The 72,089-nt window shown below is 40.6% G+C and overlaps 1 protein-coding gene and 1 pseudogene across 1 annotated transcript in view; one reads left to right on the plus strand and one right to left on the minus strand.

Moving 5' to 3' along the window:
- The window catches only part of LOC143387182 (PDZK1-interacting protein 1-like), a 6,157-nt gene extending 2,717 nt beyond the window's left edge, over nucleotides 1–3,440 (plus strand). Inside the window, exons 3-5 of the mRNA XM_076841784.2 lie at nucleotides 642–750; nucleotides 2,434–2,529; nucleotides 3,105–3,440. Of these exons, the coding sequence (XP_076697899.2) occupies nucleotides 642–750; nucleotides 2,434–2,529; nucleotides 3,105–3,180 (281 nt within the window). The 3' untranslated portion in view covers nucleotides 3,181–3,440. The remainder of the gene's footprint in view (nucleotides 1–641; nucleotides 751–2,433; nucleotides 2,530–3,104) is intronic.
- A 24,352-nt stretch (nucleotides 3,441–27,792) lies between these two features.
- On the minus strand, nucleotides 27,793–55,779 carry LOC143387176 (cytochrome P450 4X1-like; annotated as a pseudogene).
- Nucleotides 55,780–72,089: the final 16,310 nt, after the last annotated feature.

Consider the following 72,089-nt stretch of genomic DNA (forward strand, 5'->3'; position numbering starts at 1 on the left):
CTGGTCTCTGGCCCTGCTCCCCTTGAACACCCAGCTGGAGGAATCCAAGGGGCTCAGGGTTGGAAGCTTCCTCCTGGTACCCCTCATCTCAACCCTGTCACTGCTCTGTGCACCCAGACCTGAGCAGCTCGGCTGGCCGGATCTCACACCCTCGCAGCTCCTCCCAGCCTCTTGCCACGGAGCAGGATCTTCCAGATGCCCGCCCTTCTCTGGCAGTTTGGGGCCAGTTTCCAGCCTGATGGCAGTTGCAGAGGAGGAGGGGCCACTCCTAGCTGGCAGGGCCTGGGCCAGCTGTCCAGGGGAACTGCCCTTTGGTCCCTGGGGCCCAGCACTCCCTGGGGGGCCTGCACGTGACCCCTGGGGGAGGGGATGGTGCGCAGGGATCCAGATCTCAGAAACAGCACCCTGAGCCCCACGGCCTTGTGGGCTGTCAGGCCGTGGTCAGGCATCTGTCTCTCCCTGGGCCTCTGCCCTTCTTTCAAACCACATCTCATGCTCAGTGGGGTCAGACGGGCCCTCTTATCCAGAATGTCCTTCGTGTTCCTGAAGTGGCCGGTGGCCCCCCACACCAGCACCAGCCCTTGCAGTGGGAGGCTCCTTCTGCCCCTGCTCTGCACTCAAAATCCCCCTTCCCTCTTCAGGTTTGGGGAACCTGCAGCCCTGGATGCAGGGCCTCATCGCAGTAGCCGTGTTCCTGGTTCTCGTTGCAATTGCTTTTGCCGTTAACCACTTCTGGTGCCAGGAAGAGCCGTAAGTGCTGCCTGAGGGCCCTGGGGCTGGGGTCCTGAACAGGTAGGGTGGCCTCAGGACCACTGCTCTTGCTCTGGTAGTGGGGAGAAGGGCCTCAAAACTCTGGGTCAGGCCCTCTCACGGTGAGGAAGGGAAACTGAGGCTCGAGGTCACAGGGTGAGTTGGCGACTGTTGGAACTAGCCTCAGGCTTGCTGGCTCCCAGATGTGGGCTCTATTGGCCAGCTCTGGTGGCCCCTCCTTGTGAGTTTTGGGAAAATATCTTCTCTCCTTGGAGTCTTGAGGTTTCCTTTGTGGAGTTGGAATAGCAGCCTGGTCTTCCTACTGGAAAGGAAGTTCCCATCCTTCTCCAGGGTCAGCTGGGGAGCTCTTGGGTTGCAGACTGGACAGCAATCACAAGTGCAGGTGCTGATGAAGGAGACTGTACAGTGCGCTGCCCTGGTCTGGGGGTGGTCAGGGAAGGCCTCCCTGATGGCATATTCACCTGGAGCCTGGGGGAGGCAGTTACAGGACAGGGAGGAGTACTCCTGGGTGGCCCTGAGTTAGAGGCCTGGCACCAGGGCCACTGGGTATGAATGCACAAAGATCAAGAGTGCACTCTCATTTATCAGATCAGGGCCCCGGGGCAAGGGCACATCTTTCTTAGGGCATCGTTTCCCACGCTCAAAAAGGTGGCCCGGTGGCCAGGATGCCAGCCGCAGCCCTGCACAGCCTCAGAGGAAACACAAGCAGCTTAGTGGAGGGGGGACAGGGGAGGCCCAAGACGAGGCAGGCGAGGTGAGCAGGACCCAGGCCAAGAGAGTCCTTGTGCCTGAATTTTGGGCTTCATCTTGGTGCAGAGGAATTTTTAAAGCATGTTTTAAAGCCTGGGACACAGCCTTAGCAGTCACTCTGGCTGCCACTTGGCAGCTACACGGTGCGTGGGGGCAGTCTGCAGGCCTGGGAAGCAATGAGAAGCCGCAGATGAGGTTGGGATAATCTGGACGAGACATGGCAGGTGTGATACTGAAAAGGGATTGAATCTAAGAGCAGTCCAGGAGGTGGGCCCTTGGAGGCTGGTGGACAGAGACAGTAGTGGACCCAGGAGGATGAAGGACAAGGAAAATATCTGGGAACCTCACTGAGGCATAGAACATAAGCCGATGAACAGATCTGGAGGCAATTGATGAGTTTAGTGGGCCATGTTGAATCTGATCTCTGTGGGATGTCCAAGGAAAGACGAGCAGGTGTAAGGGTCCCTGTGACCCTCATGAGAGCAGTTTTGGGGGTGAGGTGGAGCCCACACTGCTGTGGGATTATGCTTGAATAAGAGGTGAGGGGCTTTCTGTGGAGATGCTTCATTCCTCCACCGGCCAGCTCTCCTTCAGGGTCCGCTGATGGACCACGGATCTGCTCCTGATGCTGGGCAGACACTGAGTCTTGCTGTTCTGCTCTGAGGCCTGAGCTGAGGGTGGCTGGGAGGTAGTGGAGAGAGGCCTTGGACTCAGGGCAAATCTTGTAGATCTCTGGCCCCTACTGTGGAGCAGGAAGAAGAGTGTGAGTTTCCCTAGACAGGCCAATGGCAGGGCCTGCTAGACAGAGATGCTTGTCCTGCGCTTGTGAGAACCAGCATCCAGAATAGGATCTGCTTGGATAGGGTGAGTGGGGGGCTATCAGTGGCTGTTACTAATGAGCCTTGTCCCCAGGGAGCCTGGAAACATGGTCATGACTGTTGGGAGCAAGGCAGATGGGATCCTGGTGGGAATGGATGGAAAGTACTCCTCCACGGTGGCCAGCTTCAGGTGAGGTGCTGGTACAGGGCTGCTTGCCCTAGGCTCCAGGGCCCAAAGGGAAACTCAGGAGGAGGTGCTGCTGGAGGTGGGGAAAGAGGGTGGGGACTCCCATGGGGAAGGGCTAATGAGGTGTCGGGGACTTTGTGGGGATCACCAGGCTCCATGGGCAGGTGAAGCCTCAGTTTGGTAAGAAGGTTAAGTTAGGGGAAGGCTACTTGAAAGGGGGGTTCGGTGGATGGATGGGGACTCACAGGCCAGTGGGTACTGTGGAGGAAAGGGGTTCAATAAAGGAAGGGATACCATGAAGGGATGACCCTGAGGCGAGAGGGCTCAGCGGGGAGGGAGTTCAGCACGGGGAGATGGGCTCAACGGGTGACCAGTGGAGGAGGATCCCAGGGAGGAGGACAATGGGATTCAGGGAGGTGTAGCTGAGAGGCTTCCTATCTACATGCCCCAGCCCAGGTGTGGTCAGGAGAAGCCCCTCCTGGGAGTCAAAAGTTTATTCTACAAGATACCACTCACAGGATGGGCAGGGAGAAGTGATGGGAGGTCTGCTGACCACCAGGCCCTGCCTCTTCTTTCAGGTCCAGTGAGCACAAAAATGCCTATGAGAACGCCCTGGAGGAGGAGGAGAGCAAGGTCCGCAGCACCACTATGTGACCTGGCTCACGGTGGCCCCCAACCCTGAGATTGAGGTGGACACCACCCCCTGGCCACCGCCTTCTCTGTGCAGGAATCTACAATCAAGGACTGACTGCCCCAGCAATTCTAGCCAGTCAAGGTTGGGGCTCAGACCATGTCCAGGTTGGGGTGCTGGGATGGCCGTCACGTCTTCCTGGATGCCTCCCACCCCATTCAGAAGAGTGGACGGAAGACGCAGTCAGTTTAGCTTCCCATGCTGCCTCCCTTTCTCCCCTATAACCATGGAAATGACCCTTATTTCTGTGAAATAAAGACTTTTTGTACTTCTGGGGCTGAGGCTCAGAAACAGCCCCTCTGGCTTCCAGGAAGACCCTGTCTTGCTTTCTGAATCATGATAATCACCTTCTGAAACCACTGTCATGATGGCCTTGGAGGATTGTCCAGGAAGTCTCTGGGGCCACAGGGCGGCTGGGGCCAAGGGGGCCAGGCCAGGAGAGGTGAGGGCCATGTTGTGAGCTTATGTCTGTGTCCCGGTGACCAGGCAGAGTGCCCTCCAGGAATGTCAGATGAATGCCCTTGCGTGGGAGAGTTTGGGCCCATTCTGACCAGAGGATGGGCCTTGCTCCCTGGGGTTAAACCCTTCCTCTAAACCCTCCCCTGGGCCGGAGCAGTCAGGAGAGCTTCCCAGGTGGGGCAGGCCCTGGTGCAAGCAGGATACCCCAGCCTTGTCAGTTTCAAGGTGTGTCCTAGGTTTTTCCTGTACAAAAGGCAGAAAGAGGGGATCAGAGAGCTAAGGGCCAGGGAATCCACCCACTCTACCTTGTTCCAGGGAGAGCCCCTCCTTCAAGTCTCACCCGCAACCCATCCTTCCTCGTGCAGCAACCCACCCTGCTTCCATGATGCCTGGCATTGTGATGGGTTCATTCTTCTCTCATCCATCCAGCTCTGCCTGCTTCCTCCTTGCCCCTGTGTGCTGTGCGTCAGGCAAGGAAGTGCCAGGAGGGTCCAGGAAGAACTCAAGGAAGCTCAGATTTGAGTTCTTGGCCCCCTGACAACTTGCTCTGTGACCTAAGGAGACTGGCTGACTGCTCTGAGCTCAGTTTCTTCTCTGTGGAAGATTTGGCCAGTCTCATCACAGACCTGGAGTAGAACTCAGTCCTCACCAAGGCCTGATTCCCAGTCCTGAAGTGGGTTGGGGGTCAGGTGACTGGGTATGAGCCAGAGGAGGGAGGAGGCATGACTCAGGGCCTGGCTGACCCTGGGCCCTTGCCTCTGTGACTGCCCAGGGAACGGCTTCTGGCTCTTTCTCTCTGGGGTAACAACCCAAGACAGACTCACCGAGGAGCATTCTCAGATCCAAGGTAGTGGGGCTAACAGTGTACTTTCTACCAATGTCTCCCCTGCCACCCATCTCATCCTGTCATAGCCATTCCTTTGCTGTTCCAAGGCTCACTCAAATGCCCCAGGGAAGACTCATCTTAAACCAGAATTAACCTTGTCATCTCACTGGGGTTTAGGATGTGGCCTGCAGCAGAGGGAGTGGGGTGCAGCCACTTTGTTCCAGGCCCACTTCTGCTTTGCTGTGCAACCTGAGCCAAGTTATGTCCTCTCTGGGCTTTAGCTGTATGAATTGTGGCTGTTGTTCCCATGATTCCTACTCTAGGCTTTTGCTCTTGTGGCCTCTGCTGGTTTAAACTCTGCCTGTTTTTGTTTTTCCTGGTTGAGGCTCCTCCCGCTCTGGGCAGGGTTCCTTAGCAACCAGCCCAGCTTCTCACTCACTGAAGGAGAGACAGGTTCCTAGAGGGTTAGTCTCTGCTAAAGCACAAACACCCTCCTTTTCCTTTTCAGCCTTCTGGTGGGGACCTTCTGATGGCCTGGATGTGATTCTCCTTGCATGGGGTCATATTTCTTCCCTCCTCTGATCCCAGTTGTCCCTGGGAGGTGAAGGTGGGTCAGGTCTGGTTCTCCTCCTCGGAAGGCAGAGCCACCTGTGAGGCATTACCAGGAGGGGCCAGCTTCTGCCTGAACTCACCTTGGTCCCCATCAGGCTAAGGGACAGAACGGGCACCCTGCTCTAAGAGCCTCCTTCGCCCCTTTCCTATTCTGTCTCTCTCAATTTGAGCAGGACCAGGATGGTGGGAACCCTGGGGACCCCCAAGGGGACTGGACTGGAACTGACCTTACAGCCCCCACCCCCACTCCATGCTCTGACCAGAACGGCCAAGACCCCCAGTCCTTATCGCTTGTTCCCACCTGCCAGCCTGGCCAGATCATGGAGGGAAAGGAGGCTGGGCCGGGGCCAGGGCGGCTGCTTAATGACCCTCCCGGGGCCTAATCTCAGACTGGCAGCCGCTGAGTGGCTCAGGCTCCTTCATGGAGGAGGCTGATAACGCTCCAGCTGGACCCCCCACCATCTACTGGGCGGTACAACCAGTCCCCGGGGCGGCCTCTGAGGGCCTAGGGCGGGGCTGGAGGCGCGCTGCCCACCCCTGACCCTGGGGGAGGGGATTAGGAGCTGCTGGAGTGACAGGCGAGGGAGGGACCCGCGCGGAGCCCTGGGCCGCCTCCCCTGGCTGTGCTCCTCCGGTCTTCGGCTCTCTCTGTCCTTTCTCTTTCCAGTAGGCCCTCTCCCGCCGTCCTGTCCCCTCTTTGTCTCTGTCTGTCAGTCTCACCACCTCTTGTTTTCATTTCCACCTTCCTCTCTTAGTCCGGTCTCCAGTCTCCCTCCCTGTCCTCTCCCCACTTGCATTTCTTCTGTTTCCAGCTGTTTTCCCCAGCTCTCTCCCTCACCAGCTTTCCCCAAACTCCAAGATTCCCAGAGGACACCCCTTTGCCTGCAGGTCCCATGACTCACTGTTGGCGTCTCTAGCAGATCCCTTCCCCCAATTCGCTGCCAGAACAAGCAGGTCTCCCGAACCTGGCTCTGGAACCAAGATGATGGCATTATCACTTTCTGCTTCCAGGAACAGGGCTTGCATCTTTCTTTCCTCTGTCTTATCCCAACAGTGTGACTTTCATAGGGTGACATTATAGGTCATACCCAAACTCAGGCAGGTAGAGTTAGGTTGCACAGGTGGAGGGAGACTGCAGCACTGGGGACTGAAACTTCAAGAGGAACTTCCAACCTGGACTTTTTTTATTTCTTTTAATGTTTTTAGTTGTAGATGGACACAATATCTTAGTCTAATTAATTAATTATTTTTTATGTGATGCTGAAGATTGAACCCAGTTCCTCACCCGTGCCACACAAGGGCTTTACCACTGAGCTACAGCCCTGACCAAAGGCTTTTTGGAGTTCTGCCTCCACAGCTTCCCCTATTGTGGGGCAGAGCTGAGGTGGTCAAGAAGCTTCAGGATTACTTCCCTTGTGCTCAGGGTAACTTGCGGAAATGCTATGTGCTTTCAGGAGCCGTCAGATCAGGGCCACGGTGGGCAGCACCTCTTTCCCTTACCCAGGGGGACTGGGGGATACAGAGGGTACAGAGATGGGCTGGAGCCTGAATCACATGGTTCCCTGTCCTGGACCAACCTCACAAGTAAGTCAGTCCGAGTGTGGGGACACCTGCTCCCTACCCAGGTCTGGCTGGGGGTCTGGATTCCCCAGCTCGACTTTCCTCCCAGATTTCAGCCCCTAGCAGTGTGCACAGTGGCCAAAAACAAGAATCTGGGAGTCATACAGACTCTGAGTCAAATTCCAGGTCTGCATCTCACTACCTGTGGGACCTCCAAGACTTGCCAGTAAAATTGGGTTGGGAATAGCTTCCTGCAGGGCTGCTGGGAGGAAAGAGAGATAACATATGTGTTATAATTACATCGGAGACTTGCCAGAAAGCAAGTAACCTATGGTCAGCTTTGGAGTCCAGCCCCTGTACTCCCCTTTATCTGGCACCTGTGCCACGCCCCTCTGCACTGTCTACTTCTTGGTGCCCACCTCTAGCTCCAGGTCTGGGAGCCCCTCAAAGGCAGGAATGGAGTCACAGCCCTCCGAGTCACTAGCATCCAGGATAGGGCTGAACAGGGGAAGGGAAGCCCAAAGAGTGGGGGAGTGACACAAAGGAAGGAGGCTAAACTCTAGTAGTCTGTTTAGCTGTATGTCTGTCCATACCCCTCCATGCCATACAGGTGCACACACATAAGCACCTGTACACCCACATGCATATACCTACGCTTGCTCTCTCCCTGGTTGAAGGTTCTGGGGTTAGTGATAGACTTTCCTAATCATCTCTGCCCCATCTGGCCTGGAGTGGCTCTTGTTGTGTGCCTGTGGCCTCCGCTGCCACCTGGTGGCTGCACACTCCTTAGGAAGGGCAGATTCAGCAGAGCCTTTGAACTTGAGCTGGGGTAAGGGAGCAGAAGTGCTGGGGCCAGAGACCATCTCCTGGCACTGTCCCAGCACTCCCTCAGGTGATTCAAACATTCACTGGGTCTTCCTATGGGCCTCCTGGGCAGCTGGGCTCCTGGCCCCAGTGACTGAATCCGTGAATGCCTCAGGCTCCATCTGTACTGGTCAACCAAGCTTTTAGAGGCTGAGTCATCTTGGTTCTGCCTCCCCCCACCACACACACAAATTGTCTAAAGCATAGTAGCCTGTGTCCCTTTTTCAGAGTGAGTGAGGGATGACATCATTTCTTGGACTTTGTATGGAATGACCCTGATCTCCTAGAAAAGCAGAATAATGATAGTTCAATGAGAGAGAAAGAAAGTGTTTGTGAGGCAGGGGATCCGAGGGTACAGAGATGAGCTGGAACCTGAGTCACATGGTTCCCAAGCATCTGTCCTGAGCAAGTTGGAAGACTATGGGACCAGGGACACCATAATGAATGATGCAGATGATTCCTCCACTGACCAGGTCCTGCAGCCTTATTTGGACCCGAGTCACCTGGAAGGAGGGGGTGCCTTTTTTTTGGCACCGTAGAGGACAGGGAATGGCACTGAGAATGGCAGATGCCAGGGGACAAGCAGAAGTCTGTGTTTATGGTAATTTGCATTTATGGTAATTTGGGGTTTAGGAGCTTGTGGGACAAGGATACAGGAAGTCTTGGAGGGACATTTGGAAATACATTTGAGGTCTGAGGCTCAGTTGAGCCATAGATTTTGCCCTACAGTTAGACAGTCCCTGAGCAACTAAGAGCCCAGGTCTGAGTCAGGCAGCCTGGGGGTAGTACTTAATACTGTGTGACCCTAGACAAATTACCTTCACTGTGCTCTAAATTGGGTGTCTATATAATAAATAAATAAATAAATAAATAAATAAATAAATAGTGTCTATGTAATGAGGGACATTGTGAATATCAAAAGGAACAATGTGCATAAAACACACAGAATACCACCTAGCACACAGCTAATGCACGGTTTTAAGTTGATATTATTATTACAGAATGAGCTGAATTAGATGCAAGACAGAACTAGCAGGATCCTTAGAATCATTTAGTCCAATGTACTAATATTATACTAAGGAATCCAAGCCCAAGGAAGGGACAGTACCTGCCTAAGCTTCCATAAAGAGGTGGGTGAGAAGCAGTCTGGAGGCCCCGTGAGGCTGGTGGGTACAGAACTTTCCAGGCCCATCTGTTCTCCTGTGTCTCTCGAGGTATCAGCATACTAGAGCTGGTGAGGCCCATTTGTTCCACATCACTGAGGCCCATGTAGTTCTCTGTGGTCTTTGTAAATGAATAACTGGACCTTTGGCCAGGTCCAGCTGTGGGCTTGGGGTATGGGGTGGGGGTGGTGCAGACATAAGCTGGCATATGGGGTAAAGGTCAGGAGGAGGGAGAATGTTTCAGGCACCCAGGGATAGTGAGCTGGAGCAAGAGGCTGGAAAGGGACTGTCCTCAAATCCAAGCCCAATGATGGTGGCAGTGATGGTTTTCTCAAGGAAGCTGAGGGTTCCTATGTGGTGTGTAGGGTGTTTTCTGATTGGAGCCTCATAGTGATCCTTCTGGGTGGTTGTAACTAGGGTTGTTTTTTAGAGGCAAGAATACAGACTCAGAGAGAGGGAGGTACTTGCTCAGGGTTACATAGCCAGTTAGTGACATTGAACTTGGTCTTTTGACTAATCCTACCCCAGTATAGGGATCTCTGGTGTGTGTGTGTGTGTGTGTGTGTGTGTGTGTGTGTGTGTGTGTCTGTGTATGAAATGAGTAGCCACAGTGTGCGCTGAACTTTCAGTCCTTTTGGAAAGTTGACTTTCCAAAAGGGTCCCTTCGAGAATCTAAGAGTAGCTGTCAACATTTGCTGTTTTCATCTCTGTCTGTCACCCCCCCCCCCATGTCTGAGCCTTCTTTCCACCTGTGACATTCCACCAAGACTGATCTCATGGGGCTGGGGTTTTAGCTCAGTGGTAGAGCACTTGCCTGTCACGTATGAGGTCTTGGGTTCCATCCTCATCACCACATAAAAATAAATAAATAAAATAAAGATATTGTGTCCATCTACAATTAAAAAATACTAAAAAAAGACTGCTCACCAGTTCCACCCCTTGTTGGAAGATGCAATGATCTCTCAGATTCTTCTAAGTTTACTGTATTAGATAGTACCCCATTTTCTCCAGGAAGATGTTCCTGAATCTTGGCTCCTCAAGCTCTTCCTGGCCCATTGATGGTGTTCTCCAGGGACACATTGTGAATTTGGAGACAGAGTTATCTGAGCACAGGCCACATCCACTGGTTTATCATAATGTCCTAAGTGTCCAGCAAAGGCTTGATATAGTAAATATTTGTTGAATGATTGACATGGGGACCTTCACTCCATTCTGTTACATTACTTCCTGTGAAGTACAAACAGAAAAGCAGCACCTTCAGCCCCTTCCCTCCTATAAAACTTCATAGGCACTTCAGGTTCCAAGTGGAATTCTTTTTATGGGGGGTGGGGTACTGGGGATTGAACTCAGGGGCACTCAACCACTGAGCCACACCCCCAGCCATATTTGGGTCTCACTGAGTTTCTAAGTGCCTCCCTTTGGCTGAGGCTGGATTTGAACTTTCAATCCTCCTGCCTCAGCCTCCCAAGCTGCTGAGATTACAGGCATCTGCCACCATGCCCCAATCCAAGTGGAATTCTTAATCTTTCCCCACCTCCAGCCCCCAGTTCCTGTAAATGGCACCCATCCACCAAGACCAGAGACAGGGAGACATCTGGAGTGCCCCCCACCTCAGCTTCACCTAGTTTTTACTTTCCAACAAATCATCCTCCCGTGCCTGAGGGCTCCTTGCTTCATTCAGGTCACTGTCTTGCCTGGATATTTGCAGCAGTCTCCTCCCTCTTTTCCTGGTATGTATTCTTCCTTTATCCTGCCACATTCGGAAGTTTAGAGAGACCTCTGTAAAACGCAGATCCAACCAGGATTCAGCTCTTTGCATCTGCAGGGTGAATCTTACGTTTTTTGAGGCAGGTGTAGCCTTGGCTATGTGCATAGACTTGAAGTCCAACTTCCCTAGGCTAATTTTATATTAGCAGGATGATTGGTAAGTTATTAACAATGTACATAAGCACCTGAATATGCAATTAGGAATAAAGCTATGTCCATCTGATAAGATCGTGGTGAGGAGTAAATGAGTTCATCTACAGAAAGCCTATGGTCATTACTCGTGGAATGTTTACCTGTCTTGCCTGCAATATCTGAATCAGCCACTAGATGGCCACACTGCAACTCTGCCTCCTTCCTCCGCAGCCTTTGTTTTTCCATTCTTTGCCACACGCCTCATAGCAGAAGTTCTTCTACCTCCCCTCCCAGATCAGTGCCTCTGTTGTTCATATTCAGGGTTCATGTTTTTCATTCAGCCAGCTTTAACTTCATTTTGGGAACGTCTAGCAGAGGGACTGCAGCTACTCATATACCCTTGACAGAAGAACGGTGGTACTCTACCGCGGCGGGTTGATCTCTTACACTGGATGCACAACTTCGGGAGAGAAGCTCGCGGATGGGGAGGGAGGTAGAGGACATCTGTCTAGACAGCCAGACCAGCTGAGTCATCCCTGGTGATCAGTTAGGTGACAGACCTTACAACCAGATCGCCCTCACATCTGTCTCACCTCCTTCAGGAAAGGCTCTCCAACATCTCTTTGCACCCCACTATCACCATCTGGGCTATATTCTGGGTCTGTGAGGGGGGCTGGCCGTCTCCAGAAACACTGGCACGACACCTGCCTAGAGCACTTGCTAATGCATGTGTGTTAGTCAGTTTCTGCTCAGCCCTGTTTCCTGGCCCCACCAGGTGAAGAGTCCTTCTTTACTAGGAGTGGGACACAGCTGGGTCAGCTGAGCTAGGGGGCTCCTTAGCCTGGAAAGCATAGACTCAGTCTCCTCTTTCCTTAAGGCAGTAAACCTCCTGGATTACTGGGTGCTGAGGCCTCTTTTAGTTTACCCCAAGTAGGGCTGAAGGCTGTTTTCTGGCCATTCCCTGTGGAGCTCTGTGCCTATGTCTGGATGAACCTGATCATTGTACATATTACAGTGAAGCCCTGGAGCAATGGCAATGGCTAAGGACTAATTCCCAGGAATGGAGCCACTCCATCAAAGAACATGGGAGTTTCTAAGGCTCTTGCCAAATGAACGCTTTCTATTGCTTCCCTTAAGGGTTGAATCCATTTACACTTAATAAACCTGCAGTGTAAGCAGCATGTTTGTGTGTGATTTAAATCTGTGTTGAGGCCAAATATTTTTCAAAAGGTTGTTCACAAAGCATGTGCTTTTTCTATGTGAAATGTTTCTTTTCTATGTATTGATTGCAGTATTTTGAATAGCCACCAGATGGCAGAGAGTACACAGTCCCTGGGAAGATGAACCAGCAACTCCACTTTACCTGTGCAAAAGGGGGAGTCTGCCCAGGCTTGAAGGAAGTGACCATTGATTAGAATTGCTGGGGGTGACCTTAATAGAGAGAGTCCTGGTTGGAAATCAGGCATTCGGGATTCTAGAATTGGCCCTACCCTACCTCAAGTCTAGCTTTCATTTATTTGTTGAGGTAAAAAATAATGAGGATGCCTCATGACTGTAAGCACATTTTAGCCATTATTAGAAAATGTGTTCAAAGGATTTAAGATACGAGTCTGGGTAGTGATCCCCTCCCTTTTGTCTTGGAAAGAGATGTGAGATGACATCATATAAAATGCTCATCTGTATCTATCTGCCCCTTCCCTGCATGTCCCTTACCTTCTGACATTTATGGGCACCTTTTTGAAAAGCTTCTTTGGGTTACGAAGTGGGGAGAAATGGAATAAAATAAATGTTCTGTATAATTGCAGCTGCTGTAAAACAAAGCAATCTGCAAGTCCTGAAAGAATGCTGCATCTGATTTGCCTACCTCCATCAACCACATCACCAGGCTGTGCCAGTGTTTATGTGGCTGCCAGAAGATATTTTAATCCTCTTTAGCTGAAGATAATGCCAAGCAGAGCCTCTACAACACATCATACACAATGTTCAGCATTCAATAAGAACTCAGTAGGCATGCCAAGAAGCAGTCCAAATGACCCCAAGAAAGCAAAAGAAAAAGAAGGAGGGAGAGAGAGAATAAAAAAAAGATAGCAGAAATAGTCCCACAGGAGATTCAGCTATGGAGTAGCTAGACAGAAATGTTCAAACTATGATTAACGTGCTTGGGAAAATAATAGGAAAGAAGATCTCATAAAAATTTAATCCATACAAATGAGTGAAATGGAAATTCTGGAATTATTTAGCAATGTTTTATAGTTTGGTTTATAGGCTTTGAACATATTTTGTCACTTATTCTCACAAATTTTATAATTTTGGTTGCTATTCTAAATGAAATTATGTTTTAAATTTTATTTTGCAACTGTTTGTAACTAGTATAGATGCTCCTTAATTTAGGTTATGTCCTGATAAACCCATCCTAGGATTAAAAAAAAATCCTAAACTCAACCATCTCAAGTCAGGACCAATTGTATATACAGATAGATAGATTTTTGTATATTTATGTTATTGTTTGCACCCAAAATGTTCCCCAAAGGTTAGTGTGTTGAAAGCTTGGTCCTCAATGTAGCAATGTTCAACGGTGGGGCTTTGAGAAATGATTGGATCATCTCCCTTTTTCTGTTCCAAGATGCCATATTACATTTTGTTTTCATGTATCTTAGGCTCCTCTTGGTGGAGGCAGTTTCTCAGATTTTCCTTGTTTTGATGACCTTGGCAGTTTTGAGGAGTACTGCTTTGGTATTTTGTAGGATGTTCGTTGGAATTGGATGCTCTTTTCTCCCTAAGACTGGGGTTATAGATAATTGGAAAGTTGACTACAGAAGTGTTTCATTATATCATATCAATCCTACTTTCTGTTTCTATGAACTGGACTACTTTAGATACCTCAAATAAGTGCAATCATATCGGATTTGTCTTTTTGTGACTGGCTAATTTTACTTATCATAACATATTCAAGATTCATCCATGCTGTGGCATGTAACAGGATTTTATTCCTTTTTAAGATGGAATATTAGATTGTCTGTATACACCACATTTTGTTTATCCATTCAGTCAATGGGCATTGGGTTGCCTCCACTTCTTGACTATCATGAATAATGCTGCTAAGAACATGGATGTGCAAAGAGTTCTTCAAGATTATGCTTTAAATCTTTTGGATGTATGCCCAGAAGTAGGATTTCTTGGTGGTAATTCTATTTTTAATATTTTGAGGAGACACAATACAGTTTTATATAGTGGCCATATTATTTTACATTCCTGTCAACAGCACACAAGTTTCCAATTTCTCCACATCCTCACCAACACTAGGTATTCCCTGTTTTGTTGCTGTTGTTTGTTTTGAGAGTAGCCATCCTAATGGGTGTGAGGAACACTTAGGATTTTTAAATGAATATTTTCTATGTGAAATAGAGATTTAGGTCTGGGGATGTGGTTCAGTGGTGGAGCACTTGCCTAGGATGCAGAAGGCCCTGGATTCAATCCTCAGCGCCACACACACACACATAAAGGTTTAAGTATTCCTTATTCATCATATATCTTTTCTTACATTTTTTTTGCAACAGTTAGAACTTCCAATACAACATTGCCAGGAAGTGATGAGAGAGGATATCATATTCTTAATCTTAGGGAAAAAGTATCTAGAATCTGTACCATTCAGTTGAATATTAGCTGTGGGTTTTTAAGATCGTAATAACATATGTTAAGTTTATAAATTTATGGGATTTTCTTTGGTATTTCCATACATGTATACATTATGTGTTATTCATTCCCATCCTCCTTTTACCCTCAACCCATCTCTCTTCCCAGCTCCATTTCAACTCCCTACTAATCCCTCTGGTCATTTTATTTTTAAGTTTCCAAATAGGAGAAAGAATATGCAATACTTGTTTTTCTGAGCCTGGCTTATTTTGCTTTATATGATTTCCTCCAATTCCATCCATTTTCCTGAAAATTACCAAACTTCATTCTTCTTTATGGTGGAATAACAATACTCCACTGTGTAGGTATACTATATTTTCTTTACCCATTTTTCTGGTGATGGGCACGTAGATTGATTCCATATCTTAGGAATTGTTTTAGTCAGCTTTTGCATCACTGTGACCAAAAGACCCGACAGAACAGTGTAGAGGAGGAAAACTTCATTTTGGTTCACAGTTTCAGAAGTTCATTTCATGGTCAGCTGACTTCATAGCTCTGGGCCCAAGATGGGGCAGGATATCATGGCAGAAGGGTATCATGGAGGAAGGCTATTCAGGACTTGGAACAAGGAAGCAGAGAGAACTTGTTCCTTTATTCTGTTGAGATATTAGATTATTCTATATCTAATTTTTTTAGGGCTTTCATCTTGAAAAAATGCGGAATCAAATGCGTTTTGTGCATTTATTGAGATGATAATGTGATTTTTTCCTTTAATCTATTTGTCAATTTGCATATGTTGAACCATGTTTCCATTTTTGGTATGAAACCAACTGGATCATGGCATAGGATCATTTTGATGTGCTGTTGGATTCAATTTGTTAGTATTTTGTTGAAGATTTTTGCATCTATGTTCATCAGGGATATTGGTGTATAGTTTTCGTTATTGTTGCTGTTGTGGTCTTGTTAGATTTTGGTGGTAGGGTAATGTCGGTCTCATAATTCTCTTCCTTTCAATTATATGGACTAGTTTGAGAAGCCTTGGTGATAGTACTTCTTTAAAAGTTTGGTACAATTCCTTAATCAAGCCGTCTGTTCCTGGGGTTTTCTTTGTTGGGAGAGTTTTCATTACTGATTCAGTCTCATTGGCTGTTTTTGGTCCATTGAGTTTTTTCTTTATAGTCTCTTGGTTCAGTTTTGGTAGGACATATGCACCCAGAAGTTTGTCATTTTCCTATTTGTTACCATATAGTATAAAATAATCCCTACTGAGCCTTTGAATTTTTGTAATATCAGTTGTAATGTCTCACTTTCATCTCAAATTTTATTGATTTGGTTCTTTGCTCTCTTTCTTTGATTAGTCAAAGATTAGCCAAAGGTTTGTCAGTTTTGTTTATCTTTTCAAGGAAAAATATCTGTGCTTCATTGATCCTTTGAATTGCTCTTTAAATGCTACTTATTTTTATTCTGATCGTTATATTCCTTTCCTTTTACTAATTTGGGGTATGGTCTGTTTTTGCTTTTCTAAGATCTTGAGAGGCATCACTAGTTGCTTATTTGAAATCTTCCCCCCCTTTTTTAAGGTTGGGAGAATATATTTGCAATATCGGAGACTGATTAGAGAACAATGCTGGAACATATGAGCAACTCTTGGGAATCAACAATGAGAAACATGATGGAAAACTTGATACATGATATAAACAGGACATTTCCAAACAAGGATACCCAAATGAAAATTATGTAGACACTTCAACTACTAGAAAGTAGAAAAATGTATAGTATATTAAAATACTAGGATATTGGTTTAAAAAAAATTAAAAGTTTGTGAAATCTTCCTCTTTTTTAATGCAGACACACATGGCCACAAGTTTCCCTCTTAGCCCTGCTTTTGCCACATCCCACAGGTTTTGATATGTTGTGTTTCCATTTTCATTTGCTTCAATGAATTTTTAAATTTTCATTATGAGTTCTTCAATATCTCATTTCCATTTAAAGTGTGTTTTTCAGTCTTAACTGTTTGTATAATTTCTGAAGTTTCTCTTCCTACTGATTTGTAGTTTCATTCCTTTATGATCAGAAAGGATACAGAATATGATTTCATTCTGAAAAAACTTAAAACTTACTTATTTTGTGGCCTAATATAGGATCTGTTTTTGAGACAATTCCACATGATGATGAGAAGAATACATGTCTGGCAGATGTTTAGAAATATACAGATAAGTTTGGAGAACTTTCTATTTTGTTGAGGTCTTCAATCTCCAAGGAGCCTTAGGGTAATAAGAAAATAGAATACATAACTTATGCATTCTTCCGTCTCTGATTGCCACGTGGAAAATCTACAAAAACACCTAATGACTGACTCAACTTCAGTAGACTTCCTGAAAAAAGGAAAAGATTAATAATTGTCTTCAACTGCTCTGACTGTACATTCTTACCTTCTCTATATCTGTCTTCCCATCTCCAACTGATGTGTTCCAAAAATCTAAGTAATTCTGAGCAAGGGTCAAAATATTGCTTAACAAGATCAGTGAAAAAAGATTATGCACCATCCAGAGAAAAAGTGATAACTCTTTATGGAATCTCTATATTTTAGGGGTCACAGTCTGCCAATAGAAAGAATATCCTTTATTTTCTGCCAAAACAAGGATTCTTTAATAGTACCTAAGGCTCTAAAGAATAGTTAAAATAAAATTTTTAGCCTTTAAAAGATAAAATAAAGTCTTTTAGTATGGTCTCTTTGTTATAGGTGATGGGTGGATACTTTCCCTAAAACAGTCAGCCTTCCCAAACTTACAAGACCATGATTCCTGCACTTCTTCCAATGGGATTCAAATGTAGAGGCACCTTCTCTTCCCTGAAAGTTTCCCTGTGAGCACACGCTTTTTAATCTGGTAATTTCTCCTCCTTTCTTATTTTCACAAGTTTGTTGAAATCTCTTTTTATTGATTTGTTGGTTAAGTGTTTTCCCTCCATTCTTTTCATTTTAAGGGATTATTTCTTTTTGCATTTTAGTATATGCATATATACTAAAATATAAATCCAGTAGGATTTTAGGGTGGATCAATGGCCAACACAATCAGTCAGGTGGCCTTCTTGTACTGGAGTTTAGAATTTACCCAGGATTATGATTTTTCTCTTTTATAGGTAGATAGGTTGGTACATAGCTAAGTACAGAAATATAAAAAATAGTTAGGGGACTTTGGTAGCATACAGTGAAAAAGGCAATAATAAATCATGAAAGCAAGGTTGTTGAGGAGAAAAGAGCTGAAATTCTAGGATGTGGATACTGTCTGGGTCAGAAAGAGGTGTTTAGGATGGTGATATAGGTGTTTAGGATGACTTCTAGTTTTCTGACTTAAAATCACACAGGGATGATGGTTCTATCCATTGATATAGGAATCCAGGAGAACGAACAGGTTTAGGGGAAGGAAGTGGATGATGAATTCCCTTTTGGAACTTTTGTTCACCAAAATATGCTCAGAACAAAGGAAAGTACCTGGAGTAGACACTCAGTGGACAATTGCTAGACAAAGGAATAAAGAGAAGGGTACATATAGTAGGTTTCCTGCCAAGAGTCATTGGGTGTGTAGCTCAGTGGCAGAGCATTTGCTTAGCATGTACAAGGTGCTGGATTGATCTCCAGTACAGAAAAAAAAATGTGAATTGGGATATGGTGCAGTATCAGCCAGAGAGTGATGAAAACATGTGGCCAACATTGTGAGTTATGGGATAAAAAGCAGACATCATAAGCATGTTCTGTGTTTTCTTTGAGAAATGATCTTAACTTCTAATGAGGAAGAAACAGGATTTCTGGTTAATATAAAGAAAGAGGTGAGTCACGCTTTGATGTCCTATAGCCACATTCAATGGCCCATTAGCAGGGCAGAGAAAATACCTAGAATAATTAAACACTTGTTAAATTATTAATGAGTGAGAACAGTGAAGCAGGAAATATTCAGGGGAGTTGAAGGAATTGCTAAGAGCAAAGTTAAAGTGATGGGTCCAGGTATTCAATCTAAAGGGAGAAGAAAGTGGAGTTTTGGAGTGTTTATGAGGAGCAGGCATGGTGTGGGCAGAATGGCTTCCGTGATGCTCCTGGCTCTGAGTGTGAGGGAGGGGAGGAGGCAGGCTGCCTGCTGCTTCATATCTGCTCTTCTCTCTGCACGCTATGATACCTTTTTCACCTTTGTAAGGATGCAAATCTCCTGGATGTCCAAGGTCTAATGCTGAAACCATGGTGCTCCATTAAGTCCCCCAACCTCCCTGAAGTCGAGTAAGGATTCTACATCTTTTCACCTTGAAAATCCTGTGTCTGTGTGGATGGTCCTGAGAGCTCTCTCCTCTTTCCTTCTGGAACTTCACAGCCCTGGGTTCCACAGATTCTAAGGAAAAATGATGGTTGGAGACACAGTGTGCAAAGAAGTTTCAAGACTTCTGGTAAAGAAGGTCCATCTGAAAAGTAATGAGTTTGTTGAGCAACCAGAACAAGTTTGTTCCTGGTAGGTAGAGGCAGGCACTGTGTGATGCACGGGGTTCTGTAAGGTGCCTGGCCCCGGTGCTCCCTGGGTGAACACAGAAGGGAAGAGAAGTAACCCCCTACCCTGACAGGTGAAGCTGGGGGCCTCTCTAAGGCAGGCTAACTAAATCTTTATGTGTTTATTTCCCGCCTTTTGTCTCACTTCCTTGTTGCTGTGTCTTCTTCCTGCTTTCTCTCCTTTAAAAGTTCTGCTCAATTATGACATTTGCAGATAAATGATTGTAGCTGGAGAATAACAATCTAAGCAAAATAAGCCAAATCCAAAAAAACCAAAGGCCAAATGTTTTCTCTGATAAGTGGATGCGAATCCATAATTGGATGTGTGTGTGTGCAAATAATGAAGGAATTTTGGATTGTGCAGAGGGGAGTGAGGGGAGGGGAGGGGGTGTGGGGATAGGAAGGAGGGTGGAATGAGACAGACATTATTCCTCTATACACATGTAGATTACAACTGGTGCAACTCTGCACCATGTCCAGCCAGAGGAAGGAGAAGTTGTGCTCCATTTGTGTACAATGTGTCAAAATGCATTGTACTGTCAGGCATAACTAATTAGAACAATTTAGAAAAAGAGAGAGACAAAATTTCCCAAAACAATAACAACAACAACAAAAAAAGTTCTCAATTTCAGGAAATCCAAATGTGGAAAATTTTAAATAATTAGGTTTCTTCTATCTCAAAGCTGGCTTTTAATAAAGTCTATTTTCCTACCAATTTGACTCTGAATATTTTTGGGGCTGCAAAAGCATTGTAGCCTCCCCTCCCAGGGTGGGGCTGCATTAGAGCGTCTTTTTTGCAGACATAGGGCCTGAGTCCTGAGACATACTTATTTCAGGGGCTTTCTGATCACAATATCATGCACCTGTGAAATCTGATTAGATTTGTGGGTTCTAGAACGGTTTTTTTCCCATGAAGAACAAATAAGTATTTCTAGTAATAGTGTAATACATATCCAGTTTTTTTTGACTAAAAGAACTGAAAAAAGTTAGGAAACATTTAAAAATATTCTTAAAGCATCAGTGACTCAACCAGTTGTGAGGAGACTGTGGAGAGGATAAGAGTTCACAGAAGTAAGCAGATGCTTTTTGAGCCAGAGTGAACATCTGGAGCAACAAGTTGAGCTTTTGGGAAAACAGAAGCAAGGGGACATGAGCCTGTGTAGAAGGCTCACTGCTTGTAAGGACAGTGGCGGACCACACTCAGCCCTGGGCTGGGACTGCAAGGAAATGCGTCCTGGAAATAAGTACGTAGGAGGCAGAACAAATGCAAAGAATCAGAAGAAAAAAGAGTGAAATTAAGAGTAGCAACCTTGGAGATAGGAAAAAGCATAAACAACAAGGGCAGCAGTGCTACACTGGGATTCATTGAAAAGATTAATAAAATCGATAAGCCTTCGGTGAGAATGTTAAGAAAAGCAAACAAGCATAAATATCCAGAATTAGAAAAAAAGAATAACTTAGAATTTTGTTTCTGGTAATGATATACTAAATATGACAACCAAAGAATCTGGAATACATATGCATGTGTGCATACACATGCTTACGCGTGTGTGTGCGCACACACACACACACACACACACAGCAATCTACTTGAGCACATCAGAGAGCTAATAATACAGTGAAGAGATGTTGGTCTTGGGGGGTGGGGAGGGGGATGGAGATTCAGGAATTTGATCCAGGGATTCAGAGATGTTTTTCTGCTGGGGGGCTTGCCAATTCCAGAGGGTTAACTCAGAAGTGCTTTGGGTAGTTTAGGGCTCCAGGGACTAGAATCAGATTCTAAGGCTTTCCAGGGGAAGGTGCCTGTGGAATTCATTTACTTTGTATTGGAAGCTCAAAGTTAACTTCCTACTAAAAAGAGTAAACTAGGGGGAGAAAAAAGACAGTTACCAGAGCAACGGCTCAGCTTTTAATTATCCAAATTCCCTACATTTGGATTAGGGGATTCTGAATTGGGTGATTATTGGTACCTGGCATAAACAAATGTAAATCTTCTCTGGAAGAAGCTTACATCAGCCCAAGCCTACAAGCAACTGGGCCAAAAATCTGGTGCACAGTACAAAGGAGGCAGGTACAAAATAAGCCCAGATGACATGGTGGGACCCCCCCCCCCCGCGCCTCCAGCAGAAACAGTACAGCATAAAATCAGATTCATAAGAGTTCCAGATATTGGGATTATGAGACTTAGTTTTAAAATAATTTTTTCTTACTAAGTACATGGAGATAAAACCCATGACTGAAAATTTTAGCAGGCAATCCCAAGTTATAGAAGATGAAATAAAAGTTCTACAACTTAAATTATTGATACCAAAAAAGAAGATTCCTGTGGGTACATGGACTTCAGATTTGACAAATTGAAGAAAATTAACAGATAGTATGTATATTACATTAAGATATTCTGATTAAGGCACAGAGAGACAAAAGATAGAAAACACAGGAAAAAGTGTAAGAGACATTGTGATAATGGGAAGAGGTCTAGTACCTGTGCAATTGGAGACCCAGAATTAGAGAAAAAATTCTGAATCAAAGTAATGTCTAAAGAGATAATATTTGAGAAATTTCCCCAAACCAATGAGATATAAAGCCATAACTTCATTGTGTCCTGAAACCAATAAAATAGGATATATCTACAAATTCTTTGACAGTCTTCTTTTTCAAATATGGGGCTCAATTCCCCAACCCTGTTCAACTTTCCCAGTTTCCCTAGATTTAGTGACTATCTTCTAACAACAAGAATAAAGCAGAAGTGACAGTGTGTGAGACTTCATAGGTCATAAGAGGTATTTTGGCTTCCTCCTTTCTCCTCAGTCTCTCCTGGATCACTTGTTCCAATGGAAGCCAATCAACATGTTGTAAGGATGCTCAAGCAGTTTATGGAGAGACCCAGATGGTAAGGAACTGAGATCTCCAACAACAGCCATGTGAGTGAGACATTTGAAAGTGGGTACATTAGCCCTTGATGAAATCCTGACCAGACTTCATGAAGGACTTAGAAGCACCCAGTTAAGTTTCTTATGAATTCCCGACCCTCAGAAACTGTGAGGAATAGACAATTGCATTAACGGGCAAATCTTGGGATAGTTGGGTATAGGATGCACATAATTAATGTAATCTGATAAGGAAATTTTATAAAAAAACCCAAAGCAACATTATACATGTTTAGTCAGTTTTTGTTCCACTATCACCAAAAGACCCGACAAGAACAATTTTAGAAGAGGAAAGTTTATTTGGTGCTCATGGTTTTAGAGATCTCAGTGCTTTGACAGCCAACTCCATTGCTCTGGGTCCAAGATGAGGCAGACTATCATGGCAGAAGGGCATGGCTGAAGAAAGCAGCTCAGGACATGATAATCAGGAAGCAGAAAGAGCTCTGCTCATCACAGACAAAATATAAACCCCAAAGTGACTTATCTCCTCCAGCCACACCTTACCTGCCCTACAGTTATCACCCAGTTAATCCATATCAGTGGATTAATGCATTGATTAGATTGAGGCTCTCATAACCCAATCATTTCACCTCTAAAGTTTCTTGCATTGTCTCACACATGAGATTTTTTTCATTTCTATACCATAATGATATTTAATGGTGAAATACTGAAAGATTCCTGTGAGATCAGGAGTTAGACAAAGATAGCCGCTACTATATCTACTTCCATTTAATATGCTGTATTTCCTAGGCAATGCAGAAATGCCAAAAAAAAAATCCACATACAAAAGCTGCTTGCAAGTACATGTGCACAGCATAAGGACTGGAAAGAAAGGAATAAAACATTATTTTGGGATGATGTGGAATAATCAGATAGAAGATCTAGAGAAATGGATAGATAAGTAGCTTAACCAGGTGGTTGGCTATATCATCTACAAACAGAATTAATTGTGTTTTGTATTTCAACACATTCTCAGAAATTAAACGAGCATATAATTTATTTTTTTTCACTAAAAATGTCAAATATCCATGAATAATGAATATGGTTTCTTCATAAAAGCTATCAAATATAATTGAGACAAACTTAGGAACATCAAAACAGGTGGAGGGATATTCCATCACTATGCATTGCAAGACTCAATTTGGTGAAAATATCAGTTTCTTCTCACATGTCTATAAATTCATGAAACTCCCACTCAAAATAGGAGCTATGATACTGTAGAATTTGGAAAAATTGATTCTATTCTTTATATGAAAGTATTAAGGTCTGAGAATATCAAGAATACTCTTAAAAAGTGACGAGAGATGATATCTCATCAGTTATCAAGTTTTTATAAAAGCATGGTACTCAAAATAATGTAATATTAGCATGAGACTATACAATAAGAACTTAGAACAGAAAGCCCAGAATCAGACCCAATATATATGGACTCTTGATTCAGAAAAATAAGGCCCTGGGAAGCACTGGGGAATAAATAGCTTATTCAATAAATGGGGCTGGGTTAGTTGATTATCCAGATGAAACAAACATTGAAATGTAATTCATACCTCAAAGTATTTAGACAAATCAGTTCCAGGTGACTTCTAAATCTGTAAGTGAAGGCCAAAAAATAATACAACCACCTCCCCAGGGTTTATAAAAGATCAGGAAGTGGAAGGACTTCTCAAATGGGTTTTAAAAAACATAGCTATAAAAATTTTGATTAATTTGGATATATGAGGTTTAAGAAGATATGTTAATGAAAGGATGCTCTTTGGACATGACAAGGTATTCCACACAGTGAAAGGAGGTAATTGCAAGATATTACTAACAAATGGATCAATGTCAGACTGTATAACAAATGCCTAGACATCCATGTGAAGAGAAAAAACTCAATGGAAAATGGGCAGGACCAAACAAGGGCATTGCAAAGAGATTGCCAATCGACCTAACACATGTGAAAATGTTCAACTTCATCAGCCACCAGAGAAATAAAAATATCTAACCGTGAAGAGATACACTCTCACCAAATTAAGTTAAAAAAGTCAGGCAGCACCAAGTGGCAATGGTGGGGTTTTGTGGATCAGTGGGAAGTTCCATACATTGTTGGAAAGATTGTAAATATATTATATACTATATTTGAATATATAATTATGTTATTCCCTATCAATTCCACTGTTAAGGGTGTGAGTGTTTGTATACTAAGATACATATAATGAGGTTGCTTTATAGAAGCATTATTTATACTTTCAAAAGCTGAACCAAACCTGGGAATACCCTAAATTTTCATCAAGACTGGAAGGGATATATGAATTGTGGTGAATACATAATGGAATTCTATACTGCAATGAAAATGACTGAAGAACAGCTACTCTAAAAAAAAGGTGTGAAATGGATATAAAACAAGCCAAATTAAAATTATGATTTTATTCATGTGTACTTCAAAAGCAAGAAAAACTAAACTCCAGTAATTTGAAGTTGCATACTTAAGCATTAAAACTATACTCTAAAACAAAGGAAGGTATCACAGAAGTCAGGAAATCTTGACCTCTTGGAGAACACGAAGGGTTTTTGGAATTGGAGGAATATATTAATTTAGGTGAAGGTCAACTAGTAACAGAGCTCCGAAAGACCTGATTATTTCTCACATCATCAATCATCTGGACAGTCCAGGCTGGTGGAGAAGCTATGGTCCATGAAGTTTTCAGGAACCCACCTTTCTTCCATGTCTATCTACCATCCCTTAAAATATCAATGTCACCTCTAAGTCAAGACTGAGGTTTTGCCTTTCCAGCTCTTGGGAAGGTGCTATTGTTTGGGGTGTTCTCCAGAAGGTGTGTGTTGGAAACTTAAATCACTCAAATCATCTGTTAATGATATTTAGAAGTGAGACCTTTTGAGGGTAGTTAGAATTAGATGAGGTAATAAGAGTGGAACCTCTAAGATGCAATTAGTGGCTTTTTCAGAAGAGGAAGAGAAACCCAAGCTATCAAATTTGCTTGATCTACCACGTGATGTCCTGTGCTGCCTTGGAACTCTGCAGAATTGCTTTCAAAAAGAAGACCCTCATCACATGCAGTCCCTTGACCTTGGGATTTCCAGCCTCAGGACTTTAAGAAATAAATTTATTTTTTAAATAAATTACTTAAGTCTGTGATAGTCAATTATAGCAATGGAAAACAGACTAAAACAGAAAAGGAGAAAAAAAAATCCAGGATGAGCAGCCGGGTTGCACACATCAAATTTATTTATACCCATTGGCCTAAACTTGGTTACACAGTCATGCATAGCAAGAGCATTTGGGAAATATAGTTTAATGGGATAGAGTTGGGAGTTTTCACTGCAGTTTCTCTAACTTGGCTCTATCATGTATATTGGGAAAAGGGTGAAGATACCTTGTCTTTTTGTTCATAGGCCCCTGGAACACAAAGAGTCACATCCAGGCCTGATGAAGAGAAATGTGCATAAGTTAGAGATACTGGTCCTTTAGCTAGCTAGACATTTTGTTAGCATCCTTGAGGAAGGGGTAAATGTCTTATATTTGGGAAGAAAATAAACCCAGACATTTGGTGGCCCAAGGAATGAGCTGGTGAAGAGAGAGGTAATATTGTAGTCTTAAGGAGGTGGGCGGCCCAGAGGTAGGAAGGTGGTTTGTTCTACAGGGTCCTGCAATCATGAGGCTCCTTCTCTCTAGTTCTGCATCTTTAACACAAAGCCTCAGCTAATGGTCTGAGCTAGTGGTTCTACTCCTGTCACCACATCTGCCTTCAGTAAAGTAGGAAGGCAGTGGAGGGGAAAGAGAGATCATGGACCTTTTATTTTTAAGGTATTAGCTGGAAGTTGTGCATATCACTTCTGCTTACAGCTCTGCCCCAAATCTAATTCCAGCAGGAATCTAGTTAAAAAGGAGATTAGACAATGCAGTCTGTAGCTGGCAGCTTTGCATTCAGCTAGACCTTCTATTTCTGTAGGAGTGAACAAAGCGCGGGGAAGGACTGTTGCTGAGTCATCTCTGCCACAACCAACTGGCCATTGAAGAAGGGACTGAGATGGGGCTTTTAAAATAGAAATAGAAATAGTATCTGGAACAGGGTTCACCACATTCACAACATTTAGGGTTCAGTAACCAATAATCATCCAGATTTCCAACAGACATACAGGTTAATTTATAAAGGAAATCTCCATTCAGGTCCATCACAAGTATGATTACTGATGTAAGTTCCAGAATGCTTTAAGCACTCATGACCATAGCCACTGTGATCACATAAGCTCCTCTGTTGTCCTTGGCACTTGGCACTAACGCACTGTGCATAGATCACCAGTTAAACCAGTGAAGTTGGTAGTTGAGGGTCTTTCACAATCATACAAATGGATACAGAGGAGACAAAAAGAAAGTAGGAACTATGTCAGAATTATGTGAACCTGTTAGATACTTTTTTTAGGAGGCATTTGGAATCACTATATTTGAGGGCAAAATCCTATCTATACCCTCATACATCTTTGGCAGTATACGGATTTCATTAAATCCAAGATGGTGGATTTTCCATCTGGCTAAGGGAATTCTTGATGCCACAAGTTACTCTCTCTCACACTAAACTTTTGCTCTTATTACAGCTCTCAGGTCTGATATCCTTCACTACAGGATTTCCCTATATTCAAAATGTCAAAAGGCAAAGCACTGATGGATGTCTGGTGATCATGAGTGTTATCAAAAGTGTTTCCATGGTTGGATGTGATAGTCTTGTAACCAAGGCTTCACAAATCTTGGATTATCTCCCTTTACTGATTCTGTACTTTCAACCAATTAACAAATTCTATCTACTCTACCAAACACCATCAAAATCCTTCTCACATCCATTTACCTTCAACTTCACTGCCACCATCCTTGTCAGGCAGCATCATCTCTTACCTGTACCACCATAATACCTTTTTGACGGGGCCCTTTTCTTTGTTTCCACTCTTGCTCCTCCATATAACAAATGCAAACTTTTCTAACTTCAAGTCCTACCTGTGGTGCAAAACATTTAAAGGGCTTTCGTTACCCTTAAAAATTAGTCTAGATTTCTGAGTAGGCTTCAATGAGTGATGGATCTGGAAATTATTAAGAAATTCCCCATTCAGGCTTCACAAGAATGGCTAGCACCAGAAAAATATGTGGAATATTTTTGTAATATTCAAAATGAAGGCTTTCTTATTCAAGAATCAAAACTCAGAAAACATAAGGAAAAACTTGTATATGTCTTGGGTCATGAAAATGAAAAAGTTTTGCATGGTAAAAGACATTATAAATGCAGTTTAAAAGAAATAAAAAGAATACAAAAAGTTATAATCAAGGATTATTATCCACAATATATAAAGAAAATATATGAGTAAATAAGAGAAATACAACATCATAGAAAAACAAACAGATGATGTGCAGACAAATCAAAGTGAACAAATCAAAGATAAATGGTTAATAGGCACATAAATGGCCAATAGATACATTTTTAAAATTATAATAACTTATATATATAATGAGGAAAATAGTCAAATAAGTAATAGAATATTCATATTATAGAAAACCATAAATCCTTGGAATGATAAAGACTTTTATTAAGTGAGAAAAGCAAGAACAATATTGATATGAACCCATTGGTAAGAATACATTCCTATGTGTATATATGTGAAATATATAGGAAAAAATATGAAAGAATACATACCAAATTATTCTTTTTTTTTAAAGGTAGTAGGATTGGTCAGGGCATTCAGTATGGGCGAGGCAAAATGAAATTTTTAATTTATTCTACATGCTTTTCTAATGTTGAATTTCTTTTACAGCAAATATTTATATATTCACCTATCGAGTAATTCTAAAAACTTTTTTAAAAAACAACAGAATATGTTTGGAAGTCACTTAGCAAAGTGCTTGGTATATAGTATTAATGATAGTTGGAATCACACAAACAAACAGTGTTAGGAGTTTACCTGGAAATGTCCTTAGGGAATGTGCAGCTCTACAGATATCTCTTAATCCATCTATCTCCAACCCTCTTACCGCATTTTGATTCCTCTCTATTTGCTTGAACCATTACCTGTAAATGTAACTTAAAAACAAAGTATATTTAGTCATTATACTTGTGGATCTAGCACTCGGGGAATTTCTTCAGGTGCAAATGGATTCCATGCTTGGGTTTGAGGATAATGTGGTTTGAGAAGACAGGAGGCCTGGTGAGGTCTGGAGTCACTTTGAAGTGGAGCAGAATCAAGGCAATGGCCACCTTTAACTCCAGCATGGCAAACTGCTCCCCGATGCAGTTCCTGAAGATACAGAGGAAGAGAAAGTGATGCTTGGAGCAATAATATTCCACCTGACTCTAATAAATTCCTAGAATCACAAGTCTAAAGTTTATAGTAAAGTAACATTTTCACACTAAGTGCCACTGAAACTTTTGGACTCTAGCCTTACGTTGTTCCCTATAAGAAGATGAATGGGAGGCTCCAACAGGATGTCTTCCCTACATAAGATGGCAGTTGGAATTACCTACAGAACTGTTTCTTCTGCATTGATGATGGACTCCTTGGAGCAATAGTTTACATTGTATGGTCTCTTTTTGAGGCATGTGAAGATAATTGTGTTATCCTTTGTGAAACTAACTGATCTTTTCAGAGGTTTTTTGTAAAAACCAATATCTGCCTCATGAGACAATGAGGTTCCATGGAAGAATTTATAGAGCTGAGGGTCTAAAGGAAGTGACTCCTAACTGAACATTTTTGTATATTTTCAGCAACTTCATATTGTCCTCACCTTGGTCCAGATGAGAATGGTAAGAAGGCATAAGGGTGTCTCTGATCAGAATTCTCCTTTGTAAATCTCAGTGGGTCAAAGATCTGCAATAAGAAGACAATCCCACAACCATCCCCAAAACAATATTAACATATTTCTTAAAGTTACCACATACTGCTCAACAGAAACAACGTAAACCTCACATGCAATTTAAAATGCCTTGGTAGGCACCTTTTAAAAAGATGAAATTACTCTTTAGAGTAGAATTTATTTAACCCCCAAATTCTATTGTTCCAAAATATAATTAGTATAAATAATTATCAAGGAAATACTTCACATTGTTTTGGTACTATGTCTTTAAAGTACATATCTCAATCCTGATTAGCCACGTTCAAGTGTGCAGTAGCTCAGTGAAGGCTAGGAGCTGCTTCCCTCACAATGCACCTCTAGACCTGCAGACTTTGGCTACCAATTGACTTGTCTGCTAGTCAGAGTAAAGGGGAAGCAAAAATATGACAAGTGGCATTATTCTTACTTTGGAAGTGAGAATGCACTCATGTAGAAGTCAAAGCCACATAATTCCATAGTTATTAATTACCAGGACAGGTAGACCAGGTTAGAGCTGAAACCCTGATGGCATATGTAAAGATAGGACTGGTACTTGAGTACTTGAGTTTCAAAAATATTGAATCAAGGAACTCAATGCTGCAACACATCTCCTCTTCGCCTGTCTAGATCCCCTCTCTCTCTCTCTCTCTCTCTCTCTCTCTCTCTATTTCCCAGACTATTCTGGGCCCCAGGAAGCTGACACACATGGTTTTCCATTGGATTTGGACAATAATAGACACTGATAAGGGCTCTGGAGAGTGGGAGGATAGAGTTCCCTGTATTTACTCCCTGGCTCCTCTCTGCCTGCTGCCTCAGCTTGGCTGCATCTCTACCACAGCTCCTATCTGATGGCCTTTCCCCTTGAAGTTCATTCTCTCCAGGTTCTATAACCCTCCCTCCTGGGTATCATCAGGCCTAGAAGAGATAAACACTTCTGGCAGATGTCCTAATTTGCTTTTCCTAAACCCCGCCCACATTCTCATAATAGTTCCTTACAACACATGACATCCAACTTGAGTGTGTCATTGATTTTCTGCTAGGATCTATATTGTTCTGTCCTGCAAAAGAGAGCCTGAGTTTCCTGAATAACTCTATTGTCAGGCCTCAGTCTTGGAGATATCTAAGTAAATGCTTGGTAGAGCTTTACAGGGAAATGGCTGAAATAGAAATTACAGCAATTTAGAGGAGATTGTGTGACATTATGTCAATCTGTTCATTCAAAGCAAAGGTAAAGCAGGAGTGGGGAAAGAGGGTAAGTTCCCATTAGTGGTCAAGTTCTATTCATTTTGGAGTTTTATGTCTATTTTTGATTGCTTTCAGCTATTTGCTTAAACTGTAGAGCCACGTTCATGCTCAGCTGCCCCCAAATAAATTGGGTAGCGTTTGTACTCTGAAGTATGTCTGTTGGAAGAGAATCATACCTTTGGGCTTTTCCAGACAGCAGGGTTGTGATGAAGACCCCAAATACTGAGAACCACGGTGATTCCTGAGTCAGGAGGGAAATAAAGAAGAATACAGGAGAAAGAAAAAACTGGACTACTGCTATACTGTTCCTCTGAAAGATTTTTATTCTGGAAGGAGAGCTAGCTCCTGGCAGAGCTGTGTGGCAGAGTTGATGCCACCAGAGAGGGACACAGGGAAAGAGGAGACTTGGATTTATACTCTAGTTTTCAGGGCAATGATTTACTTAATTCATGATTTATTCTAGGGAGCTCTTGGTGTCATATCGAAGTGCTAAACTATGCTTATGTTTTTTTCCACATTTGGAAATTACTTAAATGTCTGTAAATGGAATATGTTGCACCCACTAGCAACAACTTGGGTATGTTAAGAACAGAACTATAATTGTATCATGCAGATCCAGTGGCCAATTTTTGTTGATGCAGTTCAGACATGGAAAATGGGGAATTTTGGCAAATGTTCATATAGTTTGGGGATAAAAAAGACAAAGGAGAATTTGAGACTTATTTTGTTACTAGAAATAAGTCTGGTAAATTAATTCTGGATCTATCAAACAAGTTACAGGACAAGTTGTAGGTGTTTGCCACAAGCAATCCCGTTGACTAGCTTCCTAAGGCAGTTAGTGGGGCACTAAAGCAGACAGTGAAAGAGTGTCCTGTGTGATCCCACTGCATCTTTCATGCCTGGCCCAGAAACCTAAACTTGAAGTATGGGGCCTCTGCATGAGTTCTAGTTTTGCTTCTATCAATTAACCCCATCTGTACATTGGCGTTCTCCCAGTGGGTTATTGGTGACATCAAAAGTATTTTAAAGTGTTTTTAAAACTGTAAAACACTGTAGAAGTGTCTGTTAAGATCACATTCCAAGGGGTGAAAATGAGAAAATGTTTGAAGGCCCTATATATATGAAGTGTTTCAAACTTAGGGTGATATTATGATGATGAAGCAAAAAAATAAATCCCTCTGAGTCTCTCAGAATAAGATAATGATGCTCAACTCCCACGAAGTCTCATCTGGGTCTCAAACTCAGCCTAACAAATATTATCTTAGAAACAACACCTTACAATGGGAGAAAGCCTGGGCTGGATTCTGGAAATGTAGGTTATGAGCTTAGCTTTGCAGTACTGGCTGCGTGCCTTGGGAGAGTCACTGAAACTGAAATCTGACCAAGGAATTATCCTCCGAGCTATTGATAGATGCCTAACCATAAGCCAGAGGCCCTGAGGGTAGAAACCCACCAATCATTGTCATTGTGGTCCCCAAGATCCCATGGTCTCTAGGAACTGCTTAGGAAAAGAATACAAAGACCTGCCGGCAAGGAGCGTCCATCTGGGAAGGTAAGGGGCTTGCTGAGTTCTCTGGAAATGGACGGGACTGGAGGAATCAATCGGAACATCTCCTTGATGCACATTGTGGTGTATGACATCTCACCCAGCTGGTCCCTGTGAGGACGAGGGAGGGAGGGAAGGGTCTCAGACTTCATATCTGGTTGTAAATAATGATATTTTCCTATCTTTTGTTTGTTCCTAATACACACTACTCTCAGGTTAAAGTTATTTGTCATAGGTTTATGTATAAGATCATTAAAATGGGACTTTCTACCTCAGGATCAAGTGAGGTAGAGGAAAAAAAGAGGGGCCACGTACCCTCATTATATAATAAGGTGTTTATCTAACAGCAAAAGGCTTGCCAAGGAGATTTCTGAAAACCAATTTTGCAACCCTTAGCTCATCATATTGGCCATTTGGTAATGTGAAATTCTAGTTTTAGTTTTGAACATTTTCTTTTTTTTTATTAGTTGTTCAAAACATTACAAAGCTCTTGACTAGTTTTGAACATTTTCCTTAAGCTTAGGATTAAAAAAAAAAGAGTAATTCTTCTTACCCTGGCAAGAATGTATAAGGAATAACTAAGGATTGAGGAGAAAAGGCTAGAGAAGTTTAAGGGAGAAAAAAACATCCTTTAGAGAGAATTGTTGGAATACTGGAGGGCCATGGAGAATGGAAGAGGGTGCTGGCCCATCTCCAACACACAAAGGGAAGCTTCACTAGGGCAACTCAGATGGTCTGATGAGTGCTCGCTGGTGTCTGGGGAGCACAGGACTGATAGGAGAGGCTCAGAATGGACAGAGAGGCAGGGGAGAGCAGCTGCACTGTAGAAATGTTCCAATGTGTCCTATGGACCAACAAACCGACCAGAGGGAGGGAGGGAGAGCTCCAGATTCAGCTGGAGAAAGGCTCTGCCCAGGACCAGAATTCCCTGGGAATCATAGAGTCTACAAGAGACCCACAGATGTGAGAGAAAGGGAAACATTAAATATCCACCAACCCCACTGAACAGATCACAGTAGTTACAGACCTTTCCCCTTCTTTCCTCCCCAGCCCCAATCCTTCCTGGAAGAGTCAGAAAGAGCAGCTTCCGGGTAGGGGAGGAGCTGATCAGTAAGTGTTAAGGTCTGTAAACAAGTCAGATTGGCACCTGTTATTTTGCCAGAGAAATGTTAGAGTCTGTAAACAAGTCTGCAGGGTGCCTGGCAAAAATACCAGAGGGAGTGGTTTGTGAAGTAACAAAAGTGAGCCATTAAGTGTGGAGATTCCTTATTGGTTGACTGCTGTATCTATTTTATGCTAATTAGAAAGGCTGTGTAAAATGTATAAATACCGCTCTTATTCTACAATAAACGGTCCTGCTGTATCAACGTACACAAGTTATTCGTCACCCCCCCCCCTCGTTATTTTGCTGCAGCCAGACTGCGGCAAGTAAGGACAAGACAGCAATAAAGTCCTCATTCTCTATTGGCTTCCAGGCCCAAAGAAGTGCCAAACTGGGATGGAGGGAGATGCTCCAAGGGGATGAGTATTTGAAGGTCTCACTATTATATGGGGCTGGACAGTTCAATCTTGGACATGAGACTACTCTTGTGATTGGATGAAACCTCTATGCGATCTCAGGATTCTGTCCTGGAGATGAAAGAACTTGCTCCATAGAGCAAGTTTGAAGTGTCACCAGAAGAATAAAGTTGTATTTTTAATTTGCATTCTAATTAGTCAGTTTGGTTCAAAAGTAACAACTGCAAATATTTAGTCTAGTCTTTTTATTGTATTTGTATTTTCTTTTCTTTTTTTAAGTATATTTTTAGTTGTCAATGGACCTTTATTTTATTTATTTATATATGGTGCGAAAATCAAACCCCGTGCCTCACACATGCTAAGCAAGCACTCTGCTACTGAGGTACAACCCCAGCCCGTATTTTCTTTTCTTATTACTTACTGTGAATGCAGAATTTGTCCATTTGGTAATATGAAATTTTAGTTTTGAACTCCTTCCTTAAGCTTAGGATAAAAAAATAATTCTTACACTGGCACTTTGTATAATTAAGAATAAAAATTTCGCCCACCTCATGATGGTGCAAAAAAACCCAAAAAAAACTAGGAAAGAATTTTAATCAACATAGAAATGATCTGACAAGGAGCCAAATGGAAAAACTTGAGACAACTATCCAGCTTTCCCAGAAATTGCTTTTTGCAGAATGATTGCAGCACCTGTCTAGAGGAAATGTAAATTCTCAGAATACCACATCCCAATGTCATTATTATAAATACATGTGACAGTAAAAAAATACATTTTGTTCTTTGTAATATTTTTGCCCTTTGTCTCATTAAAATAATTGACAATTAACACATCATCTAGACTTTGTTTTCTCAGCCAGCAGAGAGTTACTTACTATTTTCCCATTTAGGCCAAACAAGAATGAGAAATGGTGATATTTTAGTTGTGTAGGTATTTACCCTAGTGAAGGTTAAAATATCTAAGGCATGTTGGAAAGTGATATTCACTGTTATTATATCAATGAATAAATAAAGAATGATTACTCAGCAGGATAGGAGAATAGGAAGTTCCCACAGCCATTCACAGGCAAAAGTGCTGCAGTATTCCACAGCCATTCACAGACAAAAGTGCTTTGTGAAAAGTATTGCCTTATCTGATGACCACCATAAAGTTTACTAATCAAAACAGCATGGCACCTTCTCAAAAACCAATAGAACAGGTTAAAAAGCCCAGAAATATATCTACATATTTATGGACAAGTATTCTTCAGCAAAGATGCCAGGAACACACGGTGGAGAAATGGCAGAAATGGTATTGAGAAAACCAGATGTGCACATGCAGAAGAATAAAATTAGACTTTTATCTCACCCCATGTAAAAAAAAATCAACTCAAAATGGATTAAAGACTTAAATTTAAAACCTGAAACCCTGAAACTATAAGACTACTAAAAAAACAAAAGGGAGAAGCTTCTTGACATGTCTTGACAACATTTTTTAAAAATATAGTTTTCTAAACACAGACAACAAAAGCAAAATCAGACAAATGAGTTTGCACCAACCAAAAAGCTTATGCAAAACAAAGGAAATAATCAACAAGGTGAAGAGACAGCCTAAAAAATGGGAGACAATATTTACAAACCATATATATGATAAGGGAATAATATCCAAAATGTATAATAACTGACACAACTCAGTATCAAGAAAACAAATAATCCAATTAAAAAATGGGCAAAGAACCTGAATACACTATTTCTCAAAGACATACAAATGGCCACAGGCATACAAAAAACATTTTCAACATCACTAATCATCAGAGAAATGCAAATTAAAACCACATTGAGATATCACCTAACCATGTTAGAATGGCTATCATAAAATAAAAAAGAAAGATAAACATTGGTGGGGATGTGGAGAAAAGGGAACATTTGTACACTATCGGTGGCAATGAAAATTAATGCAGTCCTATAGGAAGAAGTACGAAAGTTCCATTAAAGATTGCAAATAGAATGACCATATGATCCAAAAATATCATTTCCAGATATACATCAAAAGGAAGCAAAATCAGTATGTCAAAGAGACATTCGCATTCCCATCTTCATTGCAGCATTATTCACAATAGCCCAGATATGGAGTCAACCTAAGTGTCCATCATCAGATGAATGGATAGAGAAAATGTGGCATACATACACAATAGGAAACCACCTAGCTCTTAAAAAGAAGGAAATCTTGGGCTGAGGTTGTAGCTCAGTGGTAGAGTGCTTGCCTTGCATGTGGAAGGCACTGGGTTCAATCCATGGCACCACATGAAAATAAAATAAAGGTATTGTGTCATCTACAATTAAAAGTACATTAAAAAAAGAAGAAAATCTTATCATTTGCAAAACATGGAAAAACTTGGAGGACATTATGCTAAGTGAAATAAAACAGGCACAGAAAGACAAAGACCATATGATCTCAATCACGTGAGGAATCTGAAGAAGTTGAATTCCTAGAAGCAGAGAGTAGAATGGTACTTCAGGGGTCTGAGGACTAGGAGATACTAGTCAAAGAATACAAAACTTTAGTTAGATAGGAGAAATAAATTCAGGAGATATACTGCACATCATGCAATTCTATTTTAGCATTGCAAGTACAACATACAATTTGTTGTATACTTGAAAACTGCTAAGTGGATAGGTTTGAAATGTCTCATCACCAAAAATAAGTATGTAAGTTAATAGATATATCCACTGTTTGATTTAGTTATCCCACAAGTTATACAAGTATCAAAACATCACGTGCATATTTGTCAGTTAAAAATGAGCTGGATGAGGTGGTGTATGCCTTAATCCCGGTAGTTTGGGAGGCTAAGCCAGGAGGATGGTGAGTTCAAAGCCAGCCTCAGCAAAAGTGAGGCACTAAGCAACTCAGTGAGACCCTATCTTTTAATAAAACACAAAAAATAAGGCTGGGGATGTGCTCAGTGGTTGAGTGCCGGAGTTCAATCCCTAGTACCCGCCCCTGCCCTGCAAAAAGTAAAAATGACTGTCTAATTTTGTATTTTATGCTATATAAATTAAGCCTTTAATTTGTGTTAAGAAATCATTATAATTCCTTATAAAATGATAGCTCTACTATACCTTTATTACTTCAAATTTTGCTTTACAAATATTTCAATTGAGCTGATCTTCTCATATCAAATACGATGTTTGTTTTCCTAGTCATGTGGCTCAGTGACCCTTAGAATTTCTATCTTTCTGCTCCTTTTCACCAGGCAGGATGAAGGGTGTGATTTATGTCAGAAACATGTTGTTTCTTTGCAAACAGCATATTTGAGGAGCAAATTCATAAGCTGGACTTTATTAATAACAAGATACGCTTAAATGTAGCAAAGCAGAGTTGAAGTTTTCCATGTGGTTAACTTCTAGTCATTCTAAGGAAATCACTTTGAGCCCCCATGCCAGGCTAGGTGCCTGTCTGGTGGATAGCACATATCTCTATTATTGTCCTTATCATGCTATATTTCAATTTGTTCTATGGAGGTCTGTGTCCACATTAGACTGTTAGCTCACTGAGGGCAGAACCCATATCATATCTTCCTACTGAATACCATGTTCAAAGTCCAAAGTCACCTTGAGAAATGAAACTGATGACAAGGGGATGGTTAGAGTGTCCACAATGAGCCTTAAATGATGCAGCTGTTCATTCAGCTCTCTCAGGAATCCCACTTGGGCCCAACCATTCAAATTCTAAATGCTAGCCTCCGGTCAGGTCCTCATTCCAATGTGCCAGAGATTGGGTGAAAGAAAGAAATGGGTCATTTTATACACCACTGAGTAGAAAAGCAATGACAATTTCTGGATGAATGAACTTTTGCAAAAGACAAGGCACTTACTTGGGGCTTTCTTGAGAAAGAACAGAGAAACAGCCTACCTCTTCTGCTTCCACATACACATATCATGAGTCACTGTCATTATTAAGGAACCAGGGCAAAAAATACCCCAAAATCCCAGGGGGAGAACTAGAATGAAATGATTAGAGAGGTAGATCTTACCAGGTGATGGAAGACCCGTCCCCTGGGATGCTCCTGATCTCTTCCCGGCATCTCTCCTGATGCTCAGGGTTCAGAGCCAGGCAGTAGAGGAGCCAGGAGAGGCTCACGGCCAAGGTGTCATGCCCAGCCAACATGAATGTGTTCACCTCGGACCGCAGGTCAGCATTGGAGAAGCTGTCTTCATTTTCAGCCTAGAATGTACAGTAGTTTACAGATCTTTGGAGACCCAATTAAAATTAATGGCTCTAGGGGGAAACTTAGAGATTTAAAAAAAAGTTTTAATTTTAATTCAGTTCAACAGATATATTCTATGAGTGACACCTCACTCAGAGCATAAAGGAGAACCAACATTAGATAGGAAAAGCAGACTGCAAAGTGCTTTCCACTCATCAGACCCAAGGAATTCTCTTCAGACTCCCAGATCTATCCAGATTTTCCAGTGCCAACTCCTTCTCTTTTTACATGCTCACTCATGTGACCCATTTTCCTTTGATTACCTAAACTCCATGTATCTATATAATCCCCAATCCTGTCAAATACATAATTTAGTCTTCAATGACCATGTCTAGTGACAGTTGCAGAATTCTATCCTTACCCCAAACTTCATGGAGCCAACCTCTCAATTCAAAGTACTGTTAAATTTATTGGATCAGCTTTGCTTTTTTCCCCACCCCATCCCCTCTTATCCACCGACACACATAGTTAACTGGATGATTAATTAGGCTAAGATATTTGGAAGATTTACCTGGGCAGAAAGGATAATATCCAGGAAATCCTGGTACTTATTCTTTTGAGTGTTATCCTGCTTCATTCCAGCCTTGAGGGTTTTTTTTTCTGTCCTGGATTACCTTTTCTGGGTAGAATAATATCTCTCCATTACTAAAGTGGCAGCAAAGTCAATCAAAGTCAAGTAAATTATAAAGTAAGTCAGGGCCCATGAATAACTTCAGATTTTGCTGGCTTTTCAGAGACCAGACTGGGTACATTACATTTAAGTTGATTAAATTTTCACAGATGATTTATTTTTCCATCAAATGGACAACTTTTGATCAAAGTTCCAAAATAAAATACAACAAACCAAAGACATAGTTTATATAGTAGGCAAGCAACTCCATTTTAGATTTAAATGATCAATCATTCTTCTCTTCCTCTAAAATCTCATCTTCTTGGAAATTATCAGATGAAATAGAAGATAGGCAAAACAATGGAAAAATGACCAAGAATAAACAAATAATTCTGCACCCTCAACATATGCATGTTTGAAGGGACCAAAAGGAAAAACACAAAAACATATGGAACAGAGCTATAATTAAAATGTAACCCAAGAAAAATTTCTAGAAATAAAAAATTGAAATCTATATATTAAAGGACTTAGTCTCTGCCTGAAAAAATTGGAACAGAATGACCAATTGTGATATATACCTAGTAAAAATATTTGACATTAAAGACAGAGGAAAAAAATCCTCAGAGACTTCTGACAAAAATATTAAATGAGTTTTAAGGAAGAGAAACTTGGGCTAGCTCAAACTTGAGACAAACAGTAAAGAAATCAAGACAATAGTAGAACATTTCCAAGAAACTCAAGGAAATGAAGTATGAGATAAATATTTTATATGTAGACAAACTGTCCTTCCAGTATCAAGGCTATAGAAAAAAATTTGTTTTAAACATGGAAGAACTCAGGGAATGTTGTGCTCATGAACCCATTCCGAGAAATCTACAGAGATGACTACTTCATTAAAAGTGAAGATGGTTGCTCAACTATGTCAATATACTTGAAGTCACTGAAGTGTACACTTGCAAAAGGTTAAGATGGCAAATGCTAAATTATATACATTTTACTACAATACAAAAACTTGCAAGCTAGACCTTTTAGAACAGTAAAAGGTTAAATAAAGAAAAGTAGGAGACTAAGGATTCTACAAAGGAAATAAATATTATGGTAGCCTCAGAACAAACACATAAACATATTTATACTCCATGTATGTATAATATGTCAAAATACACTCTTCTGTCATGGGTATCTAAAAAGAACAAATAAAAAATTAAAAAATATAGGGGCTGGGGATGTGGCCCAAGTGGTGGCACGCTTGCCTGGCATGCATGCGACCCTGGTTCGATCCTCAGCACCACATACAAACAAAGATGTTGTGTCCGCTGATAACTAAAAAATAAATATTAAAATTATAAAAAATAAAAAATATAAACAACTTAAATATCAAAGACAGTATATTTAAAAAGACCAAGATGACATGCTATATAAAGAAACTATATATAATGTCTCCCCAAAATTCATATCTACTAAGAGCTGTGAAGGTGGCCTTATTTCAAAAATATAGTCTTTGTGGAAGCAATCAAGTTATGATAAAGTTATACTGGATTAGAGTAGGACCTACCTCACTGACTTGTATTCTTAAAAGAAGAGAGGAATTTGGAAGCAGAGAGAAATCAACCATTTGAATACAGTCAGAAATAATAATGATGTATTTGCAAGCTGAGGAATGCCAAGGATCATCAGCAGACACTAGGAGGTAGAAGGAGAAGGCAAGAGCCTTCTCTAGAGCCTTCCCTGCCAATACTTTGTAGTTCTAGCCTCCAGAACTGTGATAGAGAAAAAGTCTCTTCTAAACATCTATTCTAGTTTGTGATCACTTGTTATGACAACTTTAATAAATAAATACAGTTATTATACCATAATACACACAATAATGATAACATAATTATATGACAGCATTGTGACCGTGCATAACAGTCATTTCAATGAATGAGAATGAGAATGATATGGTTATTGAAATAAAAAGATTTCAAAACTGGCTCATAAAATAAAATCCAACTATGTGCTGCATAGAAGAAACATACCTAAAACAAAGTAATTCTGAATGGCTAAACATAAAAGGATAGGTGAGATTATATCAGACAATCATAAATGACAAGAAAGCAGGGTTGTAATCTTGATATTGGACAAAGTAGAATTTGAACAAAACTTATTAAACAAGACTCAGCTTTTAGTACTAAAAGTCATGATATCACGAGACAATCGCTAAAAAGATATATACTTCAAATAACAGACCATTTTACCTTGTGCTTGCAGCGTTGGGTTCACCTCCTTCAGCTGGGGAGTGAGGGCTGAGGTTGTAAAATGCTTTGTATTTTACCCAGAGTTGCCTTTCCTCTGTTTCTATGCATTTTAGGCTTTTTGTCAGTCATTTATTGATTCCTGGAGTTTCTCTTCTTTCTCTCCTTGGAATAGTTTCCCCTTTGTTGCCTTGACTCTTGTGACTTGCCAAATTCCTCAAAGGGTTCTTCTACTAGGCCATTTTGTCTCATGCCCATCAGAACCAACTCTTTTATTACCTAAATAATCTATAATTACAACTCCCATCAGACAGCACAAAGATAAATCTGCCTGCATATGTTTAAGTCAAAGGCCTCCAGCGTAATAGGAAAATAACTTATATTTGCAGAAATATTTTTGAGTTACAATTGACTATTTCCTGCTACTCACGTATATTTTAAAACTCAAATAAAATGGAAATTAAATGTAACAAAATCGACTGAAATAGAAACAGAAAAACAAATTACTTTCATAGAAGAAATGGATAAAAATATGAAGGTGCTACCTACCTCTACACACACACACACACACACACACACACACACACACACATACATGGAGAAGGAGGAAAGAAACAGAAATATTTGAAGCAATAAATGACTGAGAACTTTCCAAAATTAATAACACCAAATCACAGATCCAAGGAACTCAGAGAATGCCATATAGGATGATATTAAAAAAATACACAGGGGGCTGGGGATGTGGCTCAAGTGGTAGCACGCTTGCCTAACATGCGTGTGGCCCAGGTTCGATCCTCAGCACCACATACAAAAACAAAGATGTTGTGTACGCCGAGACTAAAAAATAAATATTAAAAAAAGTTCTCTCTCTCTCTCTCTCTCTCTCACTCTCTCTTTAACAAAAAAAAAAAAATACACATTTGCACAGCATATTCAAACTGCACAAAACAAACAGGAAATCATTAAAGAAAACACAGGAAAAACACCTTATTTATAGAGGACCAAGCATAAGAATCACATTGGACTTCTTGTTAGAAACCATGCAAGCAAAAAGAAAGTGTAGTGAAATGTTTGAAGTGTTAAAAGAAAAAAAAAATCCCATTAACCTAGAATTTTGTACCTGGAGAAATCATCTTTAAAAATTAAAGAGAAATTTCTAAGGCATATAAAATTGAGTAAACTTGTTATAGTAGAAATATTTTGTAAGAAATGTTAAAAATAAGTTCTTCAGCAAGAAGGAAAATGATACAGACCAGAATTTCAGATCTGCACAAAGAAAGGAGCGTTAGGGGATAAGTGAAGGTAAAATGTAGGTCTTTTGATTTTCCTGTTTTTAACTGAGCTAACAGATTACAGTTTGTCTCAAGTAATTTCAGCAACAATATATTTAATGATTATATTTTCCAGATAAGTGGAATAAATGACAAATAATGCCATAGAAGGACAGGAGGGACAAGTCGGGAATACTCCGCCAGAAGGTGCTTGCACTACTAGTGAAGTAGTGTAGTGTTACTGGAAAGTAGACTTGGATTAACTGTGGATATGTATGGCCACTGACAAAAGCAAGATGTATGATTGATATGCTGACAGAGTAGAAAAAAATTGAGTCATAGAAAACACTGAATTAAAAACTACAGAAGGTGGGCTGGGGTTGTGGCTCAGTTGTAAAGCATTTACTTGGCATGTGTGAGGCACTGGATTTGATCCTCAGCACCACATTAAAAAAATAAATAAATGTAAAAAAATAACTTTATTAAAAATCCACAGAAGGTAGAAAAAGAATGGAAGACCAAAGAGCAAAGAACAAAAACAGTGAGTAGAAAGCAGTAATAAATCTGGTAGCTGCTAATCCACTATATATAACATTTATCTCTTTTAAGCACCAGTGATCTGAATGTACCAATTGAAAGACGGACTGTCAGAGTACATAAAAAATGAGACACAGCTATATGTTGCCTATAAGAAACTTACCTTAAATATAAACATTCATACAAATTAAAAGTAAAGGAATGAAGAAAGGTAAACCATAATAAATAAGCAAACGAAGACTGGAGTATTTATATTCATTCCAGGCAGAATAAACTTCAGAGCAAGGAAAGGTACCAGATAAAGAAGGTATTTTATAACGATAAAGAGGTTAATTCTCTAAGAGCACATGAAAAATCCTTAACGTGTATGCATAACAACAAGCATCCAAATATGAGAGGCAAAAACTGATAGAATATTTGGATACTTCATTGTCTCTCTATTATAAATCCAGTGTAGAAAAATCAGGAAGCAGACAGTTAAAACCAACAACATCATCTATCAACTGAATCTAATTGACATATGTGGAATACTTCACCCAATAAAGAAACAACCCAGATGAAATGGACCAAATCCTGGAAAGATAAAATCTTCAAAAAACTCACACGAGAGACAGATTAAAATAGGTCTGTATCCACTAAAGAAACTAAATCAATCATTAAGAACCTTCCAGAACAGGAAAAAAAAAAACAGGCCCAGATAATCTCACTAGTGAACTCTACCAAACATTTAAGGAAGAAATCAAATAAATTCTATAAGTGTCTTCCATAAAATAGAAGTAGAATACTTTAACTCATTTTATGAAGCCAGCATTACCTTCATACCTAAATAAGACAGAGATATTACAAGAAAGCCACAGACTGATATCTCTCATGCACATAGATGCAAAAATTCAACAAAAGTGGTATTTACTCCAGGTGGGCAAGACTGGTTCAATATTTGAAAATCAATCAATGTAACTTATTAATTAACAGTGTAAAGAAGAAAGAGTACGATTATATCAGTAAATACAGAAAAGCCATTTGTCAAAATTTAACACTTATTCATGTTTAAAAGAAATCCCAGCAAATTGGGAACAGAAGGAAAACTTCCTCACCTTGACAAAGAATATCTACAAAACCCCTATAGTGTATATCATAGATAATGATGAGAAACTTGATATTTTCAATAAAGTCAGGAATAAAACAATGTCGTCTCCTCTCACCACTCTTATTCAACATCTTTCTGGAAATCCTTGCTGATACAATAAGACAAAGTAATATAAAGTATATAAATTAGGAAAGAATAAACAAAACTATGTTTATCCACAGATGATATGATAGTAGAAAAATCTCCAAGATTCAACAAAAAACACCTGAAACTAGTAAGTAATTATGACAAGGTTGTAGGATATGAAGTTAATAAATAGAAGTGATTTTTTATATACTACCAACAAACATGGCATTTGAAATAAAAAACAGAATATTATGTACATTAGTTCTGAAAAACATAATACTTAGTATAAATGCAACAAAAGATGTGCAAATCCATTATGAGGAATGCTTTAAAAACCTGAGGAAAAAAATAAAATTTATCTAGATAAATGAAAAAATATTCCATGTATGTATATAGATAGGAAGACTCAATATTGTCAAGATGTCACTTCTTTTTCCCTACTTGATTTTTAGATTCAACATACTCACAATTAAAATCCCCAACAGGTTATTTAAAAAAAATTTTGGGGGGCTACCAGGGATTGAACTCAGGGGCAATCAACCACTAAGCCACACCTCCAGCCCTATTTTGTATTTTATTTAGAGACAGGGTCTCACAGAGTGCTCAGCAACTCGATAAGTTGCTGAGACTGCCTTGAACTTGCAATCCTCTTGCGTCAGCATCCTAAGTTACTGGGACTATGGCATGCATCACCATACACAACTGAAAATGTCTTGTTTTTAAAGTTTTCAACAACCTGGACACTTAATATTTTCTCTAATACTTTTGATTTTGTTTTTTCATCATAATTATACATAATGAAAATGTAAAGAATCATCTAAGTCATATGTAGCTGTCCTCAAATCCACTCCTATTTACTCCAATGAATCATATAAAAGTTAATACTTTCTGTGATCCATGATGCAAAAACATTTGAGGACTATTGCTATAAAGATGTAATGCCCACTTGTATCTTAAATTGTTTCTAACCTGCTTCACTGAATGTCCTCCTTATAGTATCTATGTGTATATGTAAGTGTGAATATTCATGTATTGGTGAGTCTTGAAAGTTTCCTGGGGGCAAAGATATTTGATAAGTAACTATACTTTATATTTAATATTTATACAGTGCCAGGTATCATCCCAAGTCTTTTACATTTATTAGCACACTCATCATCACCAGAAACCTATGAGATAGGTTTATTTTTAAATCACCATTTTTCATATGCCTTTGAAACAAAGCAGTAACTGTCCAAAGTCATGCTGCTAGTTAATGATGGAGCCCATGAGGGATAAATTTCTGGGTGAGTATTCTCTATTATGATACTTATGAAAAGTAATGTTGAATTGCTTAAAAATTTATTCTATTTTAATTTTTGAGTTTACACTTTGCTAACATAAACATATTTTTGAATCAAGCTTCTTTTGAGTGCATTTCCATGTCTACTCTTTCTCCCACCCATTCCTACATTGCATGAGTACTTTTAACTTATAATTATTACTGCAATAATTGCACAAAGCTATATGTTATATATGTTTTGAAATCTTAAGTGTCCACTTATTGTTTTTGTATTAATAACTGTACATAATAAAAATTGCATAACATAACAAGAATACTGAGAAGACTAATTACTACTATGGATGTAGCAAATTCTTCTAAAGGACTCAAACTGTATTTCATTTGAGCAGTGTCCATATAAAAGCTCCATTAAGAACAATAATTTTTTTCTGTTCACACTGAGGCTTATCTCTCTTGATAGCCACAATACAATTAATGGTGATATATGGACTTGGGCAAATCAAATCCAAGAAATACCCATGTATTTACCTGTGTGTTGATGTAGCACTTTGCTTAACTCTTGGAAGAGGTGGCCATTAGGGCTGAATTTGAAAATTATGTCATGGTGGTGCCAGAAATTGTACATGCGATAAAATATAATTTTGCCGAGTTCAACCGTTGCTTTTACATAAGGATCAAGGGAGCTAGAAAATAAAGTTAGGACACTGTGTCAATAATTGACTTAGATAATGATGAACAAATATCTGTTTTGCTCTCCTGTCACTGACCCATTTATCTGGCAGTTGGTTTCCTGGCTGAAAGCACATTTCAAGATTATGTCCAGGGCCATCAAGTTGATGTGTTCAAAAACCTCCACGGCTGTGTCCTGAGTGCTGCAAATCTTCTCCCACTTAGCCTGGCAGAGGAGGTCAAGATCAACATCATCACTATCATCAAAATGCCTTCATTTGCAGTCTCCTCCCTGACCTTGCCCTTATAACGCAAGAGACACAATCTTTGACCCCTCAGGAACCAAAGTTAAGAAAGCAAATAAGCCATGTACTTATTTTGGGCTTGAAGAAGAAAAATATGTGCCTAGCTGAGTGATAAAGAACATATAATAAACTGCATATCTGATAAATGGTCCTTCAAGTGTTACTACTTCCACATAGATCAGAGTTCTATAGAATAGGCATCGCTAGTGCAGGCCCCATAAGTACAAAGAGTTTGTTCCTTCACTTTCAGTTCCCAGCTTGCTAGACACCCTGCCACTACTCTCAACCACCGTAACTGCACTTAAAAGATACTTGCAACATTTTAAAAAAACATTTTATATTCAGAAACTGGTCTAGGGAGAAGCTGGGCAGGAAGCTGGCTCCAGCCAGGTGCAGCCCGTGCCCACCTGACTTCCCCCACAAAAGAGACCTATATACACTGCTTGAAATGCTTTTCCTGACTTTCTTAAACTGGCACAGAGTCCCCAGTTGTATATGAAATTGTCAATATAAATATTCTTTGTGTAAAAATGCAAATAAGTGGAAATGTTTAAGTTTAAGTCAACCTGCATTTGTTGAGCATCTACAAGTGCCAAGCTAGGTCCCAAGGACTAGGAGTCTGAATAAAAGGTAAAGTTTGAAAACCTTATACCAAAGTGTCAATTGTTTAGTCAAGTAGCTTGAATCTGAATTAGCTACTTTAAAAATATTTTATTTTAGTTAATTTCAATTAGTTGAATCTATTCATGGGGCTCAATGTGATATTTCAACACATGCATACAGTGTGCACATTGAGCACAAATGTTACATTTAGAAGAGATGAGAGCAAGAGCAGTCTTTGAAGCTCAGTGCCCTCTGGAACCGTTCTGCAGGGGGAGGAAGTATGAGAGGAACTCATGGAAATGGACTGAGAAACAGGAAAAGCAGAAAGAGCTCCTAGAATTGGAGGTTAAAATTGTGTTGGTCATTGAGCAGCACCAGAGTTGGAAGAGGGTGCCCTCTTCTCTCTCTAACTCTGTACCTGATAGTCTTTGGGTCTTTGTCTCAAGACCTCACCAATGACTTCACCACCATCCAGGCAGGGGTTAAATGGGGTTCTGTGAACTTGGCTGAGAAGCCAGTAGAGGAACCAGGAATAGTGATTCCTTGGGAACAGAAATGATTTTGGAGATGATGGTGAAGGGAATTTGGCTTTTTGGTGTTTGAAGTATTTTCGATGAAACTGTATTAGTGAATTATTCATCCAATTAAAAGAAATACAATTTAAAAATTAAAAGCTTTTTAAAAGTAGAGCTTGGGCACAGCTAAGTATAAATCAGAGACCATCCCAGGAATGTTCCTCTGCAAAGACCTCCTTCCCCTTTGGGGTGTAGGTCACCTCATAGTGATCCTTCACTATCTACAAGGGGAAACTCATATCTGGGATTTCAATGAAGACATTTAATCCTCTGATCAGTTCTTTATGGCCCTCATACAAATCCATTCCAACCTACAAACCTTTTTTCCATGCTGAACAGCTCCATCTAGAACTCTCTCAATCATATTATCTACATATACACATCCAATTTATATTTCATGGTAAATTTTAGTCTCCTCTGGAATCAGAAGCTGCCATAGCTGGTCTTGGCTTTCTTACTTGTCACCTACAGCACTTACTGCATGAATATCACTAGTTGGTACTTGGTGTATTGCTATAGAATCTCAGAATATATCTAAGACAGAAGACTAAATCTTCTCATTATTATTTTAATCGCCCAAAGAAAATAGCAAAAGCTTAGACAAACGTCTGCTTTTCAGTGGGTACTTATACATAGATTAATTTCAGAAATTGACTTTTGATTTTCACTATCCATGAAACGTATGCCTAATACAATTTCAGTTGGAAGCCCCTTGCAATGCAACAGAGCGTCACTTTCCCACCCTACTTACCAACATCGTGTTAACAGAATGGGCCATCATATCGACATATGTTTTCAGGATATCACAATGGAATCCAGGAGTCAGTAGGCGACGATGCTGGAACCACTTGGGCCCATCTAGATTCAAGAGTCCTTTTCCTTGAGAAATAAAAGACATAAATGCATGCCACTTATTAGATCAGAGGAAAAGGAAAGATAAAGAATAGCATTCGGTGAAATAGTGGAATATCAAAGAAGGGCTCCTAGGTTAAGATGGTATTGAGTTTTGTTGCTTATATCTGGGATGGATGAATTTAACATCCTGAGTTTCAAAGTCTGATGAGATGAGAGTGGTAATAAATACTAAAATCACTATGTAGTAATTGAGGAAGTTGATTAAACTTTCTGAGGCTTAGTTTTTTAAAATAATAAATTATGATAATAAATACCAATCTTACTGTGTCATGCAGATTCTATGGAGATGTATAATAAGATACAAAACCTAGTCCTGCCCTGGCTCACAGTAGAAACACAACAAATATCCATCTCCTCTCCACTGTAAACCAATCCATAAATGACTGAAATACAAATTCACTAGGAACTCTATTTCCAGATACCACCCTCTTGAGCCCTGGTATGTGAATGACATACATGTAAACACTTATCAAGGCTAATACCCCACCATAATCTATTGCCAGAGTGTTCATTAAGGATTTATTTTTAAAAGGACCTTAAAGTCTGAATGACACTATTCATTGAGTGCTTAAAATATGCCAGGCTCATTATGCATAGTCTGGCTCTGGTTCAATGTTGGGCATTACATAAAGTGCTAGAAATACACATTAATTTGTCTCATAACAGCTATAACAGTGATTCTTATCCTCATTTTCAAAGATGAGGAAACTAAGGCATATGGAGATTAAATCACTTCCTTAAAATCACATTCAATTAGTCTACTGGTATGGGGGGCAGGATTCAAATCTAAGGAGATCTGGATCCAAAGCCTAGATCTTTCAATTAATTCTTTCCTGGTCTAGCACACACATCGATTATGTGACTAAAGAGCTTAATTTATTTGCTCATAGAATATTGCCAAACTGTACTTCAGAATAAAATTTATTGATTTGCATACAAAAAAAAAAGAAAAAAAATCCAAGGAAACAAGAGAGACCAACCGAGTCTCTCAGAGTAGGAATGGCGAAGCTACAATTTTAAAGAAGGAGAAGGTAATGTAGGTTAGATACACAAAAACAAAATATAGATATTCTGATTTAGTTTAAATTTATGTCTTGTTTGGAATATATTATATTATTTTCAGTTGCTTCATTCAAATTAGCAATGTCACGGATTAAAAAAAGCTTTATTAATATAAAGTGCTTAAAACAGTTCTTGGAATGTACCTGGTCAATGAATGTTGGCTAAAACAAATAATAAAAATGTGATGTCTCTATTAAAACAAAAAAGAAAGTGAGGAGACAGGTTCATCCCTAGATGCCTTGAAAATGGGACTTTGAGGAGAGAAATGGATAAGAAGGCTTTCCAGGAAGTTCTGAGTTGACCTTCAAGCTCCCTTGTGACCTTCCCCTAGACAACTCCCAGTATATATCAACCTTACTCTTAATACATTTGAGGTCAGATTTGAGTCTCTGAAATGCTCTACCATGCAAAGTGGACTTAGTGGGAAAGCGGGTTACAAGTTGGCACATACATACCAAGACACGGAGTCATGAACCTGTATGGGTACTGGGACTTGGGGTCTGCAGAGTCAAGAAAAGGAAACAAACAAAATACAGCATTAGAGGGAGCACTCATTACCAGTCAGTGAAGGTTTTTTTTTTTTTTTTTCCATTTGCTGTGTTCAGCACAAACAGGGAGCAAATGGGAGTCCTGGGAGGTGGGGGAAACACAGGTCTTGGTTCAGTACCAGAGAACAGCAAGTCCCGGGAGACACACAGATACCCAAACCCAGATTCTTCCCTCATTTTCACTTCCACCTGAAGAAACAGTGGTTTTCAGAGGATTGCCACATTTCCAGAACAGGAGTAGCACAACATATGTCCTTTGTGAAAGGTATATTAAATATGAGACACACCAGCAGTCACCATAGAGTGAGATACGAACGGCCCCTGTTGCTCTTGTGACACTGACATGGAGTTCCTTAAGAGCTGAACTTGAGACAAATCAGAGGAGAGGGATGGGAAACCTGGAGACTTTCAGGGAAAGGCTCTTTTCTTTTATAAGGTTTTACTAAGGATGAGGAATATGAAGAACAGAATAGAATATGAGTCACTTGTTTTGCAAAGTTGACAGAGCAAACACTGACCATGTTAGTTCTGTGCTATGCATAATTCACGGTGGAGGCCTTGAAAAGGGGTGGGTAGAGGAGGCAGCTGAATCATGGCCCCCAAAAGAACAGAGTTGAGTACATACATAAAGGTTAAAAAAAAAAAAAAAAACTGGATCATAATCAAGAGGTTGGGCTGGTAACAGAAAGATACAGATCCAGAATTACGTACTGAGCCTTCAGAGGCAGGGCTACTTCTGATTTCCCCCAGAGGCTTATGTTCAGGACAGATGGGAGTCTGGAGTATTGATGAAAGGGAAGTCACAAAAGTGAGAGGGGCAAAGGCCAGTCTGGTAATGACAGCTCAGCTTTAAAGGACTCTGGAGTTGGGAACTAGACTAGGGACTGAGAAGGACATAAGGAGTTCACTTGGTCAGAGTCCTGTCCCCTCTCCACACTTGCTCCAGGGTATCATAAAGACCCAATATTCCCTTTCCTCTGAATGGAGCCTCCGTTGCCATGGCTAATATCCAAAGCCTTCACAGTATACTGGGCCCATAGACCCTGGATTGGCCTATTTTGATCCCCAGCAAGCAGAAGAAATGTTAGAGTCTGTAAACAAGTCTGGATGGCTCCTGGCAAAATGCCAGAGGGAGTGGTTTGTGAAGTAACAAAAGCGAGCCATTAAGTGTGGAGATTCCTTATTGGTTGACTGCTGTATCTAGTTTATGCTAATTAAGATAAGCTGTGTAAAATGTATAAATATCTCGGTTGTCCTACAATAAACGGCTCCTATTCCTGCTGCATCAATGTACACAAGTTGTTCGTCACCCCCCCCCCCCGGTTACTTTGCCCAGCCAGCCGGGCTGCGACACAGAAAGAGGAGCTAGAAGCACACTTCCTGAAGGATCCCTTTCCATCCGTTGGTGCCCTGGTGCCCCTGGCCTCCACCTTGGCCCAGAGGAGCAACACGTGAAGAATTGGTTTAGGGTGCAGCAGTGTTCATACCGGTACTGGGAACCAGGCTGTCACCGCTTTGAATTCCACCCCTACCGGCCCTCACAGCCCTCGAGTTCAAGATGGGCACACTCAACCTGGGCAAGCCCAACCTGGGCAAGCCCCCCCCCCCCCCCAGTCTGGCCTGTCTTGTACATGCCCATCTGCCAAAGACGCCCACTTCCCCAGCCCAAGAAGCCCAGAAGCTTCTCCATTCAGGGCCAGGCCTGTGGGAACCTTCCAGAGAGTGCCCAGGAGAGTGTCCCAGCAGCAGCCTTTCCTGGGGAGCCCCACGGCTGGGGCCTTGGGGTATATAGCAAGGAACTAGAAGCCGCCTTGAAGAGACTTGCACATGACCTTCAAAACGGCCTTGAAGACGAAGACAAATGGGGTCCAAGAGATTTCTGAATGGATAGGGGTCTGCACCTGCCACATTCCACGGGTCTCACAGGTCCTCATTCTGGCCACTATTCCATCTAATTGTTGTCCCCACCTGTCATTTGAGTCACTTGGGAGTGTGTCTGGGTCTCTAGGAGTGGAATGGGGTTTCTGGGTGTATTCCCTTCGTACTTCCCCCCCACCCTGCAGGTGGACACCCTGCAGGTGGCTTGTGTCCTAACCATGGTTTTCCCTCATGAATAAAATCCTTTTTTTTTTTAAAGGCCCAGTACTAATCTCTGCTTCAGTTCCTGCTTGTGGGTCATGTCCATCTCACTCCTAGGAGGATTAGGTCCTTGAGATTTGCCCCTTGTCTTACCTGTTCTGCTCAGAAATGTCTTTGCATAGTCTGGGTCATAGATAAAGAAAAATGCCTGAAAGGGCCCAACCCAGCAAGGAAAGGCACAAGGATACTTTTCAACAGTCTCCTCAAGCTTCTCCATTTTATCTTCCTGAAGAAACTGCAGGGAAGAAAAGAAGAAAAAGAAAAAAGAAAGTAGAGGAAATTAGAGAACTGGCTGGACTTGTCCTGTCTCAATAACTTCCTTAACAGGATTGCAAAACTCAGGAAATAATACCAAGGATTGAGAAATGTTATGGCATCAAACTGAAAAGCTTCTGTACAGTGAAAGAAATAAGTGTGTGAAGAGAGAAACTATAGAATGGGAGAAAATCTTTGTCAGTTACTCTTCTGACAGGGGATAAATATCTAGAATATATAAAGAATTCAAAAAATCTAACATCTCCTGGAAAAAACCAAGTAACCCAATTAGTAAACAGACAAATGAATGAAACATATTCCTCAAACATCAGAAATAACAATGGACAAGAAATATATGAAAAAATGCTTGACATCCTTAGCCATCAGGGAAATACAAATCAAAACTTTATTGTAATTCCATCTCACTTCCATTAGAACTGCAATCATCAAGAATACCAATAATAATAATTGCTGGTGAGGAAGTGGCAAAAAGAACACTTACATTTTGTTGGTGGGATTGTAAATTAATATGTCCACTAAGGAAATTATTATGGGAGGCTCCATAATAATTTATTTCTAGTCAAAAGACTAGAAATAGAACCACCATATGGCCCAGCTATTTCACTGCTTGATATTTATCCAAAATAATTAAAGTAGCATACTATAGCTGTACATAGAAAGAAGTACATATATATGCCATATATATATATATATATATATATATATATATATATATATATATATGTAAAGAAATAAGTGCATATATATATACCATATATATGTATACCATTTTTTTAGCATTATAGTTATACATAGTAGTTGTGTTCATTTTGACAAAATCATACAAGCATGATATTTAATTTATTCCATTTCAATCCTTATTTCCCCCACTTTCCCTTCCATCCTCCCTTTCTCTATTTTCCTTCCTTTACTAATCTTCCTTTGCTTGTTTATTTATTTTTGATTGTTTGCTTTCTATATATTTATAAACATTTTTCTATAAATACTACACATACTATACTTGAAATTCACTGTGGTATATTTATACATGCACATAGCATAAACTTAACATCACTTGTTAAGTTTATTTTGCTTTTCCTCTCCTTTCCAGTCCTTCCTCCCTCCATCTCAATTTCCTTCTTCTTCTCCACTGATCTTCCCCATATCCTTATGATAGCTGATCCTTCCTTTTTTCCCCTTATTGTGTTCTAGCTTCCCTATGTGAAAGAAAACATTTGACCTTTGATTTTTCTGAATCTGGCTTATTTCACTTAGCATGATGTTCTCTAGTTCTATATATTTACTGGAAAATGCCATGATTGCATTCTTTTTTTATGGCTGAGTAAAATGTGTGTGTATGTGTGTGTACCACATTTTTTTTAATCCATTCGTCTATTGATAGCATCTGGACAGGTTCCATAATTTGGCTATTGTGAACTGTGTGGTTATAAACATTTATGTGGCTGTATCATATAGTATGCTGATTTTAGTTCTTTTGGATAAATACTAAGAATTGGGATAGCTGGGTTCCTTTCCTAGTTTTTTGAGGGGTCTCCATACTGCTTTTCAGCGTGGTTGTATTAATTTTCAGTCCTACCAACAATTGCATACTTACATTTATAGCATTGCAATTCACAACAGCCAAGTTAGGGAAGCAGCCTTAGTGTCCATCAATGGACAAGTGAATAAAGAACATGATATGGATACCCATGGAGTTACTCAGCCATGAGGTAAGATAAAATCATATCACTTATAAGAAGGAACTAGAAAACATTATGTGAAGTAAAATAAGCCAGACTCAGGAAGTCAAGGGCCATATGTTTGTTTTTTTTTTCTTTCTCACATGTGGAAGCTAGAGAGAGAGGAAAAAAAAGGGGGGAGAGGGGTGGGGTTGGAGTGGAGAGAAAATCTTATAAAAATAGGAGGAAGACCCTTAGGGTAGAAGAAAAGGATCAGGAAGAGGGAGGTACTGTGGAATGAAATTGATCAAATTTCATGCATGTATAAATATAACAGTATGAATCCCACTATTGGGCTGGGGATGTGGCTCAAGCGGTATCTTGCTCGCCTGGCATGCATGCGGCCTGGGTTCGATCCTCAGCACCACATACAAACAAAGATGTTGTGCCTGCTGAAAACTAAAATAAATAAATAAATAAATATTAAAATTCTCTCTCTATCTCTCTCTTTTTAAAAAAAAGAATCTCACTATTACAAATGATTATAATGCAGTAATAAAAAACTAAAGGAAAAGAAAAAGGAGTTGGGAGGGGATAGAAGAGAAAGAAAAGGAGAGAAGGTGACTATATGAGATGATGGAAATGCTAATTTGTTTGACTATATTAATTTCCTTACTATTCTTATGCCTATCAAGATAAATATACTAAAACATCATTTTATTAACCTTAAACATATACAACTAAAACTTGAAACAAAATAATCAGAAAATTATCAGCATTTTCAATAGTCATCTTGAAAGGTAGAGACAATGAAATAATGCCTTCAAAATTCTGAGAATAAACAATTTTTTCTTTTTTTCTTCTGGTACCAAGGATTGAACCCAGGGGGCTAAGCCACATCCCCAGCCCTTTTCTATATTTTATTTAGAGACAGGGTCTTGTTGATTGCTTAGGGCCTTGCTAAGTTGCTAAGGTTGGCTTTGAACTCATGATCCTCCTGCCTCATCCTCTGCAGCTGCTGGGATTACAGGTATGAGCCATCCCCCTGGCTTGGGAATAACCAATTTCTTTCTTCTTCTTTTTTTTTAAGTTGTAGATAGACACAATGCCTTTATTTTACTTTTATGTGGTCTGTGGATAGAACCCAGTGCCTCACACATGCTAGGCATGCGCTCTGCCACTGAGCCACAACGCCAGCCTTGAGAATAAATAATTTCTAAACAATTCTATACCTAGCCAAACTTAATTCCATTCATGTTTGAAATTAGAATGTTTATAGCCATTTAACAGCTCAAAAAAAAATTCTTCACTCATTCCCAAGAATCAAACCATAAAAATGATGAAATAAATAGGAAACAAAAGAAGCCATACTGACCAGGAAACATGAGATGTGACACAGGACAGCATCAATAGGAGGTCCTGGAACAACAGCTATGTACCAGGCCTAACTGGATTGGAGCAGGAGGAGAGGGCTGTGGGAGAAATGCCTCCAGAAAAGCATTTGGCCTGATAGATTACTTGGTATATTTTAATATTTGAAAATACTGAGATGTGTGTGATAGCCCTATTAAAACTATTTCCACAAAAAGCATAACAGATATTGAAAATCTAAGCACCTGGGAAACAGAGGAAGTTAGCCATACTATAGGGGAGGGAGCTCTAGTAGAAAAGGGTCAAAATCAGCCTGGACCATTTAGATCAGCAGTAAATAGCATTCACATAACCCAAATAATATAGAACACCAAAGAAAGAAACTGAAGAAGACATTAGAAGATGAAAACACTACATGCCCCACCCATCCTTTTAAGATTCTGCACAGCCCTTCACAGACATTCTTTCCTCTCCTAGGAATTCTCCAAGACTCCATGTGCCTCCACTGAAGCACTCTCTACTTTGTATTTTCATTTCTTTTGGTGGCCTAAGTCTGCACCTGACTTGGGCCCCTTGAAGGTAGGGACCCATTTTGTTTTTTGTAATTCTAGTATCTATCACACAAATGCCACTCAAAATTGGTTGAATTAAAAAAAATCAGGACTGGGAGCAGATTTAGAGAATATTTGATAAATTTCAATCAATCATATTTCTTAAGAGGTTGGTTGGGGTAGCTTCCTGCTTCACAAGAATCTTAGGAAAAGAAAGTTAATTTTCTTTGGTTAGAATGGATTAAAGGGTGCCAACCATTGTGTTTAGTGTGGCACATTTTATGCAATTAATAAGTATTGTTTATAATAACTATACTATTTTTTTTACTTTTATTTTTTTCATTAATTTTTATTGTTGGTTGTTCAAAACATTACATAGTTCTTGATATATCATATTTCACACTTTGATTCAAGTGAACATACTATTTTAAACAGTATATGTGGAAGGCATTTTATAATGTAGTAAATATATACACAGAAGCTCCCTCCCGACCCCCCACTATTTCTTCTCTAGTGACCTTTCCCTGTGGGGCTGCTGGAAGTCTCTAGAGTAATGAAAAGGTGCTGAGAGTCAAGGCTGAGCTGGGGGGTCCGTGCAGGACCGAGGGTCTGGAGATAGGAAAAGCAGCAGACGCCTCGCCATCCGCAGGCTGTCTCTGGCATCCGCCTATGACCCCTTCCCTTCCATCTACCTTCTGGTGCCCGTAGAACCAGTGCGTGGGAGGCACCGGGAAGGGGCGGAGGTCCCGCAGCAGTCGCTGCCTTCTTAGGTAGAGTTTGATGGCCTGCAGGAGTCCCAGGGCCAGGCAGAACACGAACGCCAGGTATAAAGGCCGCGCCCATCGCGTTTCCAGCCAGGAGGCCTCCATCGCTCTGCGCACGCCAGACTCACTCCAGGGACGGGGAGGGAGGTCGTGCGCTTTCACAGTTCAGAGCTGGTGAGCATCACTCTCAGCCCAGCATTTCCCCGGGAAGGAGAAAGGGCGGTGGGAGGAGCGGCTCAGGCGCGGGGAGAGGAGGCAGGAGCGTGTTCTTGATTCCTAACCCTTTATCCACTGATGCGCATCTTGCTTTAGGCGAATTTCTTTCACTGATCTGGGGTGCAGTATTTCAATCATGGAAGATCCGAATTTAGATTTTGAAATAACGCCTAGGCTGAGCTAATTGTTTTTTTCTATTTGTCATCAATAAATAATAAGCTGCTATGCAAAAAGACCTTCCTTCCCACTCTGGAATCCTATCTAAAGCTACAGGCGCTGGAGTGGGGGAAGGGAGGTGTATGATGATTTTATGTATGTAATGTGGGCTTATAGAGAGTGTGCTGGTGAATGTTTTACAATTGCTTCTCACGCCAATTTGTGACTAGTACCAGCGTCTACATTGTTTCATACTGTGGATATGAGGGCACTGAATCCTGAATTGGAAAGAGACATAAAACAATACATTATCATATAGCATTTCCACCATTCAGATATAATCAGGGCTTACTACATAATTTATGGCTCTCAGTTCAAAATAAACGTAGGATCAAAGTTTTATTATTTTTAAGATAACAGAAAAACTTTAAACCAAGCAAATGCCCTTCAAAGTTTAGGGTCCTGGGTACTGTTCAGGTCGCAATCCATGAAGTTGCCAGCCCTGGATGCAAGAAACAACCTCAAGAGCACAGAAAATAGTAAACTGTTAAATACAGTCAGCCCTTCATAGAATGTGGCTTGTTGCACAATAATTAAAGAAACAATCAATGACTTTTACAATGCTTTAATCAACTACCAGATATTCCCACCCTTTCTCTACTCAGTACTCTAGACAATGTCTTGTGTTCTCTTCGTTCTTTTTTATGTGAAATTTTTATATTTTAAGTTTTAGTTTCAGAAGACATTAGAGTCCATTTTGACAAATTATACATGCATGGAATTTATCTTATTCTAATTGGAGCCCAAATCTTGTGGATCAAGGGTTTTAAACATAATTTGTTGAAAGCCTATTCATTCAACAAATATCGATCGCTTATAACACATGAATCAGTTTTCTCAAAGCTGGAGATAAAGTAGTGAGCAAAATACCATCTTTGCCATCACAGTGCTTCTGTTTTTCTGTCCTTTGTACCTGGGTCCTAAGCTATGAGCTGATGGGTGCAGAATTATTCAGAGTCCAACTGCAGCTGCAACCAATGCTGAAACCAGTTTCTACAAGCAAGAATCTGTTGATACATGTCGTATATAAAGATATATGTACAGTAAATCCTCTGTGGATTGAAAATATTTTTTAAAAATTGCATCAGTACTGAACATGTACAGACTTTTTCTCTTGTCATTATTCCTAAGCAGTACAACAAGTATATACACAGCATTTACATTGTATTAGGTATTACAAGTGCCCTAGAGATCACTTAAAGTATTCAGGAGGATGTGGTAGGTTATATGCAAATACTATGCCAGGGACTTGAGCACCTGTGAAGTTTGATATCCTTGATTTTGGAACCAATCCCCCATGAATACTGAGAGATGACTGTAATTACAAAGTGTGAGTTTTTAGAATTTATTTCCTATTAGATGGTGAACAAGAATTTTACAGGCCTGATTTCCCCAGTTTCTGTCCCTCCTCTCAGCCTTCTTTGTAGGCATTGCCCACCATCTATTCATTTGTTCATTTACTTATGTGAAGGCAGGCATGATTCAGATGTTGGGTTTACAGCTAAACAATAAACCCAATCTCCGCTACAGTTTCCTAGTCTCTTTTCTGTCAGTGCCCACCCCATCGAACTCGCCTCCTAGTCTTTGGAATTTTATTTGGCAGGTACATGGTTAAAACAGTCTCTAGGACTGGTAACTTCATCTGGACCAAGTTCTGGCCTCTTGCATATTGCATTATACCATGTCAGTAAATGTTCCAGCTTCCCAGACCTTTCCACCTCCTGCCCACCTCCATCCCTCAATTGGACATTGAGATTATATATATATATATATATATATATATATATATATATATATATATATATATATGATGTGGACACAATATCTTTATTTTGTTCATTTATTTTTTATGTGGTGTTGATGATTAAACCCAGTGCCTCACATGTGCAAAGCAAGTGCTCTGCCACTGAGCCACAACCCCAGTCCTGGACATTGATATTTGACAGTGTCTGAGAATCTTCTGGTTTAGTTTCTTCTGGGTAACTCAAGACACCTTAGTATCCTGCTTCTTGCCCAAACCATGATGGGTATATGGTGACCTTCATGTGACCACATGGTGATCAATGTTCTACCTCAGGGTCCTGAATATTCTCTTCTTCATGATATTTAGCCTTGTCTGGTCCTTGTATCCCTTGTGCTGACTGGCCAATACAGGGTGTGACTGGTGAACTTCTAGTTAGTCCTCAGGGTCAGAGCTGGTCTCACCCAGGCTCTTGCTGGTGGTGTGAATCCCTCTGAGGCCTTCACAGTTGGTGAAGTAACCCCTCTGCTCCAGGGTCAATTTCTCCCACCCAGAATCACTCCATGTTCTTTTGGAGGTAACAAAGTTACTTTGTGACTTTTTGCAGTGTACACAAGTAGCCTATGAGAAGCTTGAAGGTGTTAACTCAGGTCTTCTCTCTTCTTCACTCCAGTGTCACTCTGGTTCCTTCCCCGAAAGGAAGCAAGTCAAAAATCTGTGCTTTTAACTTTTCCTTCTATCTATCTTCTATAGTTTGGATGTTTAATGTTCCCAAAAGGCAGTGTGCTATGGGGTCAGAGTCCCTGCAAGCAGTCCCCAACAAGGCCATGTGTAATAGAGCCATAGAAGCAAAACCAAAGCTGTAATGGAGAACCAAGAAAGGAGAGGTGCCAGGGCGTGGGACACTTGTAAAGGGAAGCTACGGGCAGTGTGCAAAGCCCGCCTGAGAATGTGGCCATCTGGGTTGGAACTAGCAAGGCTGCAGGGGTGGGGCTGTTCAAGCCTTTGGGAGCCCACCTTCTGTCACAGTGTGCCTTGGATGTTAGACAGGGAGCTTTAGGATTTCGTGTTTGCCCTGCTAGATTTCAATCTTGTTTGAGTCTGATCTGTCCTTACTGTTTTCCTATTTTTTTTTTTTTTGAGAGAGAGAGAGAGAGAGAGAGAGAGAGAGAGAGAGAGAGAGAAAGAGAGGTAGGGAATCTTTTTTGTAGATGGACACAACACAATGCCTTTATTTATTATGTGGTGCTGAGAATCGAACCGGGGTCCCGCTCGTGCTAGGCGAGCGCTCTACTGCTGAGCCACAATCCCAGCCCTGTTTTCCTATTGTTAATATTTACTTTGTGCCTGTGTGGAACAGGCATTGCATTTTGGAATTATATAAACTCCTTTTTTATTTATATAGGAACTCATAGCTGACTTTGCCTTAGGATTCAGAGGAGACTTTAGACAGACTTTTAAAAAATATTTATTTTTAGTTGTAGGTAGTCACACAATATCTTTATTTCATTTGTATGTGGTGCTGGGGATCACCACATAAAAATGATCTGAGCCACACACAACCCCAGTCCTAGACAGACTTTTAGACGTTGCTGAAATAGAAGATTTTAGGGACTCTTGGGTTAGAAAGAGTGCATTTTGCATTGTGTAAAGGTGTGGTCAAGGAGGGTGCAGTTGCTAGTATCGATATAAAGAAGCCAAGATAGATATGAACCCCAAAATATATATGAAACTTTAGAGACATTGAGAGGAATGATATGGCTTGGAAGTTGAATGTCCCACAAAGATCTGTGTGTTAAAGACTTAGTCTCCAAGGCTGTAATATTGGGAGATGCTGTGAACCTTTAGTAGGTGGGACCTAGTCGAAGGTCTTTAGGTCACTGGGCGAATGCCTTGAGGAGATTATAGAACCCTGTCTCGTCTTCTTTTTCTTTGCTTTCTGGTTCATAGGTGAGCAGTTTGTTCTTCCATGTATTTCTTTTTTAAAAAAAATATTTATTTTTTAGTTGTTGTTGGGCACAATACCTTTATTTTATTTATTTATTTTTATGTGGTACTGAGATTCTAACCAGGGCCTCACACATGCTAGGTGAGCGCTCTACCGCTGAGCCATAACCCCAGCCTGAAAGAATGATCAAGGCTTGCCGTAGGAGAAAATGCCCATTTATTGAGGAACAGATCTGCATATTTATAGGGGGGGGTCGGTTTGTCAGTTGGCATGGGGTACTTTTTGATTGGTAGGTAAGGATCAGGTGAGCCAGCAGGGCTAGTCTGATTGGTGGGTAAGGATCATGTGAGCCAGCAGGGCTCACCATTGGACGGCTCTTCTTGGGGGATAGGGAAGTTAGTCTTTGGAGCCGGGTCGACTCCCAACACAGCCAATGTTCTTCCATGTATTTCAACCATGATGTGCCAACTCACCAGAGGCCCGAAGAATTGGGACCACCTGATAGATGGGTGCTGGGGCCCCTTCAGCTGTTGGGTAAGTAAACTGCTCGCCCCTGAGGGCAGGGCAAGAGGATGGGTAGCCATTTTAAGATTCCTCTTTTGTTTTGCTTCACTTTTGTTTTAAGTTGCCTGTCCCTGGAGATGTGTAAGATGGAAGAAAAACCGCTCACATCTGAGGAACAGATAGGGAGAAAGGACGGATGGACATTTCAGGAGGATAGAAAGGCTATAATGATTTTCTGTTGTTCCAATTTTGTTTCACTCTGTTTCAGTTTTGTCTGGCGTTATCTTCTTGGGTTGTATTATAGTTATAGTAGAAATATTCAAGTAAAAGAGAAGGTCTCTCGAGCTAGTCAGACAGAGGAAAAAATTCAAGTAAAAGAGAAGGCCTCTCAAGGTAGTCAGACAGAGAAAGAAAGTGTAAAGCAGAAAAAGCCATCAGGGGGAAAGTTACAAAAGGAGACTGCTACTAACACCTTTCTATCACCAGAGGGCTTAAGTGTCCAACCAACAGCACCACCTCTACAGGAGACTGCTACTAACACCTTTCTATCACCAGAGGACGTAAGTGTCCAACTGACAAGGCCACCTCCATATGCTGGGAGGCCCCCAACCCCCGCAGTTGATAGTTGGGATCCTGAGACAGGATCTCAAGTATTAACATGCCCTGTATTTGAGGTAGGAGGGCAGCGAATTCACCATGCTTTAAATTTCAAAACAGTGAAGCAGCTAAAAGAGGCTGTAACAACCTATGGTCCTCAAACACCCTTCACTGTAAGCTTGGTTGAATCCATTACCAACTTGAACATGATGCCAGCAGATTGGGCTAATATGTGTAAAGCTGTGCTAAATGGAGGACAATACCTGTTATGGAAGGTTGCCAATGAGGAATTTTGCAGGGAAACACCCCAATGAGCATCACCGCAGAGGAGCCAATCAGCTAGATGTTGCTAGATGTTGCTGGGGCCGCTGTGAGCCAATCATCAGCTGGTAGTCTGAAAGGGCAGGGAAACAGCTCAATGAGCATCTCCACAGAGGAGCCAATCAGCTAGATGTTGCTGGGGCCGCTGTGAGCCAATCATAAGCTGGCAATCTGAAAGTTTGCTGGGGCCCCTTCGGCTGTGGCTCTCAACAGATGGGAAAGTACAGAACGGTAAGTCAATAGTCCTTTTCTCTTTATAAGTTACTTGACTCAGGAATTTCATTGTAGTAGCTGAAAGCTGATAATAAAAATTATCCAAACCTCCATTTGTAGGATTTTAGTCTCTACGGGAAAAAGAAATCCTCCCATCTCTAAATACCTGACCTCTGCCTCTCCTTACCTTACTGCAAGAGGTGTACTTTCCTGCCATCTTCATTTCATGTGATAGGAAATGTACTTTTTCTACTTGTTCACTCTGTCCCTTATCGAGAATGAAGATCTAAAAGCTACTCCAACAGGGCATGCTAATGGAAGATAAATAAATTTTGAAAATTATTTATTCTTGATAAACACCAGCTTTCAATATTTACCACAACTCAAAATCCTATTCTGAACACCAAAAGCCGAGCAGTGACTCCTTACTGCTCTTGGCACTGAATTGAATTACCACTAAATTTAATTGCCTTGCCTACAGTACAGGGGACTGGGAATTATGAGAAGTCCCAGAAATATAGATAATGAGCTGCGTCCCTTGATGAAAACAATGCCCTGAGATTGCCAGAAGGAGTCCTTCAACCTCTTCCAATGTGCAACTCATGGCTTCTACCATGTGACAAACAAGAGACAGGAAGTTAGTGGCATCAGGGAACTACCTCAATACTGTACAAAATCTGCAGAAAATTATACATTTATCTACAAATATGGCAGTGCAAGGTAACAAGCTTTTGACCAAAGTTATAACTCAGCACAGAAACACATAATTTTGATCCATTAAAACGTGGAAATATATTATTACTCAATAATAAGTAAGTTTTTAGAGATAAACTCTTTTTGGAACATGGAACCATGGGATAAAAATCTAGAGATTTGTGGTGCTGGTTCCCAGGACAGCATTGCTACCTACCAATGTGGGATTCCAGAGATTCACTCATTTGCTCAGCTAGTAGACGTGTAGGATGTTCACTGTGTCTTAGACCCCACATAGCTACATGCTGGGAACTCAGGGTAGTGGGGAGATGAGGACTGCTTATGTACTCTTAGGTAGTCATCCTATAAATGGTACTGATATTCAAGGCAGGCAAAGGAGAATCCAAACTGTCTAACAATGTGAAAGGATGCAGGAGAGAATGCAGGAAAGTTTCACAGCTAAGGAGATATTTTCATCTGTGTATTTATGGATATTCACTGAGCAATTACCCCCTCATCCATTGCTCTTACCACTGAGTAAAATAGACAAGATTCTGCCCTCATGTGGCTTAAACTCTAGTGGGGATATGCCTTAGAATGCCACAGGTATCCCATAGGTGGACAAAATGGGAAAAGGTGTTCCACATGGCAGGAAAAAAATGTGTGAACAGAGCATGAAGCAGTCCAAGCCAACTAGCTTGTTTAGCATGGCTGGATTTTCAAGTCTCAGTAAGTAGCATAGGTGCTAAGACTGCATATAGGGCAAAAGTCAGACTGCAGTAACTTGGGAGGCCCATTTAAGGAGTTTGAACCTTACTTAAGGCAATGGGAATCCACTATAGGATTTATAATGGGAAATGACATGGTTAGATAGTTGATCAGCTAGATATTCTTATTGTGTACTTACTATGTAAAAATCACTAAAGTAAATTATATCTAGTAACTTATTTAATCTTCATAAGAAATATTTGAGGTAGGTATTACTATTGTCCCATTTTGCAGATATGAAAACAGAGACACAGAGAAATTGTGGAACTTGCCCCGAGGATATCAGAGGGTAAGAAATGGGGTCAGTATTTGACTTCAAGATGTCTAATTCCAGGTCCTGAGACCTTAACATTTATGAGAATAAATTGGAGGGTAGTGGCACAAATGGACCTCAGGAGACCAGTCCTAATGCTATTGCAGTATTCTGATAAGACTTGATGGTGGCCTGGACTAGGGCGTGCAGAGGGACAAAAAGTCAGAATGTGTGGGAGAGATATTGGGGTATGTTTTTCATGGGAGTTGGTGAAGTCCAGATTTCCCTGGACTTTTCCCCTGTCACACCCTTGTGTGACACCCACGTGTGACAGGGAAGAAGCCCAGGGAAATCTGTCTCTATTCACTGAGATAGGAAGAGCAAAAAGAGCCAGTCTTCCCTAACCCCAACCACATCCCCCCACCTGCCCTCGTGTGGCTTCTGCATTTCTCCAAGTGATCCTCAAGACTTACCTCTTCCTCAAACGCTTCCCTAACCACCCACCCCAGGGGAATCTGTCTTGTGGACAATTAAAGCGTGTACTCTGATGCCTTTCATTTGGCACTTCATTCACTCATGTTCTCATTTATTTGTGATTCTTTCCACATTCAGCAATCCAATGCAGACTTACAATACATTTCTTTGTATATTCATTTTATTCTTTTCTTTTTTGTATTCCTTTTTTTTTTTTGTAGTATCAGGAATCAAACCCAGGGCCTCACACACAGTAGGCAAGGTGTGATTATTTGCTGAGCTTATTATAAATACAATATAGATGTAAATTTTCCAAGGTACAATCTTTTTTCTAAATTTTTTGTTCTTTTTAGTTATATATCACCATCTATCCAAGCTGGCGACCTAAACTGGGTTCATAAAATCGGATTATTCCAAAAACTTAAGAAAATGGTAAAGAAAGCACTCAAACACACAGAAGTACCTTTTCAAAATCCGGGGATGGCTCTGTGACCTTAGAGGTCCGTGGAAAGAGAGTGAGCCACTCAGTAGGTATACCACTGAGCTATACCCACAGCTTTTTTGAAAAAAATATTACTGAAAGAGGGGCTCACTAAGCTGCCCAGGATGGTCTCAAACTTGCTATCCTCCTGCCCCAGGCTTTGGAGAAGCTGAGATTATAGGTGTGCACCACTGTGCTAGGCTTCCACTTATTTTTCTAATCAGGTTTTAAAACTGTATGGCATCTCAAATGCTGTTTTTCCCCATTTATTGGATTTTCTCAGAGCCCATGTTTGTGGTAGGCACACAGAAGCTATTTCATGAAGTTGTTTAATTCACTTGACTTAGGGAGACATACTGGATCTAGGGAAGATATAAGAAAGAGCAGGTGAGAAACATAAATCAGGAACCTACAGAACAAGTGGGCAATGAATAAATGGAGGTGTTTCAGACCAAGAAGTTTGTCTGTTAAGAGGATAAGTATAAGGCAGCAGGTGGGAACATAGGTGAAGAGAGAATAAAAGTAAAATGATGGTTATTGTAAAGACAAGAAGTTTGGTGCTTGTTCTGAAGGAAAATGGCAAGAGAAAGACTTTCAAGTTCTCAGAGAGGGTCAGTAAGAGAGAAAGTATAAGGCCAGGGAATCCTTCAGGAGGTGAATAAGGCATCAGGTAGAATGGATGGATAGGATGGGGCACAGGAATTTCATTGTGAGTTCTAAGCACTTTTATGAAAGTATCAAGGGTGGGAAGTGACCACTTTGTTCTGCTCCTTAATCAACACAGAAGTAGTTTTGAAGTGATCCAAGTTGGGAAAAGCAACACATTAGAAACATAAGAGGAATAATGGGAGGAGAGATGGACAGATGAGATCACTGAGGCCAGTGGATCTCAAGGCATCTTCTTCCCAGGCAGAAGGTTGGGTGCCCTAGCAGAGGAGAAATTTGGAACAGTTGCTAGATATCATCATCCCATTGTGTTGCTTCAGTAGTTCTTAAAATTTTAATATGGAGAAGGATACTGTGCTAAAATACAAAGATGGAAATTGTCAAAATAAATTTAATTAATTGGAATGAAGGGAAGGCGGAGATGGGTATTGAAATGATAATAGATGAATGGGACATAGCTCTCCTGTGTCCATGTATGAATATATGACCTGAGTGACTCCACATCATGTACAACCACAAGAAAGGGAAGTCACACTCCATGTATGTATGATATGTCAAAATACATTCCTCTACCCTGTATGACTGTCAGGAGCTGCTCTCGACAAAAGCTATGTGCACACCTGTAAGTCCTGAGTAAAGGGGTGCTGAACAGTTAGTGCACCCTGCAATACATTGGGCTTTACCTCCTCTTAGATAAGGAAGGTGTGGCTCCAAGAGTGGGTGTCACCCGATGGGGTTGAATTACACCCACCTGTTCCTTTGTAATCCTACCTCTTTGCCCTTTTTTTTGGGATAGAATGTTCCATGGAACCTTCCCTTGTGTGTCCCCTATAAAAGAATAAAGAATTCCAGTGGTTTGCTCTCTTTCCACGGACCTCTGAGGTCACAGAGTCATCCCCAGATTTTGAAAAGGTACTTCTGTGTGTTTGAGCGCTTTCTTTATAATTTTCTTAAGTTTTTGGAATAGTCCGATTTTGTGAACCCAGCATAGGTCACCAGCTTGGATAGATGGTGATATATAACTAAAAACAACAAAAAATTTAGAAAAAAGATTGTACCTTGGAAAACTTACATGTGTATTGTTATTTATAATAATCTCAGAAAATTTGCAGAAGTATTACTTTTTCAATTTCTTTTTCAATGATTTTATTCAAAGTGTTAATTACTTTGGTAATAGTTCTGATGGGTCACTTGTTTTTTCTTGCCATCTTCCCATTTTTAACAATAGGTTTTAATTCACTTGAAATAATTAGGTTAGAGGAAGAAATGCAGGTATGTTTAGTTGCATACTTGCACTAGAGTTTAATTCTAGAAATAGTCTAGAATTTTATAATATATTTTATATATATTTTATAATATTATAATTATAATTTTAAATAATCATTATCAATTACATAAAAACAATGCTTTATAATTCATTTTATTAAAAATTTCCTCAGAGTTGGGATCACATGATCTAAATCTTAGTCATTAGGAAAACAAAAAGATGGAAAGGAATTTGCTTTCCCTTCTTGTCTGCCCTACATTAAGCCTTCCTTGTGGCAAGAAAGTTAGAGAGAGAGAGTATCCTTAAATGGGAAAGAGAAATTGGAGTATTATACTGCCTTGTGTTCAATTTGTTTATAGATCAAAGGCTGCTGATCTATTGTTTGCAAGTGTGTCACATCTGTGACGAGAACATAACCCTTGGACTCATGTGGTGCTTGGGCAAGTAGCAACCTCTCTAAGCCTCGGTCACCCCAACTGTGAAAAATGGTATACTGTCCACATCCCTGTTGTGCTAGGGCAGTGGGAGAGGTTGCTGAGAGATCACCAGAAATGGGATGTGAGGCATAAGGTTTATTGAAAAATGCTTACAGAGAAAATCCAGTGGCAGCAGGTTGGATAAGTGTTTTTAACCAGAAAGTCTAGGGGAAATATGCTGGATAAGTACTTCACCAGAAGGTCTAGGGGCAGTAGAATGAACAGTAGTACTTCATCAGAAAATTGTGCTTCCATTCCCCCATGATTCTTTGTCCAGTGGCAACTGGATGAACAAGGACTTCCTCATCCATGGTGCTTTTGCAACAGGGAGCAAGGTTTTTGTAGGTTAAGTTACTAGGTTACAGAGGTAGTGACATCATTAACTTAATTTGCTTTGCTCCATTGTGCAACCAGCATCCCAGGGAACTTGACATGCATGCAAGAAAACAGCTTTCTTCAGAGAGCACTGTTATGGTTTGTGAAAGAACAATCAAGGCTTGCCACCAGAGAAAATGCCCATTTAGTGAGGAACAGCTCTGCATATTTATAGAGCCGGGAGTGGTTTGACAGTTATGACAGTTTAATGGTTGAAGGGTTTGACAGCTGGCATGGGGTGCTTTTTGATTGGTGGGTAAGGATCATGTGAGCCAGCAGGGCTAGTCTGATTGGTGAGTGAGGATCATGTGAGCCAGCAGGGCTCACCACAGCACAGCAGGATCATGTGAGCCAGCAGGGCTCACCATTGGACCGATCTTCTTGGGGTATGGGGAAGTTAGTCTTTGGAGCCGGGGTGACTCCCAACAGTTTGGATGTCAGGTGTCCCCCCAAAACTCATGTGTGAAATAATGCAAAAAGGTTTAGAGGAGAAATGATTCAGTTATGAAAACCTTAACCCAATCAGTGAATTAATCCCATGATAGGATTAACTGAGTGGTAACTGAAGGCAGGTAGGATGTGGCTGGAGGAGGTGGGCATTGTGGGGTGCCTTTGGGTGTATATTTTGTATCTGGTGAGTGCAGTCTCTTTCTGTTTTCTGATTATCATGTGAGCTGCTTCCCTCCACCACACTCTTCCTCCATGATGTTCAGCCTCCCCTTAAGCCCTGAGGGATGGAGCCAGCTGCCTATGGAATGAGACTTCTGAAACCCTGAGCTCTCAAATAAACTTTTCCTGCTCTACAATTGTTCTTGTCAGGTCTTAGTCATAGCAGTGAAAAAGCTGGCTAAACCAGCACTAATTGCCTTACTTCCAGCATGTTTATTTGTTAATAAGTCTTGACAATAGCAAGCACAATTTCCCCAAGATTTTAGCTCATACTCTACATAAAGTTCTATATTATTTGTTATTTTTATAAGTTATACCCATATTCTTCCAAATTCTCTGTAAACATCATTTTCAATGGATATATGCACCTAGTCACCTAGTTTGTCATACATCTTCTCTAGGAGACTCCCTCGATAGTGAAGCTTTCATTTGTGCCAATATGTGGTGTAGATAATCTGTTACATCTTCCTGCTACTCAGAAAAGTTGGATGAAACATAAAAAACAAGAAATACTCTCTGGAAAATTTGTTGCTGCCATATGAAATAGAGGTTCAATCTAATCATTTCCTCTATTACATTATATTTTTTTGTGGAGTGTTGGTAATCGAACCCAGGGCTTTGCAAATGCTAAGCACATGCTCTAAAACTGAGCTACATACCTGGCCTACACCAATGTTTAACAGTAAATTCTCTAGAGCCAGATTGCCTGGGTTGGAATCTTGGCTGTACTTTTTACTGGCTGGGTGGTCTTGGGTGAGCAGCTGACCTCTTTCTACTTTGGATTTCCCATCTATACCATGAGAGTAAAAGAGACAAACAAATAATTTTGTATGGTTGTTGTGAGAGAAAGCAAGTAAAATTCTTTATTCTGTGCCCTGTACATAGTAACAGCTCACTAAATGTTAACTATCACCATATTATGAGCCCCCAAAATGGTAAGAACAAACCCAGGATTCAGAGAGAGAAGAAAACAGCCACAATTAAACACTAGGTTCTGACTCCAGACCTTCCCCATTCTAGTCCCGCATGTTGTGGGTGAAAAACTGAGATTAAGGCAAGTAGACCAGAATGATGGCCCAAGGGTCCCTGAGGACAGAAAATATCCACAAAACAGGGGAAAGTTTAGGTGGGATGGTATATAGGTAGTTGAATTCCACTGCTCAGCAGTGCCCAGGATTTAGGGGAGAAAGAAAAGAATTCTTGCCACCTGGGTTGTATAATAAATAACCTGTCATTAGATAAGGCAAAGGAGGTTAAGAGCTTACCTGGGTGACGGAACCAGTCAGGAGGAAACTCATGGCCCTGGGAGAGTGATATACTAGGAATTCATCTTGAAAGATCTTTAAAGTTTTACTTATTGAATTCTGGGCATTTGATTAGATCTTGGGGGAGATATCATGAAAAAAGTTAGGATGAGGATGATGTAAACATGTTAACTGCTGCTCTTTTATGATCTCTGTGTCCTTTCCCTACCCAGCATTCCTCACTTGATAAACACCTATTAATGTTTTGAGACTCTATTTCTTTGAAGATTTCTCTTTTCTTGGGGAACATTCCATTTGTCCAGTACAACTGTACACTATTTTTTTTTTTGTACTGATGTACCTTTCTAATTTTAGCTACTAGACTGTGAGGTCAGGAAATATTAGTTGAATGAGAAGTCCTATAGGACATTTGGGGAAAGGATTGTTATTTCATCTTGCAAAAGAAGACACTGAGGACAGATCCATCCCAGGACCCAGCCCCAGGGCTTGGACCAGATGCCAACCAGCAGACCCACCCCGGAGTCTCCCATTGGGTTAGCAAGTACTATACACCACCTCCAGGACCCACACCCCCAAGACCAAACCTCCCACTCTAATAACCTTCACCATCCTCAGGGAGGAGATAGCAGCAAGTAACTGACAACCCCACCTATTGGATGAGAAGGGAAGCTGGAAAGATACTGATCTCCAACAAAAGCTATCCTTATATTTTTCTTCAAGATTTTTTTCTCTCTCTTCTTCTCCCGCCCTCACACCCCCAACATTTTTGAAACCAAGTAATTTTCAATAATTAGGCTACTGAGGACTGGGCTGTCTGAATAATATATTACAGTGGTGCTCTATATTCTTTTATCTTCTATTTTTACTTTTCATAATATTCATGTTTGTTTGTTTGTTTGTTTACTCTACTGTCTGGCCACTTACTTGTCTCTCCAAAATTACTTTCTCTCTCTTCTCCTGCTACTAACCAATTTCTTAGATTCTATTTCACACTTTCTAAGATCTAATTACTCTATATCCTCACCTCCTACCCCCTTAACATCTCATCCTACACCTCACCCCTGGTTCTATGTTCACCATCAGAAACTGTAGACCCTTTTGCAAACCTACTGTTTATATTGTAGATAATAATTGAACTCATCATTTCTGTATATTGTGACAAAACTGTAAACACCTTAATAAACAGCTATTTGGTTTAAAGTGGAATATTGTTTGTATTGGGATCTGTTCACATTGTTCTCCCCCTTAAAGGAGAGGTATTAGAAACCTTCAGGGACATACAAGCATATAGGGTAAAAACAATAATGCCCCAGATCCACAGTGCTAGAAGGGAAGACATACAAAGAATATGAAAAAACAAAGGAAGAAAGTGCCCCATCAACAATCCCAGATATTACATTCTTAAAATACATGGCCAGCACAAAAGAAGAAATGATAGAGAAGGAGTTCAGGATGTATATAATTAAAATGTTTTGTGAGTTAAAGGATGATATAAGAGAGCAAATATAGGCAGCAAAATATCATTTCAATAAAGAGCTACATAAGCAAATAAGGAAGCAAAAGATTACTTCAATAAGGAAATAGAAGTTCTGAAAAAATACCAAACAGAAATACTTGAAATGAAAGAAACAATAAGCTAAATTAAAAGCTCAATAGAAAGCATCACCGAAAGATTAGATCACTTGGAAGACAGGACCTCAGACAATAAAGACAAAATATATAATCATGAAAAGAATGCAGACTACACACTGAGGATGATAAGAAACCATAAGTGGAATACTTAGAATTATGGGATAACATAAAAAGACCAAATTTAAGAGTTATTGGGATAGAGGAAAGCATAGAGTTCCAAACCAAAGGAATGAACAATTTATTCAATGAAATGATATCATAAAGTTTTCCAAACATGAAGAATGAAATGGAAAATCAAATACAAGAGGCTTGCAGGACACCAAATGTACAAAATCACAACAGATCGACACCAACGAACATTATAATAAAAATGTCTAACATACAGAATATGGAGAGAATTTTAAAAGCCACAAGAGAAAGAAATCAGATTACATATAGGGGGAAACCAATTAGGATATCTACAGATTTTTCAACCCAGACCCTGAAAGCTAGAAGATCCTGGAACAACATATACCAAGCTCTGAAAGAAAATGGATGCCAACCAAGAATCTTATATCCAGCAAAATTGAGCTTTAGTTTTGATGAAATAAAAACCTTCCATTATAAACAAAAATTAAAAGAATTTACAACTAGAAAGCCTGCACTACAGAACATCTTGGCAAAATATTTCATGAGGAGGAAATGAAAAACAACAATGAAAATCAGCGAAGGGAGGTATTACAATAAAGGAAAAACCAATCAAAAGAGAAACCAAGTCAAGTTAAATACCAAAAATAAACAAAGATGACTGGGAATATAATCATGTCTTAATAATAACCTTGAATGTTAATGGCCTAAACTCACCAATCAAAAGACATAGACTCGCAGATTGGATTTTTAAAAAAGACCCAATAATATTCTGCCTTCAAGAGACTCATCTCATAGGAAAAGACATCCACAGACTGAAGGTGAAAGGTTGGGAAAAATCAGACCATTCACATGGACTCCAGAAACAAGCAGAGATTTCCATCCTCATATAAATTAAAGTAGATTTTAAGCCAAAGTTAATCAAAGGGGATAAAGAAGGACATTTCATACTGCTCAAGGGAACCATACACCAACAGGAATTAACAATTATAAATATATACACTCCCCTAATTGGAGCATCTACATTCATCAAACAAACTCTTCTCAAGTTCAAGAGTCAAATAGACCACAACACAATAATTCTGGGTGACTTTAACACTCCTCATTCACCACTGTATGCATCTTCCAAACAAAAGCTAAAGAAAGAAACTATAGAACTCAATAATACAATCAATAATTTAGACTTAACCGACAAACATAGAATATTTCATCGTTCAATGAGCAAATACACTTTCTACTCAACAGCACATGGATCCTTCTCTAAAATAGACCATATATTATGCCACAGAGCAACATTTAGCAAATACAAAGAAATAGAGGTAATACCCTACATTCTATCAAATTACAACAGAATAAAATTAGAAATCAATGATAAAATAAAAAATTGAAGCTACTTCAATACCTGGTGACTAAATAATATATATTGAATGAAAAATCAGTTGCAAAAGACATCAAAGAAGAGACTAAAAATTCTTAGAGGTAAATGAGAACATTGATACAACATATCAAAATCT

Source organism: Callospermophilus lateralis, unplaced genomic scaffold, assembly GCF_048772815.1.
Source record: "Callospermophilus lateralis isolate mCalLat2 unplaced genomic scaffold, mCalLat2.hap1 Scaffold_121, whole genome shotgun sequence".
Classification (NCBI taxonomy): Eukaryota; Metazoa; Chordata; class Mammalia; order Rodentia; family Sciuridae; genus Callospermophilus; species Callospermophilus lateralis.